The sequence below is a fragment of the Hevea brasiliensis genome, chromosome 11 (genome assembly GCF_030052815.1).
Source record: "Hevea brasiliensis isolate MT/VB/25A 57/8 chromosome 11, ASM3005281v1, whole genome shotgun sequence".
NCBI classification, from domain to species: domain Eukaryota; kingdom Viridiplantae; phylum Streptophyta; class Magnoliopsida; order Malpighiales; family Euphorbiaceae; genus Hevea; species Hevea brasiliensis.
In genome coordinates, this window is record NC_079503.1 from 8,162,116 (window position 1) to 8,233,315 (window position 71,200).

The 71,200-nt window shown below is 34.7% G+C and overlaps 6 protein-coding genes, 1 long non-coding RNA gene and 1 pseudogene across 7 annotated transcripts; 3 read left to right on the forward strand and 5 right to left on the reverse strand.

Moving 5' to 3' along the window:
• Positions 1-6,905: 6,905 nt before the first annotated feature.
• Positions 6,906-11,231, forward strand: LOC110636540 (26S proteasome regulatory subunit 7). The gene is made up of 10 exons (XM_021786284.2): positions 6,906-7,133; positions 7,212-7,293; positions 7,647-7,738; positions 7,849-7,926; positions 8,217-8,278; positions 8,422-8,566; positions 8,661-8,879; positions 8,958-9,139; positions 9,251-9,426; positions 10,877-11,231. The coding sequence occupies exons 1-10, from the start codon at positions 7,035-7,037 to the stop codon at positions 11,032-11,034; spliced, it is 1,293 nt and encodes a 430-aa protein (XP_021641976.2). The 5' UTR covers positions 6,906-7,034; the 3' UTR covers positions 11,035-11,231.
• A 234-nt stretch (positions 11,232-11,465) lies between these two features.
• On the reverse strand, positions 11,466-13,570 carry LOC110636539 (glucan endo-1,3-beta-glucosidase 5). The gene is made up of 2 exons (XM_058129807.1): positions 12,876-13,570; positions 11,466-12,767 (listed from the first exon to the last, which is right to left on the reverse strand). Exons 1-2 carry the CDS (start codon positions 13,217-13,219, stop codon positions 11,645-11,647), a joined length of 1,467 nt encoding a protein of 488 aa, XP_057985790.1. The 5' UTR covers positions 13,220-13,570; the 3' UTR covers positions 11,466-11,644.
• A 2,788-nt stretch (positions 13,571-16,358) lies between these two features.
• LOC110636553 (brefeldin A-inhibited guanine nucleotide-exchange protein 5) lies at positions 16,359-41,422 on the reverse strand. Its single transcript, XM_021786307.2, has 34 exons — positions 41,259-41,422; positions 40,983-41,092; positions 40,297-40,372; positions 38,426-38,666; positions 38,121-38,242; positions 37,977-38,035; positions 37,115-37,172; positions 36,950-37,034; positions 36,629-36,838; positions 36,306-36,364; positions 34,972-35,041; positions 34,822-34,890; positions 34,198-34,320; positions 34,038-34,091; positions 33,823-33,911; positions 33,590-33,686; positions 33,065-33,160; positions 32,729-32,935; positions 32,487-32,597; positions 32,230-32,414; positions 30,832-31,455; positions 30,180-30,597; positions 26,088-26,327; positions 25,855-25,978; positions 25,588-25,736; positions 24,894-25,250; positions 20,054-20,220; positions 19,714-19,964; positions 19,077-19,255; positions 18,479-18,595; positions 18,047-18,183; positions 17,595-17,928; positions 16,828-16,923; positions 16,359-16,663 (listed from the first exon to the last, which is right to left on the reverse strand). The coding sequence occupies exons 2-34, from the start codon at positions 41,083-41,085 to the stop codon at positions 16,601-16,603; spliced, it is 5,370 nt and encodes a 1,789-aa protein (XP_021641999.2). The 5' UTR covers positions 41,086-41,092; positions 41,259-41,422; the 3' UTR covers positions 16,359-16,600.
• Positions 41,423-41,933: 511 nt separating this feature from the next.
• On the reverse strand, positions 41,934-42,754 carry LOC110636534 (E3 ubiquitin-protein ligase ATL4). Its single transcript, XM_021786278.2, has one exon. The coding sequence runs from the start codon at positions 42,586-42,588 to the stop codon at positions 42,088-42,090; it is 501 nt and encodes a 166-aa protein (XP_021641970.2). The 5' UTR covers positions 42,589-42,754; the 3' UTR covers positions 41,934-42,087.
• Positions 42,755-45,362: 2,608 nt separating this feature from the next.
• LOC110636526 (uncharacterized) lies at positions 45,363-50,816 on the reverse strand. Its single transcript, XM_021786266.2, has 10 exons — positions 50,636-50,816; positions 50,315-50,371; positions 50,167-50,234; positions 47,603-47,813; positions 47,427-47,527; positions 46,618-46,693; positions 46,461-46,520; positions 46,336-46,386; positions 46,135-46,213; positions 45,363-45,613 (listed from the first exon to the last, which is right to left on the reverse strand). Exons 1-10 carry the CDS (start codon positions 50,714-50,716, stop codon positions 45,516-45,518), a joined length of 882 nt encoding a protein of 293 aa, XP_021641958.2. The 5' UTR covers positions 50,717-50,816; the 3' UTR covers positions 45,363-45,515.
• Positions 50,817-60,681: 9,865 nt separating this feature from the next.
• On the forward strand, positions 60,682-61,633 carry LOC131170561 (uncharacterized). Its single transcript, XR_009141341.1, has 2 exons — positions 60,682-60,848; positions 61,413-61,633. It is a non-coding gene; the product is annotated as an uncharacterized LOC131170561 (long non-coding RNA).
• Positions 61,634-65,536: 3,903 nt separating this feature from the next.
• On the forward strand, positions 65,537-69,026 carry LOC110636538 (protein TIFY 3). Its single transcript, XM_021786280.2, has 5 exons — positions 65,537-65,924; positions 67,369-67,480; positions 67,569-67,776; positions 67,901-67,958; positions 68,486-69,026. The coding sequence occupies exons 1-5, from the start codon at positions 65,767-65,769 to the stop codon at positions 68,646-68,648; spliced, it is 699 nt and encodes a 232-aa protein (XP_021641972.2). The 5' UTR covers positions 65,537-65,766; the 3' UTR covers positions 68,649-69,026.
• A 518-nt stretch (positions 69,027-69,544) lies between these two features.
• Positions 69,545-71,200, reverse strand: part of LOC110636537 (protein FATTY ACID EXPORT 2, chloroplastic-like) — a 2,318-nt pseudogene continuing 662 nt past the window's right edge.

A 71,200-nucleotide genomic window follows, 5' to 3' on the forward strand; every position in this document is an offset into this window, starting at 1 on the left:
ACTTAGATCGAGGCTCCACTACTCCTTTAGTCTATCATCTCATAATAACTTATTTTAAACACCTCTTAGTGCATTCTCAGCATACCTATTCCTTCTTATCCTTATCATTATAACTAGCTCTATCGAGATTTCTTCCTGTCCTTTAGATCTTATCCACTTCCTTTTCCTATTTTTGCTATTATTGATATCCTTTCAACCTGCTGTACCTATTCCTTAATCTTAGTCCTGTCTCACCCTTACACCTTTTCTTTCAAGGATGTCCATCCTATCATCAATTTTTTGCCTTCCTTTCGTTCCTTAGTCCTATCTTGATTACTAGTTCCATTACTTCAGGAATTTTAACCTTACGATTTACTCCTACTAGCACATTCTTCACCTTATGTAACACTTATAATTACCCATAGAAAATCCTTTTTGTATTCTCTTTTTCCAACTTAACTATCAGAACATTATCATTCCCCACCGGCCTCAGTAGGAAATTGCTCATCCTAGATGGATAGGAGCCCCTGAAACTATAAGTTCCATCTGAACTAACACGGCTGTGGGAAATGTGTGCCATGCCTTAATTCTAAATAAAATACTTCATGTGTTCATTCTCCTTAATATAATCACATATACTGCCTATAGCTTTTCAAACTTCAGCGTCAACTTTTCCCATTAGCAACAATTTCATCTATTGAAACTCACCGATAATTAGTATTCCCTCCAGTTCATAATTTAAAACAGTTGCAAGCCTTAGTAGCTAACTCAATTTAACTCCTGTCATTACTCTGATCGTCCGTTCATACTTAACACTAGGTATGCACTTACTGTCATTCTCATATCAGGAAATTGTGTATGAATTGGTGCCTATCAAACTCTCAAATAACTAAGTCTCCTTGACTTAGTCTCTGTTCCTTATATAACTCTCTAGAACTAATAGCACGAGCTAAACTTGAAAAAAAAGAAAAATATCCTCTTACATTCAACTATACCTGATTGTCCATATAATAATGTTTAACCTATGTTTCTTAGTTTTTCTCTTCAAATTTCATCATCTCCTAGCACAATTGTGCTCTACCTATAAGATATCATCTGCATGAACCCTTTACCGTACCATTGTCCTTCCTGACATAATATTTTTATAATTTATTAACTTTACTTATACTCGACCTATGATTCATATCTATCATCGTTTATATTGTGCCCTTAACTTTTGTTAAATTCTGAAAGATTTCTCTTAACACTATTATAATTAGATTACACTATTGTTTTGAACAATATGAAGTTAGAAAGGAACTCAGGAAATTGCAGTCATACCTTTATCGTATGATTTCTATTCTTATCCTTTAGCTTATATAATACCCTTACTATCTCGAGAACTGATTCTGCAACAATTTTATTTATTTATTTATTTATTTATTTATTTATTTATTTATTTATTATTATTATTATTATTATTATTATTATTATTATTATTATTATTATTATTACTTTTTTTTTCCTTGTTTACTCAATTAGCCAAAACTTAAGATACCGGGTACCCAAACCCGTCATCCAATTCAAAGGATTTACATTCATCATGATCTGATTATATATGATTCCTATAATGGAACTTATATCCTCTCCAGGATACCTGAGCCAACTACTCTCTACCACACTCTACAGTCCCATCTGGGGTACTATTTTGTTGGTCACCATTATTAGTAATAACCTTCAATCCCTTCTGAAAAGATAGGACTATACTCTAACTTACTGCAACAAAGGTACTACATTTATCACCTTGCCAAAACCATGTCAAATTAATGACTCTTCTATTATATCATAGCTTTGTGAATCATCAATTCATAGTTTCGACCTTCCCTAGGTAGTAGGGTTGTACTTTACACCTTGCTAATAGACACAAGGTATTCTATTCTCACTAAGCTCTAAGCAAAACGTCTGTCGTTCTACAAAAACCATCCAAAATTCCATACCGAAGACTAGATGGTCTCACTCTATAGGTGTCATCTTTACTTTGCAACTAGTCCGAAACCTCTGGTCTGATGGCAACTCTTAATGCAACTCTAGCTCATGCTAGGGTAACTGAGTCACTGACTCTAGTTACCACCCAACTGTGACCTTTCGATATTCTAGCTCTAGATCCCTAACCAGGAGTTCCCAACTCCTCTGCAGATATAAAACTCTGTTCTGGCATAACTGTACCAAAATAGAGGCCATCCGCAAACACCTTCATTATGGAGCACCACGGGGATGCACGCAGCTCTACACAATAATCTCATGTTGGTACTGTAATATGCAGCTTACAGAGCAGACATCGAGAACATTGTATAGTTACTACGATACGTCCTGACATACTAGGTCTCATAATCTCTTATCTCTCTTGAATCTACTATTATCATAAACTTACTCTGAATGGGTCATCCACTGACAACTGCCAGTAGTGGTATCCTCATTCTTATCTAGGGCAACTGTACTTTCAAGATTCACCTTTATGTACCCATGCCTAGCACTAGATAGGCACAACACTTAGACTCATACTAATAGAAATATAGTGTTTCTTGGAGTACGTATCCTCATGATGGGCCTCAACATGTCTGCTAACTCTTTTTCACATTTCTATGTACTCCACGAAAATTAAGACACAAACTGAGGCACTTTTATATTTCCCGAGGTATAACATAGAATCTAGAAACAAAGAATTACAGAAAAAGACAAACAGAATCCTATACTCTGCATGTAACATCCTAACAAGACTCCTTTTACACTCCCAAGTATATTATTTCCCATAAATCTAGATTCTAAGCTCTGATACCAACTTTGTCATGACTCAACCTATAGGCCGGACCGGCACTAGGACTTGGGCCAACCTAAAGCCCCCGAGACCTGTAGTAAGCCTAACTATTCCTCAACCCATAACCAAGCCCACAATTTAGGCCCAATATGCATATAAAAATAATTTAAATTAAACTGTTATAATTTTATTTCGGGCCAACTTAGCCCAGAAATTATCAGAAACTAAAATTAGGAGAGCCCAGCTCAACCCTGTTACCTCATTTACAAACTGTTTAAATACCATACAAATCTTCATTTATTAATCTGAAAAATTTAAATTAACACGATTTCTAACAAGGTCCACACTATTACTAACACATGCGGAGTTCTAGATTTCAAATTTAGAAAAAAATAGTAAAACATTTAAATAATCGACGTTAAACCTGCAAGGAAGAAAACAGGTTGCTCTGTAAAATAACTCCTCCTGTAGCCTGGAAAAATAGGTGAACAGGAGTGAGCGTTCGACTCAGAGAGTAAAATATCAATTTTAACCATAATCTCTATAACTATCTAAAGCTAATGCACCATGTAGAGTGAAATGCAACATCGACAATATTTTCACATCATAACAGCAAAAAGATAATCTGGAGCACTCACACACCCAATAAGGTCAAACAATACATATATGAGAGCTGATCCCTTATACAGCCCTCTTAATCCAACCTGTGCCAGCGAAGAACTTAAGCCGAACTTTCGCTTAATAAACCAAATCGGGGTCTCAGCGAAGAACTCAAGCTGTGTCTACCCCGAAGGACCGGGTCTCAGCGAAGATCTCAAGCCGTGTCTACCCATCATGTCCATAGCCAACACCATACCACACACACGCCAACTCACGCACACTGCTCCAAATTACCACAACAACATCCATGGCATTTTAACAATTATGAATGTAACATAAAAACATGCTTAGTGTTTAACTACATAAATATATATTTATAAGTGATGCATGGGCATGCTTGAACATATAATAATATCGAAATTACAATTAAAATTAATATTTTACTCATAGTACACCGAGGACTATTGTGGCTGCTGGATGGAGAAAAATAGCTAACATCGATCACCTAATAATTAAATTATAAATTTATTAGTATGAAGTCAAAATAAAACTCTAAAGGCAATAGACAACCTAATTTATGCCGGAAATCCGGCAGAGTTTGCCCTATACCTGAGACCTACCCAACCTGCAAAAGGCTTCAAAATACACTTCTATATCCGCCAATCACACAATCACAACTCAATCACATCACAAGACCCCTCCTGGGCCCATCCAAACAGTCAACAACCACAATTTAAAAAATTACAATTTAGCCCCTATAACTAGCCCTTTTGTAAAAACTATCCGAACGAGCTCTAAAAATTCTAAAATTTTGCCCCGCAGTTGTTAATAATATTATAAGGCTATTGCAAAAGAAATTATAATTTTTCGATCATCTACAAATATTTTATGAATTTTATTCTAAATCGATATTAGCCGAAAATGAGTAACTTGGAGTTCGGGTTTACCTATGCCAATTCTAACACATAGAACGCGTCCAGAAACGTCTGAAAATGCTAGGATTGACTGTAATATCGACCACATTCTGAGACGGGCTGTCGGGCAGCCGGATCTAGTTGAAAATGCGGTCCCGGAGCCGGTGAGCCATCCTCGATCCAATCGTACCTAAATAAAGTCCAAATTTTGTTAATAATTATCCTAAAATTAATTTTAAATTTTTGGGAATCGAAAAAGTTCGAAAATCTCACCAAGCGATCTGGACCGTCCGATTATCGCCTTTTTCAAACGGTGTCCAATCGGAGCGGGACTAGTCCTATCTCGAAGATCTCGTCGTCCTGTGTCCATCGATGGCCTCAGATTTTTTATCCGACTGTCGAATCGCCGGAAAAGTGACCGGAACCGAGAAACCCATATGATTTTCTTCCAACTTTCCATTGTCGATTCTCCTTCCTCCGGCCACCAAACGGGGTGCCACTAGTCTCATTTGAAAGTTCATCATCTTGAGAGTCTGTGGCACTTGAAATCACCAGGAATGGCCACCGGAGTCAGCCGGGGCAACGCCCAAAGTCGGGCCCCCGGTCGCGCGCGCTCTCCCTCTCTCCTCTCTTTCCTCTCTCCTTCTCTCTCTTTCTGCTGTCTCCTGCTCGCTGCTGCCGTCACTTGGTGGTTGTTCCGACACGGGGGAAGGCCGGCGGTACCTCACTGGCACTGATGCTGGCCGGCCGAACGAAAATGGGAGGGAGAAAGTGAGGGGAGAGAGTGGAGTCGGGAATAGAGAAATGGGGGGGGGGGGCTGCTGCATTTTAAGTTTCTATATTTTTTTTTCTTTTTCTTTTTAGGCTGTTACACAAAAATTTAATTCGAATATATAAAAGTTTTATAATTAATAAAATTAAAAAAAATAATATAATTTAAATAAAAATGTAAATTCAAATCAACTGCTAATTAATGAAAAAATATTTTAAAAATAAAGCTAATGAAATCAATTAATAAATTTGAGTTGCCCCGCTAGATTTATTTGAGCACGCTATAGCTAATCATTGATATAATATAAGTATATATTATATTTTAAAATAAAAATATATAACCATTTACATGTAAATTATATAATTATTTAAATAAAAAATTTGGATACAATAATTATTTAATTAATAAAATAAAATCTAAGAAAATTTATTATTTCTAATTGAAAATAAGATTAAAGATATCATCATCAAAATTGAATAAAATTTGAACAAAATAATTATTTTATTGAAAAAACAATAGGAGGGATAAATCACAATAACTGATATTAAGATAAAATAAAACTTTGATGCTAAAAAGAAAGCTTATAACTAAAAATCATGCCAAAAAATAAGACTCTAAAAAGCAACCCAACCCATTATAGTAAGAAAATGCTAAATGATTCAATTATACGTATTTCAATTTTGTCCCATTTAATTTTTTTTCTAATTTATGTTTAAATTAAGCTATTTAGATTTAATTTAAAATTTAGGGTTTAAAATTTAGAGTTTAGAATTTAAAATTTAGAATTTTAAAGATTAAAATTTAGAATTTTAAAGATTAAAATTTAGGGTTTAGGGTTTAGATTTTCAGAATTTAAGGTTTAAAATTTCAAGATTTAGAGTTTAAAATTTTTGAATTTAGAATATTTAGGTTTATATTATTAGGATTTAGGGTTTAGATTTTTAAAATTAATTTAAATTTTTAGGGTTTAAAGCTATAAAATTTTAAAGTTTAAATTTTTAGGGTTAAATTATATATATTGAGAGAGAGAATTGGATGATTGGGACAAATATATTTGGATCACATAGTATTACCCCTACAATAAATGGTTAGAGACCCAACTAAAATCGAACACAACCCTAGCTCTAGATTCGACCTGCATGAGAGGAGGGAACAATGTGAGAGGAAATTCTCTCTCTACCCAATAAAGAGAGAGAAAGTCCAAAAATGTCCTATAAGACATGCTCAATCTATATATACTGATGCACTTACATGTAAAAACCTGTGAAGATGGTGGAATCTCTAAAGAAAAGTTTCAGATAAATCTATTATTATTATTTTTATTATTATAACAAATAAAAAGATTTTTTTTTTTAATTTAAAGATCTTTTATTATATTTTATATATTATTTTTAAATATTTAAAAAATTTTTAATAAAATTATTGAAATTTAAATGCTTAACAATTTAGTCTTGTGTTATAAAACAACTTCTCAACTATTAATAATTATTCAATTTATTTTGATTATTGATAAATAATATTTTTAGATTTATTTATGGTGAAAAATTACAAATTTAATAACTTAATTAATATGCCCACTTTTTAAAATTAATTAGAAGTGTTTAAAAATCATAAGATAAATTATTATTATTATCTAGGCATATAAAACTTTATTTTATTTCGTTCTAAAAAAAATTTAAAAAGGCAACACCCGGATTCAACTGCTCCATACCCGACAGTGCTATCTCCGGCCCAATCCATAATTGGTAGAGGAAGAGTGGGCTGGTTCGGCCCAATTTCTAATTTTCCGAGAAGGGCACTGTTTCTTGCGGGAGTGGTAAGAGAGATTCTATAAATGGAAAGTGATGGAGCACTGGTATGAGTTTTGTCTGCTCAGAAGAACACAAGCAATAATACTTCGTATTTCAATATCCATTTCTCTTCTCATCCGTTCCTCAAAAGCTAAAGTCTTGAAAGCTTTTAAGATTTGAATCGAATGGCGCCGGCAGCTGCTCCAGAAGACGACGACCTAATAAAGGACGAGAAGAATCCTCGTCCGCTCGACGAAGACGACATTGCCCTCCTCAAGACCTACGTATGTTCTATTCTTAATTTCTCATCTCTCTCTTTCTTTTTCAATTTGTTTAAAACTTTAAATTTATGGGTAATGCAGGGATTAGGTCCATACTCAAACAGCATTAAGAAAGAGGAGAAGGAAATCAAAGAATTGGCTAAGAAGATCAATGACCTTTGTGGTAAAGCTTTTTAATTGTGGTTTGTGGAAAATTGAATAACACCCTACGAGTTCAAGTTCTCTGCTTTATGGGTTTTGTTAATGGAATTCTTTTTCTTTGGCTGCATGATCCAAATAATAACCTAAGCTTCGGCTGCATGATCCAATTAATAACCTAAGCTTCATATGTATTTCAGCATTGGATCTGAGACTCTGAGTCTTTAGTCTACTCGTGAATGTTAAGAGATTAATTTTGCTTTTGTTGATTGCTCTAGAAATTAGTGAGATAACACTGCTTTATTTATTTATTTAGGGTTATTTTGTGCTGTGGATTACTTGTTCTGGATATATAATATTGGCTTCTGTTTCTATTAGGTATCAAGGAATCTGACACTGGGTTAGCTGCACCAAGCCAGTGGGATCTTGTTTCTGATAAACAAATGATGCAGGAGGAGCAACCACTTCAAGTATGACTGGTGCATTATCCCCTATTAGTTGAATAAAAAGCCCCTATCACTTGTAAATTTACTTTTGAATTTTCGAGGTACAAACTGACAACTGCATTTTTCTGTGGTAGGTTGCAAGGTGTACTAAGATAATTAACCCAAATACTGAGGACGCCAAGTATGTTATAAATGTCAAACAAATTGCTAAGGTGTGTTTTATTATTTTCTCATTTTTTTTTCTCGTTTCTTTAAAGAGTTGTGATGGTAGTAATGCTGATGATGATTTTTCAATTTATGTTGGTTAGATTGACAAATGATGCATGTATAAAGACCAGTACCTATTGCTGATGTGTCATTATACTTCTCTATTTTTGAAAATTAGATATTTGAAACTTATCAAACGTTGACAACTGGTTAAGTGTTCTTGTTAGTTAGTCAATGCAAGCAATGTTTCTTTCTGGGAACCATTTTAACTTTTTGTTTGGCTTTCTTATTCTAGTTTGTGGTTGGGCTTGGTGACAAAGTGTCCCCTACAGATATTGAAGAAGGCATGCGAGTGGGGTAGGTTCCCTTTTCAATTTCTTTAGTTTCTTTGCAATTTTCACATGTTTGGCCATGAATATGGACTTTGAATAAATAAACTTACATTTATGCATTTTTAACTTAGTTTTGATATTGAAATAGCAATTTTGTGGCCCGTGCAGGGTTGATCGCAACAAATACCAGATTCAGATTCCTTTGCCTCCAAAGATTGATCCAAGTGTAACTATGATGACTGTAGAAGAAAAACCTGATGTAACTTATAACGATGTTGGTGGATGTAAAGAGCAGATAGAAAAGATGCGAGAAGTTCGTATGCTAAACCTATTTTATCTTTCTATAGTATATATTTGTCTATTCTGTTTTTATACAGTCTCATTTGTTTTTTGTTTTTTTTTTCTAGGTTGTTGAGCTTCCCATGCTTCATCCTGAGAAATTTGTGAAGCTTGGAATTGATCCTCCTAAAGGTGTTTTGTGCTATGGTCCTCCTGGAACTGGAAAAACTCTTTTGGCTAGAGCTGTGGCCAATAGAACTGATGCATGTTTCATTCGTGTTATTGGAAGTGAACTTGTTCAAAAATATGTCGGTGAAGGTGCCCGCATGGTTCGAGAACTTTTCCAGGTTAGGCTCATGGCTTTGTAGTTTCTTGACGAAATATTTTTTATTACTTGTATTCAACTGGCATTTCTTTTGTTGTAGATGGCACGGTCAAAGAAGGCTTGTATTGTCTTTTTTGATGAAGTTGATGCGATAGGTGGTGCACGATTTGATGATGGTGTGGGTGGAGATAATGAGGTTCAACGTACCATGCTTGAAATCGTCAATCAGCTTGATGGTTTTGATGCTCGAGGAAACATTAAAGTCTTAATGGCAACAAACAGGTACATTTAAACAATTGTTGGCAATTTATGTATTTTTACTCAATTGTAATAAATTGTATTTAGGATGCACTTTGTGCTGTCAGGTGTTGTAACATGTTCTATTGTTTGCAGACCTGATACACTGGACCCAGCATTGTTACGTCCAGGAAGACTGGATCGTAAGGTTGAGTTTGGTTTACCTGATTTGGAAAGCAGGACACAAATTTTTAAGATCCATACACGAACTATGAACTGTGAAAGAGATATTCGTTTTGAGCTTCTTGCTCGTCTTTGCCCAAATTCTACTGGTATGTATACTCAACTAAGCCTTTATTCTAAAAATTTGGCGTCGAACATATGGATTTTTTTTTCTCCACTCTAAACGATTTTGGGTTAAATATTAAAAAATGTGTAATGCTTCTAGGTCATGTTGTACTATTCTCCTCCAAGTTAGTTTAGCTCTACCCCTTCTTTTCTTTCTATCCTCTAACCTAATGTGCTTTACTTGTCTAATTGGAGCCTCTATATGTCTACGCTTCACATGACCAAACTACTTTAATCTCCCTTCTTTCAACTTATCCTCAATTGGCACTAATCCTACCTTTTCTCTAATACTCTCATTACGGACTTTATCTAATTTAGTATGACCACTCATCCACCTTAACATTCTCATCTCTACAACTCCTATCTTAGACACATACGACTCATTCAATGCTCAATATTCACTACCATATAACATGGCCGGTCATATGGTTGTACAGTAAAATTTTCCTTTCAACTTATTGAGAATCTTGCGATCAGATAGAACTCCCGTGGCACGTCTTCATTTCAACCATCCGGTTTTAATCCTATGACTAACATCCTCCTCACATCCCCCATCTACTTGAAGGACTGAGCCGAAATATTTAAAATAATTACTTTGGGACAGTGTCATTCCATCTAAATTAACTCCTTCCATATCACCAGTTAGGCTTTCACCGAACTTGCAATGCATGTATTCTGTTTTCGTTCTACTTAACTTAAAGCCCTTTGACTCTAGAGTATTTCTCCAAAGCTCTAGCTTTCTAATTACTCCTTCTCGTGTCTCATCTATCAGAATTATATCATCCGCAAACATCACACACCAAGTGATACTCTCTTGTATATGTTTCATCAATTAATCTAAAACTAATATAAAAAGGTAAGAGTTTACAGTTGAACTTTGGTATAATTCAACTGAGATATGCACACAATAGTAGTTGTTCCTTCATACATATCTTTTAACACTTATATATACCTAATAGATACCCTCTTTTATTTTAAAACTCTCCATAAGACATCTCTTGGAACACTATTATAAGCTTTCTTCAAATTGATAAAAAACCATGTGTAGATCTTTCTTCACATTTCCATATTTCTCCATCAAACTTCTAATGAGAAAGATTGCTTCCGTAGTTAAATGACTAGGTATGAAGCCAAATTGATTGGGAGAGATAGAAGTATCATGACGTAGTCGATGTTTCACAACTCTCTCCCACAATTGCAAACAACAAGGGTTAGGGTTACAGGCTGTGAATGCTGTTTGGAGAAAATTAAAGTTAATTGTATTAGAAAAAGGAAATATGGGCACTTTTTTGGAATCTCTACTCCTCATTTGTAATTGTGAAAAGAGATATTATGGCATTCAGGCAGATAGTTGGGTCACTATTGACCATTCAACACTTTTTAATTGTGCTTTCATTCTTTGTCAAAAAATGTTGACCTTGGATTGTCATGCAGGAGCTGACATTAGGAGTGTCTGCACTGAGGCTGGGATGTATGCCATTAGGGCACGCAGGAAGACAGTTACTGAGAAAGACTTCCTGGATGCGGTGAACAAGGTGATCAAGGGGTATCAGAAGTTCAGTGCGACCCCAAAGTATATGGTCTACAATTGAGGTTGTATTTAGGAATTCACCAATGTATTTTATGTTGGAATTGTCCGTATTTTCAATCTCATTTGCCCTTACTCTACATTCCTCAAGTTTTAGTTCCATTGAAAGCAGAAACTGTACGTCATTTATTTGGTTCAACTATTGGCCTCTGGTGGCAAAACTGCAGTGAAAATTCACAGAAGTTGGTTTGCTTGTTTGAACCTTGTTTAGTTAAGCAAATGATTATCACTAACTTAGCAATTGGAGTAGTAAACCTGTTGACTTTCGGATAGAGACGTTATCGGCGGGAAAACATTTTTCTGAAAAGGGTAAGAGGAGATTGACTTTGGAATGAGAGATTTTACCATCTATTGCTATATGTTATTGTTAGTTACTCTCTTATCAGAGAGAACACGAGAGAAGAATTATTTGGATGAAGAAAAAGAAGATAGAAGTTTGCAAATCATGAATATGTGATTTCTTTATTTACATTGTTGGAACAAATAATCATAGAATTGAAGATGCTATGCTTGTAAAGAAACTGAGCTACAGGAGCATTAAAAAATTCAGAATAAGAAAACCATGAAAAATCCTAATCGGGGGTGAAGATTGGTGCAGGCTTTGTGACTTTAACTCAGAAAGCACCATAAATGATCAATAGTAGGACTACAATGAGACCCATTGTTGAGGTTTGAATTTTTCCAGCCAATGAGCTACGAGGTGCAGTTTCGTGCTTGCCCAGATCAATCATGATCTCAAATCTGCAGGTACCTTGAGATGGATTTAGGTTTGTAACAACTGACAAGTTGTTAAATGAACAAGAACCTTTCCTCTGATCCATAGTCTGGTAGTACATGTTAAAAGCATAAGAAGCGTTTTGTCTGGCATCCAGCCTGCTGCAGGAAGATCCATATCCGAGACTTGTGCAATCGGTGTAGGAGCAGGCGTAGCTGATGCTGCTAGCCAGATTGGGGTCTGTGATGCTGGCGTCAGGTGACATTACACACCACTGCTTGGCCAAATACCGTACACCTTTTGCCGGAACTAGAGATTTACCATTTGCCATATTCAATTGGTACTTGATCGCTCCATCGAAGTAGAAAATACCCCAGTGTTTCTCAAAATTCCCAGGCAGGGTGCTCTTGTCATCTTCATCAATGAGTGAAAACAGGTAGACATCAGGTGGGGTCTTGCGTCTTGGGGTGCCTTGCCCTTGAAATATTCTATCGAGAAGGCCTTGGTTGAACCTCTGGGCATACTGTGCATTGGCGCTAGGATCGCCATCTGTTGGCCATCCAACTTCGCCAATGATGACAGGCATTGTTGAGAAACCGTTCTTTTCAAGAGCTGAAATGAGGGTGTCAAAGTTTGCTTCAAAGACATTGGTATAAGGTATGGATCCATCAACAACTGGGGCAGCTGTGCCATTGAAGAAGGCGAAATCTTTGGGGAAATTGGGGTCTGCATTGAGGCTAAGGAATGGGTAGATGTTGATGGTGAGAGGAGAGTCATTGTCACTGAGAAACTTGATCATAGAGATCATGAGGTCGTGGATATCGGATCGAAAATTGCCACCAGAAGGTAGACCACTATCACTCTGGTAGACATCTGCATTTAGTGGTACTGTAACCTTCACTTTCTTGGCTAAGCCAGCTTTGATCAAGGCTGCTTGAATATTTTTCAGTGCTGGAAATGTTGTCTGAAGATACATGTCTTTGTAGGTCTTGAGGAAAGGCTCATTTCCCACAGCTACGTACCTGGGAATGCATCCCACAAATGTCAGGATTAGTCCGTCAATTACAAGTGCAATAAGCGGATACAGTTATAAAAGCATATTGAAAAAGAAGATTCAAAGGTACTTTTACCTTATATCCACCCCATATTTAGATACATAGTTAGACACATTTTGCTGCACCCAGTTTATAGCAGCCTGGGGGCTACTTGCAAGTGGTGCTAGAAGATCATTTGGTATCCCAACCATAACTTGGATACCAGAACGCCCTAGAGCCTTTAGTGCCCCAGGATCAGCTTCAAAAAGCTTGACCTTGTTAAAACCATTGTCCTTCAAAAGCTGCACCACTATGTTAGGTTGTAAAGGGTGAGTTGATTGGGTTCCCCAGTTGCATGCCAGCCCTTTTACCCCCTTAACCAGCCCTTGACCACCAATCAAGCACAGCAAAATGAAGCATAAAATGTAGCTATTAGTCATGTTTCCTGAGGTTTATTGGATTTCTGTTTCTCTAACTGCATTTATACAGAAAAAAGTTACAATTCATTAAGTGAAGAAAAAGTTGTCCTTTGTGGTAAGAAAAGGGAAGGAATTACAAAAAGATTCAACAAAGGAAAGGAACTGGATTCCAAGGAGAAACCCAATTGAGCTTGAGAATATGAAGAAAGGAATTGAGTGTGCATCTTTTAGATCATTTTTTAGCCTTCTAAGGTTCCCTTTAAAGTTTCTTTGTTAATCTTCATTTTGTCTTTTTAGCTTTTTTGAACATTTTATTGAATAAATTTTGATGGTTGATTGTGATGAAACTAATGGCGGATTTATTTCAATAAATGAGAGGTTAATTAACTCTTGATTTATTTTGAATTTATTTGATGTATATGTATGTTTTTCTAAATGAACTCTTTTTAAATTTAAACATTAAACTTTTTTTTAAGATTATGTTTTTATAATAAAAAATTAATTAAATCTTCTTTTTATATAAAAATTAAATATTTATGTTTATTTAAATTAATTCTTAATAAATTTAATTATTATAATTTTTTACATAAAAAAATTAAATTATAATATATTTTTTTATTCCTCATTTCACAAAGCAATTTAATAAGAAAAATGAACAGATTTTAATCTCATTACTCTAAAATATGATCAATTAAATAATTAAAAAAAAGCTAACTAGTTAATGAAAAGTCATCATTAATATCTTCATATGTTGATGATAAAAAATTTTCACATAAACTTAACTTCGCTATAATCAATGATATACAATAATTATATTTTAAAATTTACACTAATATTGATATTTCTTGATATTAGGGTTGTAAATGAGTTAAATTGCTCTCTAGTTACTTGAGATTCGATTTTATAAAAATTTAGTTCGATTTAACTCATTTAAAAAATGAGCTAAATTTGATCTCAATTTTTAGGCTCGTTTAATAAATAAGTCAAGTTCAAACTTTATAATGTTCGGCTTATTAAGACTCATGAGTCAACTTATTTACATGCTCAAGTCGATTCATTAAATGGGATCATGAATAGATTTGTTTGTAAAAATATTTAAATTAATTATATTTCATTATATTATAAATATTTGTTATTTTATTTATGAACAAAATAATTTATAAAATGTGTTTATTAAATATAGTTATTTATAATTTAAATTTAATTTTTTACAAAAATTAAGTTTTTATATATATATATATAAAAACTAATCAAAATTACATAGTTTAAATTTTATACCCCTAAATAAAATCTACTTTATAAATGAGTTGAGCAATTTACGAACTATTTGAAAATCAATTTGATAAAATATTTGATTTAAGTCAGCTCATTTAAAACTCAATTTCTAAATGAGCTAAATTCAAACTTATAAATATTCGGCTCGAACTTAATTTGAATTAATTTTGAGTTCGATGAGAGTTAAAAAGATTTTGACAAATTAATAGTGAACTCTTCAAAACTCTAACTAGATTCGTCCACTTAGTTATGTTGCCTAATGATAAAGAATCCACGTTTTAATTAATCCAAATGAAATTCCTTAATGGAGTGAGATAGGTTGAATTCCAACCTGTTTTCTGCATATGAATTGACAGTAGAAGGCTTTTAGCCATGTTTGGCCCCCTGCTTTCGGCGGCTCCTTACCTTAACCCAGTTTTGCCGATTAGCCGTTAGGCCACGCTAGTCTATTGAAATTAATTTTAATAATTTGATGGAAATTCATTTTTAATTAAATTAAAATTAAATGAAAATGGACTCATTTGATTATGATAAAGGACAGATGGGCTGACCCCCATCATATCCCTTAACACATATTTGGGCCCCTTTACCATCTTCTTTTTATTTTCTTTATTTTTGGTCTCATTCTCATTCTCAACTTATTACATTTCTTGTTTTAATATATTACTATTTAATTTATAAATAATACTATTATTAATATTTTTATCTCTTTATTTTAAAAAATAAATTAAAACATTTATAAGATTTACCTTCATCTACATGTGAGTTTCCCTCCACCTTTTCAATATATTTCTCTGGCAAGTCAAAGAAGAAATTTTTTTATTCCCATAATACCTTTGTCCTCACTCTCTTCTCTCTCCATTTTTATCATGGTAATTATTATTTGATATTATTTAATTTTATAAATTATTTTACAAAAATCATTCAATTTTAATTTTTTAATTTTATAAAAATCACCCGATTTTATTTTTTTTGTTAAAATTCATTTATCTTAAATTTAAGAATCATTAAAGTCCTTATTAAAGTAATTGTAACTGAATATTATAGATTTTTATATTAACCTAAATTAATTTTCACTCAATTATAAATTTTTTTTTAGTACTGTCACTTAACTTTAATTTCTTTATTAAAACTTAAAACTATAACTATCTCAACTTTAAATTTAATAAAGTCCTTATCGCCTCTAATTGCAAGTTTACATATTACCACAAATAAAAAAAGAAATTAGTTTTTTTTTTCTCTTTAAGTCTCTTCTAATTTCATCTTTTCTAATTAAAATTTAATAAATTTTAAACATTTACACCAAGGAAATAAATATATTTACAGTAACCACATGTCGTAATACTCATAAATTTAAGAAATGTGTGTTTATTAATTTAATAATTTTAATAATTTGAGATTTATTTTTGAAATTTTAAATTTAAATTTTTACTATTAAATTTGAAATAATAATATTTTTTACATATTACCGCCAATTATTTTAATTTATTCCTTCAAAATACAAATAAATAGTAAATTACATTAAATACACTTAAATTTAATAATAAAAAAATTAAATTTAAAACTTTTTAAAATAAATCTCAAAATGTATTAAAATATTAAAATATTAAATTGTTCTTGTACCGGGTCACTTATTGAGACACTAGGAAGTTATATTTTCTAGCTTCGACGTTGCGTTCGTAATGATCATTGATCGATAAATTATTCTTCGTTCTCAAGTTTTCATGAGAGATCTGCATTTCAGTGTATGTGTCATCAGATCCTGTTATTTCAAAACGTATCAACTTCAACTAAGATCCCAACAGTTGTTTGCCTAATAGCCTTCAAGTAGAAGTGTCCCAAGAAAAAAGAAAATGCCGTGGAGATGGATGTGGCGTACTTAAAATTATAAGCATAGACAATGCTAATATTTCTCATTTCTTCTCTAGTAACTTCAAAAACTAATTTCCAAATATCACAATTCACAGACAAAATGATACAAGAACAATTCCTACATCTTTACACAAACAATGGCATCTAGGTACTTGATCTGCAAAAGAAATGTCAGGCAAGACGATCAGAATTGGAATGTGCAGCATTGCTGAAAATCATTCCTTAAGAGAATGCCAAGAGATTATTGACAAACTTCTATGGCAGTAGAGCTTTTAACTGCACCCTGAAAAGATCTCCTAGTGCTCCACGAATTTCCATCTAAACAAAGGCAGTGAAGATCAGTTTTTCAGTTAACAGAAGCAGTTTACCAGACAATGGTAATGGAGGAAATCATGCAAGGAAATTTCTCATTTAGGTAGAAGAGAAAATGGTGGATACTTCCTTTTTCCACCTTGCCTAATCGTTCTAGAAGTAGAAGATACCTGATCACAACACACAAGTTTTGTAAGCAAAGGATAGAAGTCTCTCAAATGTCTTCTGAAAATCTTGTCGTTCATAAAGCACATGCTTTTAAGCACCTGAAAGATCAAAATGAAAAAGAAATTGCATAAACACTGCAGTCTCTAAAAATAAATGAGAATAACTGAGTACACCACTCATCTGCTTCAACACCACCTTCACCATGACAAAGAAATTGGTGAATAGACATTCACCAAAGAGGTATGAATAAAGAACTAAAGGGACCATAGACCAGTCCTTGTAAATTAAACTTCTATATATTGCGCATAAATCAAATCACGAGCAGGGGGGAAAAACTCCAGTAAATGAAGTGTCATTAGAATTTGGGAGCTTCCTCCTGCCCCTACCAATCAGAAAGAGAAGAGGCGGAGGAGGGAAGTAATATACCCAAATGCTGGCAGGCACGACAGCACTGACCAAGAGGAAGATGAAGATCAAGAGGACCATCATTCAATCATTCTTCACCATAGCACTGATGGTAAATAACATGCAAAAGAAAATAATAGACCACATTTTCACCCAAAACATGCTGATGTGAAATATTATTACACCCAAGAGTAGTAATCTTATATAACCAGAAGAAATAACATAGAAAGATATTTATACTTGCAATATTTCTTCAAGGAAATGCATACATATACCCAAATAAGTCCGCCATTGTAAACTATCATATTATCACTGACAAGTCGAAAGCTCCAAATCCATAACTAATAAGAGAGGCATTTCATACCTTGACAATGATTGGTGACCGTAACTCAAGAACTCGATGAACATCCATGTTAGTAGTCTCCCCAACAGAGGACTGAAGATCAGATGCTTCCTTGAGCACCTGTTCACAGAAAGAGACTAATTTCGCTTCTGCTATTCCTTCAAGTTTCTCATCCCCAGTGCCATCTTCAGTGACATTTGAATTATTTTGCGCTGGAGTAATATCAACATCTTCAGAAACATTAGATTCCATGAGTTGCCCCTTGTTGGCACAGAAACCTGAAGTTGTTTTCTGTAATACATCAAGATATATGCTAGTTCCCGCTAATTCTTGACGAAGAAGGTTTAGAGGCAGCCTGTCCAAAGATGAACTTATCACAATATGCTTTTCTTCCAATGCATACTAAACAAAAAATAATTAAAAAAGAAAAAAACCTTTGTAGAAAATAAATAGGGCAAGAACTTGTTCCCAACCTCTCAACAGCAATGTGGCGCATTCGCATTCTGAGGTTTGGATATGAATTATATGAAGCAGCAAACTCTAACATGGATAATAAAACATCCATTATAGCAATCTTTTGTGGTGCTTTTAACTTGTTCCAGTACTTCTTCTGCAAATTTTAAAAGGATACTTTGATTAGAAAACAAAAATGTTTCTCACAAGTCACAAGATTAAATGATGCAGCAGGAAACATCTCTCTTTCCCTCCCTCAGCTACATCTTATGTCACAGGAACCAAATGAGATTAAATAGAAGTAATTTGGATTCAGAGAACAGGTCAACCTCTTCTAACAGACACACCTTCACAATATTGAATCATTTAATTTGATGAGAGAAATCTAAAAATGGCATGCAAAAAAATGGTAAAAAGAAAACATACACAAACAAGAAGATTGGCATCCACACCTGAATACTATCAATAGCACCAAGAAGTAATAATTGAGTGATGCACTTGCCCCTAATACTTGTCATCAATGGACTTTCTTCCTCATCTTTGGCATCAGGCTCCACAGGATCAGGAACCTAAGGCATTACATGAAGAAAAGAGATTAGAGAAACAGGGCTTTTACCATGTTGAAATCCATCATGTAGTAAGTGAGGAGTTTTTTGTTTAACATATTCGTTAGTTTTACCAGTGGAGAGTTTTAAAAACTCAAAAGTGCAATGGAGATTAAACAACACAAGAAATCAGTACAAATGATTGGAAACACCTAAAAACCTCATGCATAAAAATTAAAAAGCTTTTAACATGTACAAATTCAGGTTTTTTTAACCCCCACTAAGATGAGTGAATATTCTCGCCTTTCCATACTTTCTCCAGTAAATTGCCTCACTTTATTTTCATACAGTGCAAGATTATCAAGCATGAACACATGAAAGCAACCAACTACATCAGAGGTACAAAATTCAGTAAGACAAACAGATTTTACTAGGAACCCTAAATTCATTACAGCCTCTAGGATATTATATTTACTTATCAAAGTGAAAATGAAATGCTGAATACCTTAATTGGAGATGATGGCACTGACGCATCAGAAGCACGGGCCTTGGATTTGGAGGTGAGACTCCTCATAAACAGATTGTCCATCATATTTCCCATTATTTTTTGACCTAGGGTCTGACTCCTTTGGAAACCAGCAGCTTCAGCAGGCTGCTGAGCTCTTCCTGATGGTGAGGGAAGGCCTAGAGAATAAGCAAATCCAACTTTTAAGTACTGCCAATGAGTGTAGCACAAAGGGATTGGCATATAGGGTGCTACTAAGCACAAGTTATAGAGTTGATTATTTTGGTATCCGAATAGCAACAAAGTTGTAAAAAATTGCAGGTTCTAACATCATCTGCCCCTAAAAGTTTGGCTGGCTGATGCATTCAGGCTTTCTATCATCCTGACTAGACCCTCTAGTCAGGATTTTCCATTTCACCAAACCTCAGGAGCTAGCCTCCGGAGTTTTGTTGAAATCTTATTATTTTTTTCTCTACCTCTTTATCTTTCTTGTTTTCTTCTTTTGCCAGCCGAGTGTCCAAAGGGCAGATCATGTACACTGTGGATATACTAATGGCAAGCCGATGCACCTTGTTTATCAGTTTGATTATTTTATTTATAATGAGTAAAATATAATTCAAACATTACATAAACCAACCTTCTGATCCATCCAAATTGCTTATGCTATCCGGCAAGACAAATGCATTATGATTCCCTCCAATGACATGAGCACGACTTGGAGATGCCAGTGCAGATACTTTTCCATTATCACTGATATCAAATTGGTGGTTATCTGCAACATCACTTGTAATGACCTCTGAATTCGTAACTAGTACTGAAGGGCTATTTAGGTTCTCAAAACTAAGAGCATTAAGCAACTCAAGCGGTTGTGTTGTGTATGAAGCATCTCTAGTAGCCAAAATAAAATTGATTAGTCATAAATATAATTACAAGAGACTATCAGATCAGTAAACAAACTCAGATAATAAGACATGCACCTTATGCCTTTCAACAAAGTGTTCCAGTCACTCTCACTAAACTGGTGACCTCCTACTTCAATCAGATGTACCAATGCTCCCAATGATATCGAAACCACAGTCTGATCAGTCTTTTTGGCACAGTCCAAAAGCAAACTCAGAAGTGGAGGCAACATGAAGCACACCTCCTGCGTAAGATAAGGGAAATTGATAATTTCCCAAAAATACATAACCAGCATAATATTTTCTGCATTATTCAGATAATAGTTACTCAAAATGCTGAGCATGGCCATTTATGTACAATTCTCCCCCACATATTCTTTTGGTAATACTCAAACAAACATGCTAAACAGTACCCTTCAATATTCTCATATAATTCCAATATTACATGATGTCCAACAAAATTAGTGTATCATTAGGTTTCAAACATTATACTTTGTAGTGGTGTATGGTTTTCGTTTTGGTTTTGATTTGGGTTTTGTCTAGGAACGGGGACCGAAATTTCAGTACAATTCTAGTTCATTCTTTGATGTTTTAGTTCAGCTCTCTGTGCTTTGATTCGGTCCAATTTCAATTCAAATTTCGGTTCTTGAAACAATTTTATACAATTATTATCAATGAAAAGTCACACCTGAATTACCCTTTAAGCTTTAAAGTTCGTTTTTAATATACATTTATATAGGCTTCCTTTAAAATAAATCATTTGCAAGAAAAGAATTCAATTAAATTTTCGCACAATCATACTTAATTTCTATTTCTTTTAAAATGTTTTTTTTTAAGTTAAAAAGAATTGAATTCTTTCATTCTAAAAATAAAACTCAACTCAACTCAACTAAGCCTTTATCCCAAATATTTGGGGTTGGCTATATGGATTCTCTTTCCCCACTCTAAACGATTTTGGGTTAAATCCTCGGAAATGTGTAATGCTTCTAGGTCATGTTGTATTACTCTCCTCCAAGTTAGTTTAGGTTTACCCCTTCTTTTCTTTCTATCCTCTAACCTAATGTGCTCTACTTCTCTAACTAGAGCCTCCGTATGTCTACGCTTCACATGACCAAACCACCTCAATCTCCCTTCTTTCAACTTACCCTCAATTTGCACCACTCCTACCTTTTCTCTAATACTCTCATTACGGACTTTATCTAGTCTAGTATGGCCACTCATCCGCCTTAACATTCTCATCTCCGCAACTCTTATCTTAGACACATACGACTCCTTCAGTGCCCAACACTCAATACCATATAATATGGCCGGTCGTATGACTGTACGATAAAATTTTCCTTTCAACTTATTGGGAATCTTACGATCACGTAAAACTCCCGTGGCACGTCTCCACTTCAACCATCCGGCTTTAATTCTATGACTAACATCCTCCTCGCATCCCCCATCTACTAAAATGACTGAGCCGAGATATTTAAAGTGATTAATTTAGGACAATACCACTCCATCCAAACTAACTCCTTCCCTATCACCAGTTTGGCCTTTACTGAACTTGCAAAGCATGTATTCTGTCTTCGTTCTACTTAACTTAAAGCCCTTTGACTCTAAAGTACTTCTCCAAAACTCTAGTTTTTAATTGACTCCTTCTCACGTCTCATCTATCAGAATTATATCATTCGCAAACATCATGCACCAAGGGATACTCTCTTGTATATGTTTAGTCAATTCATCTAAAACTAATGTAAAAAGGTAAGGACGTACAGCTGAACCTTGGTGTAATCTAACTGAAATAAGAAAATCTCATGTGTCCCCTCCCACTGTGCGCATACTAGTAGTTGCTCCTTGATACATATCTTTCAACACTTGTATGTACCTAATAGATACTCTATTTTGTTCTAACACTCTCTATAAGACATCTCTTGGAACACTATCATAAGCCTTCTTCAAATCGATAAAAACCATGTGTAGATCTTTCTATATATCTCTATATTTCCCCATCAAGCTTCTAATAAGAAAGATCGCTTCCATAGTTGAACGACCGGGCATAAAGCCAAATTGATTGGGAGAGATAGAAGCATCATGACGTAATCGATGTTCCACAGCTCTCTCCCACAACTTCATAGTATGGCTCATAAATTTAATTCCTCTATAGTTTGAGTAATTCCGTACGTCTCCCTTATTTTTAAAAACGGGTACTAAAATACTCCTCCATTCATCAAGTATTTTCTTTGAGTTTAAAATCTTATTAAACAATTTAGTTAACCATGCCACTCCTATATCTCCCAAACACTTCCACACTTCAATTGGTATTCCATCGGATCCACAGGCTTTACCCACTTTTATTCTTTTAAGTGATTCCTTTACTTCTAAAGATCTAATCTTTCTAATATAATTCACATTCTTTTCTATTACTCTGTAGTCTATATTCACGCTATTACCATTTTGACTATTATTAAAGAGATCATTAAAATAATTTCTCCATCTTTTTTTAATGTCCTCATCTTTCACCAACACTTTTCCTTCTTTATCCTTAATGCACCTAACTTGATTGAGATCTTGACTAAAAGAAAATAATTGAATTGAATTATTGTAAAATTCTTGTTTCCAAACAAGGGGATATAGCTATTTCTTAATTATATAATTTTTAATTATAAAGTACATATAATTAATAATTAAGCATATTATATAATATACTAACACACTTGTAATTAAGAATTATAAGGTAATATAATGCATTTATAACTAAAATTATTAAGAAAAGGTAAAAAATAAAAGATAGTATTAGTTGTATATAGCTCATAATATATATATATATATATATATATATTACAATCTTAATTGTACACACACATATATATATATATCAAATTTTGGTTTGGTAATGGTCCAGTACAGTTTTGGATCGATTCTTAGTAAAGAACTAGAACCGAATCAAAACAAGTAAAATAAGTTTGGTTCAATACGGTTCTTCAATTCATCACCCCAAGAACCGAGTACACCTTTAATTATTTGTACAAATTCTATAGCAGAAGTGCTAAAGATGGAATGATGAATATTTTAAGGTTAAGCATTCATTCAATTATATACCTTACAATGACCTGAGAGAAGGGTTATTATAGGTTTTGTTAAGAGTACAATAGCCTATAGATCAAAATTACTTTAGATAAAATATGGATACTATGACCTGAAATGGTTGTGTTGCAAAATTATCCAACAAAAACATGGTGCAAAAGATGGAATAATAAATATTTAAAGGTTAAGCATTCATTCAATTAGAGAACTCATAATGACCTGAGTGAAGGGATATTATAGGTTTTGTTAAGAGCACAGTAGCCTATAGATTAAAATTACTTCAGATAAAATATGGATCCTATGACCTAGAATGGTTGTGTTGCAAAATTATCCAACACCAACATGGTGCAAGTCTCACATAGCTTTATGAGAAGATGCATAATAAATGAAGAGTATAACAATAAATCAAAATTCTCTCTAAGAAAAGATGGTTCTGCCAATGGTTGGTTCAGAAGGGAAAGAACTGTGAATTAGAATTTAATGTGAAGCAATGGTATATAGCAATAGACAATTTTGGCTAGATTTTTTGTGCAGTTCTTAAAAACATTGTTTTGATCCAAACTGAGACAATAGATAAGCAGGAGAACATGCTTTTCTGCAAAGAAACCTCTCTACATATTCTTCCATTGTTTTCAGTAAAAAGAAAAGACAATTCAGCTGCTTTTGTGCTGGATAACAAGTGATAAGAGGAAGCATGAGCAAAGGGAGAGTGGGGAGGGGAAAGAGGGAGCGAAAGGGAAAAAATAATAAAAAAAAAGATAGGGTATTTTGGGTAAACGATATATATATATGGTTGGCTAAATTTGCAATCAATTTGACAAATAGATACTAAATGCCAAAATTGCCAAAATTACCAAAATTACAAGATTTGCAAAACAGAAGGTTTCAGTATTTTGGTGATTATACCTTAACTGGTTGTTTAGAAGGTGGCAAGCATACGAGGCTTTAACTCATGATAATCCAAGATCGTTTTAACAGTAGCCTCTCAAGCAGATTTTATCCCTTTGGTATTAGTTGCTTGAACGAACTTGTTAGTAAGGTAACCAATACCTCAATGTGCTGATGAGCTTGTCAAATAGTACAATTTAAAATTTATCTTAGCCACTATAACTTTGTCCTCAGCCTGCCAGCCTGCCCATAGTGTAGGCTGTCCCCAACCATGCATGGGCTTAACCCTTGTTGTTCCACTTATTCAAGTAGGGCTATGCTACTTAACCCACAAGCCACTGGCAAATGTGGTGATACTGTTACAAGCTTATATTTTATACACTATAAGTGGCTGGCTCAGAAACATTAGCAACAGTAAGAACTGCAAGTGATGCAATATAAAATTACAGTCTAGCCAATAAAATACCAAATGAACCACATGTTTTAAGAGATCATAAACAAGAATTGAGTCATGTTACAATTTTCAGCCTGAAAGAAAATGAGGGTGATGGTTTTAAGGCCATTGATACTCAATATTTACAGTGCTTGACATCCACATAAAAACCAATTCATAAGGGGTATTTTACTAGTTGATATATTCTATGTGATATGAAATGCATTCACCTTCATGATCAAATATTATTTATGCATTCCTAATTGCAATTTTACCTGTCTTATGCTTATGTTTCAGATTTATGCAGTAATATCAATTTCAGGAGTGAAAAATTACTAATAAATGAACATTGTTTAAAAATAACACATTAAGGTCTCTCCGATATGGCATATTATGATTTTCCTCATGCATGTACTACTAATTAACATAAAATCATCATTAAAGATCCACTAAGAGTTATCAGACTGAAACAGTTCAGTTATTAAAGTATATTTACAAAAAGAAAAAGATGAAAAAGCCCAGTAATACCTTGTAGAATGCGTTAAAAAGGTTGCAAAGCAACTGAAGTGAATGAATGCTGGTTTCTCGAAACCACTCATCATCAGAAGAGATTAGGCTTTCCTTTCCAGCATGTCTCACATGATCAAAAATGGGAAACAACACACGATGGAAAATGCTCTCCCAAAATGATGATGAGAACTTGCTACCTCTCTCATTCAGCAAATCAAACAAAACTTCTAGTGCACAGCTTCTAACCTCAGGTCTTGCATCTGATGTCAAATCTGATAAACCAGCTAGCATTGGGAACCAATAATGCTCAGCCACATCAAAATTCACATCAACAATATCATCAATGGGCTTCAAAGCACCACCAGGTATAAGGCCCTAAATAGCAAAGATTTATAAACAGTTGCAAAAGAGTGTTCAGTTAGCAAAACAACCAGTAAGCAGAAGATAATACAAGTAGTTCACATTGATTAGACAACTGTGCGCTCCAATTAAAAAACTACAGGCAGAATTTATCTAATATCCCATTGAAGTGCTGCTCCAATAGATACAGGCCAATCAGGAAATGAAAAAGAATGGGGGAAAATGCAAAGTAAAGGCATCCACTGGAAACATAATGCCCTAATACAAATAACACAAGCTTAAAACCATGACAAATTATGAAACTACAGAAAGATCAATTAATTGACATAAGGTGAAAAGTTATATCACAAACCTCTGCCAAACGATCTTCACAAATGCGGAGAAGCGCAATAGCCTTCAAACTTATGCGGTGAGAAGTTTTGTTATTGGCAAACCGTATAAGACAGTTGACACAGTCCATAAAACAATCCCCAACAACCTGATCGAAATGTTCCAAGATAACTGCAAAAGTTTATGGCATTAGATATGCCAAAACTGACAAAAATAAGAAAGAAATGTGAAATAAAAACAAGAAAGAAAGAACCACAAGAAAGGGGGAAAACTTTCCCTCTCATCCTACCCTGTTCAACATTTTCAAAGGCACTTTCCACAATTGATTCCAGTTCATCATCTGCAGCCGCTGTGAAAATCATAAAAACACTATGCCATCCAGACTTTATGCTTCCAACTTTAGATTTGATCATCTGCAATAGACACCAGAGAATGTGTGATGCATGTATTATCCTCAAGGTTAACCATTATTTCAAAATAAAGGGGAAAAAATCATAATCCAGGAAACCTAAGTAGGCATACTTGAACAATACAGTCCACAATTAGTCTCCTTATGGAATCGCTTCGACTGTTCCGCATGAGAACAACAAATGGTTTGAGAATGTCATTCTGGAAAGTGAAATTAGTGAGCTCAGCACGCTCCAAATACTTCATGCCAAGCTGCCTTAAAGAATCAATGGCATACATGGCAATTTTCTCCTCATGATGGCTACCAGCAGAAATAAAATGATTTGCAAGGACAGACCATATTCTAGCCCAGACCTGCAAAATGTATCAACAAAAACCTTTTCTGTAAAATGTCAAAATGTAATATATAGGGCATGCAGTAGACTTGTCACTGTTCATTGCAGTTGAGAATATGCATCAAAATGTTAAAAAATTAAAAAGAAAAAGAGGGAAAAAAAAATTCCATGAGCATACTTGCTGCAGCATTTAGCAACTTTCATATCTAAACGTATCTAACAATTAACATATCCTATATGGAAACATGCAGATTATTATTTCACAGACATTATGGAACAGGTAAGCCATAGAAGATGTGAAACTAATAATGGCCAATCCACCAGAAAAGGAGAACTGATGTATTATTTTATTCATTGCAAACTGATGATGAGCAAGTGGCAAAAGCAGGGCATCCTAGCAGGGGCAGCACAGAGTCATAGTGCAGTCCACGCCCTGGGTGTGCACCAGCACCCAGCCACACGCCCAGGGTATGTGGCCTTTGGTCCAGCAGTATGAAGTTTCATTTTTTTAAGTCCAAAATTGCATCCCAAGTAGCCCAGACGCTCTATGGTTTCGTATTTTGTTAGGATAAATTTGCAGATTAGTTTTAAGTGTTTTTTTTTTAATTGGGATTTATTTTACTTTCCTTCAACTAGGAATATCAATTTCCTAATCTATCTAGATTTCCTTAAGTATTTAGGTTTATCTAAACTTCCTCATCGGTAGTTTACTTTTCCTATTTGGATTAGGAAATTAAAATCTTTACAAATAGGTCTTAATTCTATGTATTTCAGTTATTTTATTAATAAAATTTCAGCAGAGGTTTTTCACTCAATTTTCACTCTGTGTGTGAGTATGTGTTATTCGAGCTTCTTGCTGCGTCACAAACCATACTAATTGCAATCACAAATATTAACCCATCTTCTTGAATTTAAAACAGTTACAAGTTTAAATAGGAATTTGATGCAGTCAAGGAAAAGTAAATTTCGGAATTATTTTCATTTAATTTTTCATTATAAAATTAAGATCTTTAATTCAGATTTTTAGTTTTAGTACAAATAGCATGTTTAGGTTTCTATAATTTATGAAATTTAATTAGGAAATAATATTTTAATTATTTAGGAATTATATTGTTTTAAATTTCCTAGTTAGTGTTGGTTTGGTATTCTTAGTTAGTATTGGTTTATTATTTTCACATTTTAGAATTCCTAATCCTATTGGCAGTAGGACAAGGAGACTATAAATACCTATGTAATCTAGGGCATTTTTTGTAAAGAGCTTATTATGATTGGTGTTGAGAATTGAGAATTAATAAAATTTGATAGTTTAATTCTTTTTCACCATTTGAGTGTTCTATTGGTTTGGTTCCATATTAATTTTGTATCATCACTCTTTTGGATCTGTATTGCCTGTGGAGAACAAATTTTGCTACTATTTTTGTGGACTTCAGCATTTTTGCTCTCTGTCCAATTGTTTTTGCCTCTGTTGAGTCCTCACTATTGTCATCCATAATGTCAAATCATCAAACCGTTGCACCGTCACCAGTGATCAACTACCCAATACCCATCACCAAATGATGCTTCCAGTTTAACTCCAACAACTAGAAGCTGCTGCAAAACCAAATTTCTGTTCAGCTCGAACATTAAACCGAATCAAAACCCGCTCATAATTAGTCTTACTCACTGAACTCTCACCAACCACCAATCGATTCATTCCTGTTCGCCAAGCCATTGATCCCACGCCTATTGTTCCGTTCTGCACTTGTTTAAACCTAATCTTGTTCTATTTTCCGCCACATCACCTGCCACTATACCACCACATTAGTGTACCTACCACGTCAACAATCTTTGAGAGAATCCTTCCCAATAATTTTAACATCCTGATTCCATTTTTGACCTCCATTGTGGGTAGAAACAATTATTTGAGGCACAATAAAAACTCCAAATTGTACCTTTAGTGATATTTTATGTGGGCTAAAATTCAGGATAAAGTAAAATCGACCCTTACAACAATTAAATGAGATGTATTGTTTGAGGGATGAATATGGTGGTGCTGAATTGTTTCAACAAGCATATGGGAAACCTTCTCTTTTTTGGGTACTCTTAAGAAAATAGGTTGGGACTAACTCGCCCTGAAAAGCTAGCTCTAAAGAGGAGGAGTGCTCAAGGCTTTATAGTTTATAAGGAGCATATTACCCTTTCCTAATCCAATGTGAGATATTAACACACCCTCACGCCCAGAACTAAACACCTGGAAGGTGAAACACTTATGGGAAGCCCAACAAATGGATAAAGAGACTCTGATAACATCTTAAGAAAATGGTCGAGCTTAACTCACCGTTAATAGCTAGCTTTAGGGAGGAGTGCCCAAGGCTTTATAAGGGACACATAGCCCCTATCCCAGACCAATGTAGGATATTAACAAATTGATTCCGATTGGGACTCGAACTCAAGACCTCAAAGCCCTGAAGATGACTCTATCACCACTGAACTAAAGCTCATTAATCATTGGAAACCTTCTTTTATTGAGCCACAAATAAGTTTAATTATTTAGCTTATGATGCTTGTTCAAATATTCGATCTCAAGAAAAAGGTGAAGTGCCTTAAAGAAACTTTGGATAGGATTGAAGCGAAGTTGGAAAAATGATCAAGAGTTCTTGAAGATGTAATTACAACTCAAAAGGATGCAAGGCAAGCATTTCATAATGAAAAGCAAGAAATACAACTCGAGGAAAAAGAAATTTTGGCTGTTGAGACTTTGTCCCTTGAAATCCAAGATTACAACGTTGTGTTGGAATATTTTTGAAGAATCTATTCTATAGAAAGAAAACAATAAGGATGAGCTAGAAAGTTACATAAATCTAACCTAGGAAAAGAAAAACCATGAAGAAAACAGAAAATTGAAAATTTAGCTAATTTCTGTTCACGGTAAATTGAAGAGCCTTTCGACTATTGTTAATTTGTTACGGTTGATTTTATATATTTAGATGTTCTTAAAGATTGAAGGGAAAAAAAAAGTTCATCATTTCACTCTTATTGCTACCATTGAAGAAGATGAGAGTTACTTGTCCTCCAAATCCAATTATTGATTCTTTGGCACTAAGAACTAGAGGTCCAATTTTCTCCAACCAGAGGAGAATCATGCAATCAAGGAAAACTAAATTTAGGAATTATTTTGATTTAATTGTTTAGGTTAATATTATTTACGAAATTTAATTAGAAAGTAGTTTTTAATTATTTAGGAATTCTATTATTTAGAATTTCCTAGTTAGTGTTGGTCTGGTATTTCTAATTAGTATTGGTTTAGTACTTTCTTATTTTGGGATTCCTAATTCTAGTAGCAGTAGGCCAAGTTATTAGATTATAAATACTTATGTAATCTAAGTATCTAGGGAGAGAGCTTATTATGATTATTATTGACAACTGATAATTGATAAAATTTGAGTTTATTTCTTTTTCCCCTTTGAGTGTACCATTGGTTCTACATCAGAATTATCATACAATAAAAATTCCGACCGCTACTGTGACTATAGGGGTAATGACTAATGGTAACAGAAGCAGACGAGCAGGATTGAATGGCCATGAGACTTGATTAAATTATTTAAACAAAAAATCTTCTTCTCAAATCATTCTGGAAATGGTTGAAAGCTACTTGGAAACCACCTAGAGAAGAACAATATCATCAATTTGCCCATGATTTCACCTTGGAATCCCTTCCCTAGCAGATGGATTACAAAGAATGGAAAAAAGATTACTTGAAAGCAGTTATTAAATATAAATAGGCCAATTACCAAAATGCATCAAATAAACACACAGATGACTCCACATGACATGGCCACATATCAATATGAATACATAAAGGAGTATACTGTTTAGTGAACAAGGGACATACCATGCGTATACGAGCCATATTGTAATAGCTGATCTCAACAAGCTTCTGTAAACTGAATACACGAGCAGGAGTTTGTCTCAATTCTTCAGCTGACACACCACAGAGAGCAGTGAAGAATTCCACAACAGAATCGCTAGGCAATTTAACACTATTGACAAAAACCTGTTCAGCAGGTTTCCCAGCCAGCTCTCTTAGGGATTGAAGAATGGCATCCCTAGAAATCTGATTTGATCCATGCATAACAGTTGCAGCAATTGCAGGAGTTGAAGTAATAAATTCAAGCCGAGAAACACATTCCAGAACTGCATTCCATGTGTCTTGAAGGGAATCAGTTTCAGAGTCGCACAATGAAAGTAGAGTCCGCAATGCTTCTACATTTTTACTCCGCATTTCCTTAGGGGCATGCAAGAAAGTAAATCTGACATACAAATTCATAAGCTTAAATATGATGGTAATAAAACATATGTCCAGTGACCAAAAATACTAACCCAATGAATTGCCAAGAAAAAGTAAAAGCAAGACACAACCACAGCGATTGCAGTATAGAAGACATCAGAAAGAGGAGAGAAGAGGAGAAGAAGGAGGGGGTGTTGTGGTGTGAGATAAGGGAAAGAAATAAATAGATAAAGTGATGCTCAAGAAAGGACCTTACCGGACCAAAGATGTTAAGAAAGCATAGCGCATGGTATCCATTCCTAGAACATGTGCAATGTGTATTCCAGCTTTAAATCCCTCCATGCAGAGAATAACCCTTGGCTTATTATCACCTTCCTCCATGGTTACAGAGAAAGTGGCAAGCAGAGGCCATCCTACAGCTTCAACCATAGGCCTTACAATTTCAATCTGTTGCACCATATGAAAAATTCCTCTTCTTGTTCCTTGCTTCCGGAATATTGCTTGTGTTTGCTTAATTATAGCTTCACTCTCAGACTTGGCATCAATTGATGACTTTCTTTTGGGGAGAGCCAGATTAAGAATATTGACAAGGCGGCCCCTCTCCTCACTTTCTGGCTTCTGTCTACTTTTCCCAATATCAGCTGCATCATCTTTCATTTTTATCTCTTCTTTAACAATGGAGTCATAGATCTCTTCCAGTAGATCTGTTGGGGCACAATCTTCAGCATCATTCATGGCATTCATACGTATAAAATCTGATTTGGCCATTTTAGGCCATACCATAGGATTATGTGCATCAGTATTCAACATTATAACTGCATATGCAAGAACATATGCAGTATCCGCATTTTTAAAGAGACCTTGATTATCTGCGCAAAATCTGCCAAAGACATAATACACAAAAGAATAAATCACTAACCGACACAAGGAATGGGCAAGGTTGGATGCGTGGATTACATTCAGTTCTAACCATTATCAACTGGATAATGAAAAAACAATATATTTATTCACTAAATAAAAATAATACAAAAATAAGAACAAATGCCAAAATTAGCATAAAAGATCTAAGATAAATCTCAAACTCTGTATTTGTGTAAATTGTCTGGTTACATAGTTCACTCCTCGATGTAAATTGTCTGGTTACATAGTTCATTCCTCTACAACGTCAATAAAACAGAGGAAAACAGTAACAGGTAGCTCTGATTAAAAAAGCCAAATATTGAATTTTAGGTAATATGGAAGTTAAAGAGTATTAGAAATTGATCAATAATCTTGTATCACACTTCCCTGTAAGACACGGCCTTTCAGCTTGCATAAGAACATATGGACATATACTGTGGCTCCCGAGTGCAGATTGCAGACAAACAAAGAAAGGAGACTTTTTTTTTTCGGGAGAGGGGGAGGAGGGTACTGATTTTGACAGAATTCAATCATCGCAAGGGATACAACTTCAACAAGGAGAAAGCCTAAATCAATATAAAGGATTGAGTATCCATTAAAGTAAGCAAGATTAGACCAGAGCACACAATGTCATGCATATGAAATGATACTTGGTTTAGAATAAGCAAAGAAAAAACACCAAATTAATTAATAGGAAAAAAAATGAGTGAAGTTACATATAAACATATGCACACATGCTTGAATGCCTCCATACCTTTCTGCAAATTTTTCCATAATGCGATCAATCTTTTGAGCTTCTCCAGGAAGTCGAAATCCTTTAAGAAATTCCCGGATTGCCTTATCAAATTTCATTCCTGAAAACTTCATGGAATCAACATAAGCATGCATAACAGCAAGGGGAAACTCCTCATGTTGACCCAAATAATCACCAATCATAGCCTGCAAATTCATCAATGGTTTACACAAACCCAAATCAAAAGAAAAAAAAATTGAGGGGAATAGGAATTCCACCTTGTCCAGATTGGGAGTATTTCTTAGAAATTGAGCAACTGAAGTAGGATTATTTTCCACCAGCTTATTTGATATCAAATACTCTACACCCTTAACTGGCTTCCGGTTGAACTGCAATATAATAGAATTTTCAGCGAGTCTCTCAATGTATGTCAAACAACTAAAATTGATAAGTAAAAACAAATTCTAAATGTCACAATTGTGTTGGATCACACTTGTAAAGGTAACACAAGATCAATCACCTCCCCTAAAGCAGCTTCCATTGTAGATTTGTGAGCCTTTGCCTTTTCAAAGTTATTGGGAATGGGCACATCTTCTCTTATCTTTATCTCAACAGATTCTCTGGCTGAAAGCTCTCCTTCAAGGGACTGAACTCTTTTAATCTTTTTTTCAAATTGTCTACATAGCTTCTCCCAATCAACAAGTGATTTAAGCACATTTACTAGACACTGGAGAGATCAAGGAAGAAAGAGTCATCCAACATCTTGAGCAAATTTAGTAGCACAAAATAAATAAATGCAGCAAATAGCAGACTGAATTACCAGCTATTCTCAGAAAACAGTAACAGGTAAACCTACCTGAAGTGATGAACCTTTAGTTGAAGTAGCCTGGAATGCAACAGCATTTGGATCTGCACTTTGAGTCCCCTGAGCTATTTTAGACAATGTGGTTACCTATATGACAAGCAGGAAGATAAGGACATATTATTTGCTCGACACACAGGTTGACACAGAACAGAAGCCTGGTAACAAGTCTAGAACACTCCCAAACCTCAAAAATCCTTGAAACCACAAGGAAAATGGATTCTGGAGTCCACCAGAATGCAAAAGAATTGATATTCTATTTAATTAGACCATCTCCTCCATACGCATTACATATGTTACCCATTCATAAGAGTAAAAAGTAATATCTATACTCAGGCAAGTTTACTAAAATAGGAGTCCTAAAAGATCTAAGATAATTTAAATACAATAAAACCTAATTTAACTGAATTACTACAATTAGAGAAATTTTGTTACAAATAATTATAACAGGTTTTTAGTGCCCTGCATCACTGGCTTAGATTATTTGGATGCATAAAATAAAGATACAATGAATAATACCATGCGTTCAAACAAGTTTGGCGCCTCCAGATCACAGTCATAGTTAACATATACATCAACAAGCATTTGAGGATCCTTACAAACTTTCTCAAGCATCCTGCAAAACTAAACTGGATCAGAAGATGATAGGAAAATAATCAAAATAACATAATGATGAAGAAAATGTTAACACCAAAAAATATAATTAACTGTGTAATATACACAACATAATTGTAAAACCCAAAAAATATTACCGAAGAACACTCATTTTTTGGTTAATTGGACATTCTAAGCCATCCAGTGAACGTAGAACTATCAAGGGAAAGAATACACCAACTTCTCCCTGAAAAGGTTTTGTAGCATGACTAATTGAAAAAATGCAGCCAAATAAAGGATATTTACTAAATAGATCGAAGTAATGTCATCACAGAACAATCAACTCTGCAGCAAATCATCATCATACACATACTTTAAGACTTTCCCTGAAGCGCAAGATAAGTACTGAGAAGATTCCAGCTGCGCACTGCCATGGAAGGAAAGCACAAGCAAAAGATAAATAATAATCTTACACCACACTTTTTGTAAAATTGGAAAAACAAAAGAAAGTTGATCACTAGATTTTAGTAAACCTGAAATATGACAGGAGAGTGTGAAACCGAAGCCCGCAACAATGCATATGAAAGATATGCTTTTACAGAGTCAATAAAATGAAAGTTCTTTGTAAACGAATGGCTAACTCCTTCCAATAATCCCTGCAATAACAGGTCACAAATTTTTTAATTAGAACATCATTCTTCCCTCACTTTGTTCTTCATAGGGATAAAGGACAAAGGACAAAGGATGAGTTTCATTCTCATAATTTGAACAGTTAACATATCTTGTAAATTTCTCCAATATGGAGGAAAAGTTTAGTAGATGTTATAAAATTCTACCAACTCTAAGAGGAACTATACCAGATGGCAATTATTATTTTAATAAGGTAGATGTTACAAAACAACATTTATGCCATACAATCCATTGCATAGCTTATTTGCTTCAACTTTTAACCTTGGAATCCTCCATGAATTAAAATGTCAATTCAATCATGGACAGGACCACAGAATACTAAGACAGAAAACAAAAGCACAAAACAGAGCAAACCAGAACTCAAGACTTTCCATAGCTGCCAAATTATGGGATTTGACTATTCACTACCCTTTTAAATAATCAATCAAGGCACACATAGAAAACACAAAAAGAGTCCACAACTTTACCTGCAGAAGCTCTAGAGACAAAATCCTTGTCTTGGTTGTAACTTCATCAGTATCTTCCTTCATACCCATCTACAAACATAAAATTTAAACAGTAATTGGAATGCACTGAAGGTGCTAAAAACAATGTGAAGAGATAATGAGAAAACCAACCTTACAAAGGGTGCGGAATAGCAGCAAAGCATCTCGTTGTCCAATGCTCATGCTCTCCAGGTCAATCCCCCTTAAGTCAAGATAAGAGTGACAATTTAAAGTAAATAAAATGATTGAAAAATGATCAAGCCTAATTACCACATAAAAAATAAAAAATAAAAAAAGAAATTTGCCCAATCACAAACTGTTGATTTTGGCCAATTTTATTGGTTTGGGATGAAGGATCCATATATTTGACCCCAATTAATTTAGGATTAAGACTTAGTTGTTGTTGGCCACTTCTATTAGTTCCACCTCAACATTTAAGATTGTTTCCAATTTTAGTAATCGATTTGAAATTGAAAATATACATATTAATATTATTGTATTGCTAAGTCAAATAAAATATTATTTTTTAACAAAAATGATAATTCAGCCGTCCTCAACCCCCACCCCCCCCCCCCCCCCCAAAAAAAAAAAAAAAAAAAGTCTTCTTGCAACAACAATTCCACCACCACCACCACCACTACGAGCAGCCAAAGCCAAGAATAAACTACAAGTTCAGGTATTTCTCCAACACATCAACATCCTGTTTAAAATCTCAACCAAGTCTCAGGTGCCAAACCACCAATGCCATAACTCCCACATCATCAGTACCCAATAGCCCAAAACTCCAATGCAAAATCACAACCATAACCCCAAAACTACCCATCAACCCAAATTCTTCCCCTTCCACTTCACTGATCTCTCTTCTCCTAAATCCTCCTCCTGCTTGCCCCTCCTTGAAGACAGCCTTTGCCTCTCCAAAGTAAATAGTCATTATATATCTGTCCAATATTCTTTCTATTACAATAAAATCCCAAAAAATAAAATTTTGCCTTATCATTGATTGGCTGCCACTTGCACAATGCCCTTTTTTTCTTTTGCAGAGTAGATGTGGAATCTGATTCCAGAGCATGAGCAGCGGCCAAGGAACATGAATAAGAGTATAGATGTAATGGATATAGGTTTTTTATGCTAATAATTTCTGTCATTCAGTGTTCTTGGGATATAACAAGCAGAGAGAGAGAGAGAGAGAGAGAGAGAGAGAGAGAGAGAGAGAGAGAGAAAGAGGGGACAGAGGGGGTGGTGCCGCGGTGGGGATCAGTGAGATATGCATTTTGACTAAAATTTAATATTTAATTGATAAAATGGTAGTTTTATTTTTCAATTTGATAATCATTGCTAATGTTGAAATAAATTCTAAAGGTTGAGGGTCAAATTGATAAAATTAAAAGAATTAACTTTCAAGGTTTAATCATTCTGATTAAGACATATCAAATAGTGGTATCCAAAGTCTATATCAATAACCATACCTTGTTATTTTTTTACCATCTTCAATTTGCACAGCCTTGTCAAGAACAGCCTCCAAACCCTGAATAACATATAAAAAGTACCTTCTTGTAAACACCACAAATCAGAAGGCAAAACTTCATACAAATAAGATTTGGCAATAGCAACAAGCAACAGTTTAGAAACATACTAATTTAAGGAAATGACTTTTGATAAGTAATCACACAACAAAAAATAAATAAAAGGCATCAATCATGCATAAAAAAGCATCATTGATTTTCCTTTTTTTTAACAAACACTATCATAATAAGAAACTTAAAATAAGAGAACAGATGAAAGGATTCACCTTGATATCAGCACCACCAGCAAGATTCTGGAGTTCCTCAACAGAGGCAAGCGATGTCTCTTTCATCTGGTCAAGCGCATCTCCCAAAGTCATTCCTTCTTCATTTTGGTCCACAGATGGAGTTTCTTCAACTTTTGCATTTGATTTCTCCTCTGAAGTGGCTTCTACATTTCCAACTGAACTAGGTGAAGTAGAAACCTGAGTTTGTTGCTGGACATTATCGGCTTATTAGTTACAAACAGAACCAATTAGTGTTTTCTCTCCTTTGCTTACAAAGTATAGATAAAGATATATAAAATTACAACAATTTATTTTCCATACAGGATCAGTTTCCATTCTCCTGAATACAATGCTGATCATCTGTGTCAACATTGCCCTTGCCGTTGCTTGATTTATGGGGCTCTTGCTACATATCCAAACCATAAAACATGAGTGCTACTCCGAGTTGATATTATATTACCGTTCAGATAACAACATAATAAGAACCTGTGCAAGGCAATATTGTAGCATATTCTGATTACTCCCAGCAACGGTTCCCCATGTACTGCATTTAAGACAGGTGTTTCAGCAGCACAATTCAAGGAATTGCGTAGAAAAAAAAACATTCAAACAAAATAATAAATATCATGCATGTTTGCAGGCATTTGACATGTGTGTTCATAGGCAAGTATACTTACCAGATGTAATGTCCAATCAAAGAAAGTTAAATAGAATTAAGGGATAAGAAACTGCAAATTAATTAGCAAGAATGATTCAAAACAAAGTTCAAGGAGATAGCCTAACATGCCAAAATGACAAATAAAAATAGTAAAAAGTGACACTATGGGACCACTTTGCTTTCCATAGACCAGTAAAATCCAACTATATAACTTGACTCAAGTCTATTTATGCCCATTATGCTTCAAGAATTAGAGTAGATTATCATCAAATTTTTCATTCAAGCTTATTATGCAGGTATAGACTAGCTGACTAGCATTTTTTTTTCCTCTCCCCCTCCTCTTTTGTCCTCCAAGGCCATCAGAACTGTTCATAGCAACCAAATTTCTTAGGTTTCTTGCTGTATTTGCATCATCAAAACAATCCTTGAAAAAGTGCAACCTAGTTACCAATTGCATTGAAATCCCAAACACCAAACATATTCATCGTTAATCAAGCCTAAATCCCTAGTTTATCAAACACTAATCCACCATAAAGCTCATTTAAACCAAAAACTACTATAAATCACCACTTCTACCTAATACCAAAGCATTTGTATAGACACATGCACATACAGTAAAGCAAATTGAAAACCCATTCAATAACCAAAGCAAAATTTAAAAATGATACATTTTTTCCATATGCAACACACCTCTAAATTTTGCAGATGCTACAGCTGTCAGAAGTACCTTTAGCACTTGCAAAATCGTACTGAACATGGCCATCAAAAGATGTAACGCAAATCAAGAAATCATATCAAGGACAGAGTTTATTAAAAATATTCACGTATACATACCTGTCAGGTGATGAATTATCAACGCAACTGCAAACCATGCTCAGAATGTCAGTGAACAATAGGACATTTTTACCACCTTCTAAACCAGGATCTCCCTCTAGGTGATCATAAGCAATGAGTTTCTGCACTTATAGAATTTGTATAAAATAAGTTATCAGTGACCATGCAACAACAATAAAATATGCAAGTATTTAACAACATAGAAAAGCTTGGGCTTTTCTTGATACAATGTAAGGACCTCGCACAAGTCCAATAAGTAAAAAAGTAAAAAATTCAAGAAGTATAAATCAATGAAGTTAACATACATGAAGACAATCCAAAGCAGGTTCTATGATTTTTAAATTCTTCGTCTCAAAAGCAAGACGGAATGGATTCAAAACAATCTCTACTTCAGCTTCATCTAATGTGCACCCAGCATTAGCTAATGCAACGGTGATGTTTCCGCTGTTGCCCACTGGCTTCCCATCAAGTGCCTCCTCAGAAGTATTTTTTAAATTATCTGATTGTGTTCCAGTTTTTGCAGTACCATCTTCAGATTCAAGTGAACTGTGAAAAAAGAATATTAAAAGAACTGATATCAGTGTACATCTAAGACAATCTAAATACCAACCATGATCATAATTGAATGATTCCAGCTAAATTGTATTACCTGAAATAAAGACAACAATCTAAATTATATTACTACAGCTCAACTCAACTCAACTCAACTCAACTAAGCCTTTATCCCAAAAATTTGGGGTCGGCTATATGGATTCGCTTTTTCCACTCTGAACGATTTTGGGTTAAATCCTCGGAAATGTGTAATGCTTCTAAGTCATGCTGTACTACTCTCCTCCAAGTCAATTTAGGTCTACCCCTTTTTTTCTTTCTATCCTCTAGCCTAATGTGTTCTACTTGTCTAACTGGAGCCTCCGTATGTCTACGCTTCACATGACCAAACCACCTCAATCTCCCTTCTCTCAACTTATCTTCAATTGGCACCACTCCTACCTTTTCTCTAATACTTTCATTACGGACTTTATCTAGTCTAGTATGACCACTCATCCACCTTAACATTCTCATCTCTGCAACTCTTATCTTAGATGCATACGACTCTTTCAGTGCCCAACACTCACTACCATATAGCATAGCCGGTCGTATGGCTGTACGGTAAAATTTCCCTTTTAATTTATTGGGAATCTTACGATCACATAAAACTCCCGTGGCACGTCTCCACTTCAACCATCCGGCTTTAATCCTATGACTAACATCCTCCTCACATCCCCCATCTACTTGAAGGACTGAGCCTAGATATTTAAAGTGATTACTTTGGGACAGTGCCACTCCATTCAAACTAACTCCTTCCCTATCACCAGTTTGGCCTTCACTGAACTTGCAATGCTACAGCTCAATTTTCAGAAAATGACTGCAGAAAGTGCATGATTGCTTATAATTTATAAAGGCCTTAATGGTAGGAAATGTTATGTCCTAAAAGCATATCAACCTAAATCTCTACAATAAAAAAAAAAAAATCTAAAAGATCAAGAGTACTTTGGAAGCAAGACAAATTTATATATATATATATATATATATATATATATATAGAGAGAGAGAGAGAGAGAGAGAGAGAGAGAGAGAGAGAGAGAGAGTAAATGATAAAAAGGGTTATAAATAAATATATCCAAAAGCATTATTCAAATTCTCAATTATAGCTGTATCAAATTACTCATACCAACTTTAACTTTTATATCTGTTTAGGCCAACCTTAAGGAGTCTTAAGTTGCGTGTTTGCAAATAGATATTTAACATACAATTGGAGCACATCTAAAATACAGTTGGCATAAGTGAAGCTAGGAGAGGTAAAGATGGAATTTGCAAATGGCATGGCTTGTATAGTCCATATGGGGAGGTGTAAGAGGACTAAGAAGGATAGGTAGAATTGGTGTAGGGAGATGTATATACACTAAAAAAAAGGTGTAACTGGTGCAGGAAGAGGTAGAGGCACAGGTTCAAAATAGATTTTGAGGGTTTTTATGACAATTAATATGTTCATCTCGTGGTTTTTCCAAGGCAAGCCACAATTGCTACAAATGTCAAAGTTGGTTTGTATGATGATGCAAATAAAAGAAATAGGCTACAATTAAAGCTAAATTATTCTATTTATTTGGTTATTGACCATTAATATTCAAATACAGACCCCTGTGCTCCAGCCAATGGTGCTGCTTGATTCATCTCGCCAGGTTTAGATTGCTGATTTGACACTTTGGTGCTATCTGAAGAAACATAAACATAATATGAACAGCAAGAAATCAGCTCACCAGCATGGTCATTATGGTCATAGTAGGGCAAAAGAAGAGAATTCATAAATGAAGTTTGATAAAGTTAATACCTATCAGATAGATAAATAATATGCGGGAAAAATAACTGAAAAAAGCACGTACTAACCCAGCTCAATTACAATCTAAAGATGGAAACAAGTGTTTGGTGGTATGGATGCAAACGCTTAAATGATTTCAAGTTCACCAGAGAGAGAGCAACAGAGAAAAGCAATGCTTGTTTTTCCAGCAAAAAGCTAAAATGAAACTTATGAATACCAGCGAAAGCAAAATCATGAAGACATTCAAGCTTCAAAAAGACTAAGGCAGATCATGCTACCATAGACATTGCCATTAGAGAACTAATCATTATCATTTATTCATTCCCAATTCAGTAATGTGACTGCAAGAGAGAAACAACGTTGGACAATTGACTTCCATGACAAGAAATGAACTGAACACACTTAAAGAAATGCACTCAACATTTGAACTCAAAGTACAAAACGTGCACTCAACATTTGAACTCAAAGTACAAAACGTAATCCAAATTTAAGATCCAAGCACTGACCAATATAAGTTTGAATAGCCTTTTGAAGATCAGGGTACTTCTTGCCCGAACATTCCTTTAGCATTGACTCGAATGCTCGGTTCACAAAACCCCCCGCAGCCATTTCAATTCTGCAAGAACCAAACAATCAAGCACATAACAGTTAGGTTTAGCAATTGTAAATGATAAAATCAAAGCAAACAACGGATCAAATGCGACTCCAAGGAGATCGAAACAGGAAACAGGTACAGCTGAGGAGCTAATGGAAATGATGGAGCAAGAAGTATACATAAATACCTTGCTTTGATTAGAAGATAGAATTCACGAGTAGAGATCTGGAAACTGAGAAGCAAGGGACTCGAGTAGATCTCTCGCTGTGCTTTTACGACAGAGAGGTCGAGCGGAGCACGGACGATGCCCGGATTTGATTACGAAGATTGAAAGGAGCTTCCGCCTACCGGGCCAACACGACATGAGTTTTGTGAAAATCATGGGCCGGGTGCTCACCTGGCCCAACCAGCAACGATATGGAGCTTTGGGGAAAAGGATTTTTCTTTTTTTTTTTCTTATCTCCTGGGTCTAATTAAAAAAATTCATTTATTTTATAAATTTTTGCTTTTTTAAATATAGTGTATTTAAAAAAATTCTAAAATTTAAATTAATTGATGATTTAGAATTTTTATTACAAGGATATTATAATTTAAATGATAAATTATTAAAAAAATAAATATCACAATGTCTAGATTTTAAGAGATTTTATCGTATATAAATATTTTTTTAATAATAATTTAAATTATATATAGTGTAAATTGTTTATTAAACACTTATAAATTAGTCATTAATACTAAATTTGACATGTCTTTGAAATTTTATGATGAAATTATTAATTTTTTAATTAATTTGACTCCATTGGAGATGACAATTATCAATAAAAAAATTTAAGCACTATCGTAAAATTAACATGAAGAGCTATTTAAACGAAAATTGTAAAATAATATAAAAACTATAAATGAAATTAACAATAAATTGCAAATATAGACATATCCAAAGGCCAATCCATACAAAATTGATTGATCCTATTTTCCCTCTATTTTTGCCCTAAACCACTAAAATAAGGAAGCAGCCATTATTGAACAAACAAATCATCTCCAAATAGGTAGAGAATTCTCTCAACAGCCCAACTGGGCTCAGACTTGACCCAAGCCGAGCACTGTGAAGTGGTCAAAAGAGGCGCCCTACATAACGGACAAGTTTTGTGATTATCATGATCATGATCTAGCCATCTATCAATGCACTCTTTGTGGAACACGTGGCAGCAGTTCCTCAGTTCCCTGACCACATCATGGTCTTTCAAATGGCCCAAGCAGACAGCACACTTGTCACACGCTCCTGAAATCCTCTCCGTGATGTCACCAAAAGTGGTCAAGATCAGACCGTCCCTTATCTGCTGGGAAGAAGGGAGAGGATGGGATTGGTGTAGAGAATCATTGGTAGAGGAAGGTAAATGAGTTCTGTTTCTGAGCTTGATTGCCCAAGACAAAGCCCATCTCAAGACTGCCAGAATAACAGCTGCCTTGTACAGGAGATGGGTTACTATTACACCTGAATCTTCTACAAAGAAACCCATTGAAAGAAAGTGCAAATTTATGAAGAAAAAGCAGCAGAAACCAAGAACACAAGCAAGAGAAGGAAGAAGAGAGAAAGGGGAGGAGCAAAGGAGGATTTGGGGGCTTTTTAAAGGCAAAGGGGGTGGAGCATAGTGCTTTATTTTGTGTACTTTTTTATAAATTTATTTATTTAATTATTTATTGTTAGGTGTTGATGTCTGCTAGGAGAATAAAGAGACTATGGTGATTAGGTCACTATCATGTGCATTCTCGTAAGTGACAACACCTAAGGGTCGGTGGTTTATTGTGTAATTAAAACTTGTTTAAAGAATAGTAACTTAACTTTCAAAAAGAATAGAAAGAGAAAGCAGGAAGTAGAAACAACTAAAATGGATCATGATTATTAATCAAAAGATAATGACGTACTATTTATTTTTGTTGTTGTTTATATTTGCAATTGCATCCATCATAAATCAAAAGTAAAATGGAAGTAGTGTCTTGCCCATGATTTTCAGAAGTTTAATTTTGTGATTTGGCTAAAGTTATCCTCAATCTCAGAAATTAGATTTTATTACTTAATATTAAAGCATTTAACTAAAATAAAAAAATCGCGTAAATATTTAAATTTTTAAATCCAATTGGTAAAAATTATATATAGAAAATTAATTTTTAATTATATATTTACTCAAGGGTATGAATAAATTATAATTATATACTTAGGTTTTGCCTCTCTCTATCTTTTAAAAAGAGAAATTTTCTCTTTTTTTTTTTCTTGGTTTCTAGGGGCTTTTGCTTGCTTCTTTTTGTCGATCCATGAGCTTTTCCTACTCCTTCCAAGTAGGGAATGGCTTCGTCCTAGCCTCAAGTATGGGTTTCTCCTTTCTACCTCTGAATTGGACTGTAAATAACAATTTTTATGAGGCTTTGCTTTGCAAGTCTTGTGATGTCTAGGTGAGGTTTAGTTGAAGATCTACTTGGTTTTTTTCAACTAGGCTATGTAATCGATTGGGTTGTAGTTTGTGTTTTGACTCTATGGAGAGTCTATGACAATCGATGCATGGCATCTCTAAGGCCTTCATGTTGATTATCTAGTGGTGGTTGAGCCCTAAGACTATACGATAGTGAGAAGTTGTGAGCTTTATGTACACCACCCTCTATTGATTGTTGGTAATAAATATAGATTATGGGGCATCATAAGCCGAGGTATTAAGGGAAGAAAGACTTAATATGTGGTCAAACTACTTTGTCCATACTATTATAACTTGTGTTTGGCATTTCAGTGGCATTTTATTTGTTGGGGTTGCCCATCTCTGCTACTGGAGAAACAAATAATTGAAAGGAGCATGACCGGCATCTATCTTTCTTCCTTAGCTTAGGGTTTCTTTTTTGCACCTATGGATTTTACTGTGATGAGCTACAAATGTTGGCCCCCTAGCTGCCCCTTTTTATGTTTCTTGAGAGTGAGAAGTCATTTAGGCTCTCCCTATTTTTCTACTACCTTCCCTTTAGCCTTTTGGCATTTCTATTTTTCTTGAGTTCTCTAGGAAGGCTTGCAACCTTGTGTAACTCTGACGTTGAGCTTTAGTTTGCTGCAATCTTCCCCCACGATGAAAGATAATTGGCGATGAGCAGCGGCGATTGTCACTCTCTTATTCTGTCGGGTTTTGAATCTAGATGTATAACCCACCTCAACTAAGGGTTGTGCTTATGAGTTTAGGCTTATTGTATGTGCTGCGTTTTTCCTAAACTCTCCTTTTTAGACCATGGCTTGTTTTAATGATTTAGTTGTATTATGGCCAAAGGCCTAAGTGCGTTCTAGCCTCTTCCTTTTATGAAATATTGACATCAATCATCAAGGATTTTTTTTTTTTTAATCAAGATATGTATCTCAATTATTAGCTAATTAAATTAATTACCCTAAATTTTTGCAATAGTTCGAAAACCACAAGAGAAACAAGGAACTTTGAGCTATGCACTTATTATCTGTGCATAATGAAATTTATTTTTAACGAAGTTGATGGTAGGAGGTTGGACACGTGCCTTTTAGCAGTAGTAATTTGGAGACCGAGAAACTTTTGACGCGTGATTTGTCTCAAAATAAGTTGACTCTATGGTTCAGCCTCTAGAAGTCAAGAAAATAGGATGTGAAAAAGGGCAATTCTTGTTAATAAAAAGGAAATATATATATATATTGTTAGATCATATGTCGGTGGATAAAAAAGAAAAGGGGCGTATTCCATTTGCAAATACGTGAGAAGCGACACCATTACACATGTAAATTCCACCATCCTAGTCAGATCGCACCATTCCCATCATAATTTTCATATTAATTAGTATTTGAAATTGGAAAAAGAATTACAAGACGATTGCGGTTCTGTCCATCTTAAGTTAGGAGCAAAATTTTTGTACCTAAAAGTAAATTACACCTCATGTTCCATCTATTGCAGGATGTCGTAGGCAACAGGGCTACTCATCTTCTTTTTAAATTACTTACTTTTACTCCTTTTTTTATCTAATAATGAAAATTCTATTATGTTGTAATAATTTGAAACTAATTTAATTAAGAAAAAATGAAAAGACAAGGTAATGGCGGAAGAATATCAATGGGCAAGCACCAGAGGATGCTGCCGTAAAACATTCAGTATGTAAAGGCATTTGTGTTTATGTTTTAACATACGAACAAAGCCATTGCAAAATTGGTTAAAATTTATTCCTAATGGTTACTAAACAAAGTTTTCATGCACATACAGAAAAACAGAACTTTTTTTTTTTTTATTATTGATTTCAAAAGAGCAGAGAGAGAGAGTATTCTATTGGACACTCCATGCACAATTTACATAATACAACTCCATGCAGAAATTAATAAAAACAATTTCTCGAGGGGATGAACAATTTGCATTGCATGTGCAGATTAAAGGAAAAAAAAGGGATGCACATACTCTCAGTCTCAGATGGTGTTATGTGGGCCCTGCCGCCCATGTTCTTCCATTTTCTTTCTCATCTTGTATTGCAAAGTTGGAGGAGCACAGTCCAGCGGAGTTTCGCCTAAAAAAGAGGGAGTTGATCAGAACTGAAAAATAATAAATAAATAAAAAGAGTAGCATTATCGTTTGCTACAACTTTAACTTCCACCTTATTCAGAGAAAGATAAAAAGTGCAATTTGACCCTTCTTTTTTCTTTCTTCTGCTGGGGGGAAATGAGAAAGAGGCAAAGGGGGTTGGACCGCTGGGGGTTGGAGCGGAGGGGGAGACAGAAGTTGAGGCTTAAAAAAAGTGAATAGAGTCCTTCAATAATGGTGCAAACTAAAAAGACTTAATTATCAGTCCCCACAAAAGACAACTTGGTAGGATTTCTAATTGCACTCCAAGCTTTTAGAGAACTTAACTATATCTGGCTATTTTATGTATCAGCTATGATGCAAAAATCATGATCGTATTCCAAGTATTTCAACGAAAGTTTCTATATCATTGCCTAGCATATCATTATAGATTCCCTCCACTGATCAACAATTCAAAGAAACAGGGCACTACAGCTAGACAGTATAACTGTACATATGATTGATTACCTTGTGCATTCTTGTAGTCCAGGCTTGCTCCAGATTCCATGAGCGAAAAAGCTATGTCAGTTCGGTTAAAGAGTGCTGCCTACACATAGTTGAGCCTCTAATTAGAAACATAGTTTTCCAAAAGGAATTGCACCAATATACATGTAAATACATAATATGTGTGTGTGAACAAATAGACACATAAGAGAGAGAGAGACTTACCAAATGTAATACAGACAGTCCTTGCTTGTCACGATAATTTGCATCCACATCCTACCAATATGACAGCACTTAGTGACATTTCCAAAGGCAATCTTGCAAGAAGGTTAAGATGCTATATGGTATACCTCACTGAGTAGCTTCTTGACTGCAGCACTGTCACCATTCTTTATGGCTTCCCTCAAACCCTAAGCACAACACATGTAATGCAGTAATACAATGTCAGTAACTAATCAACAAGAAGTTAACCACTTTTGCAAAATTAGGACATTAGATGGATCATACCTCCCCATTTACTTCATAATCCATCTGAGGTTTATCAATACCACCATTTGTCATTTGACCATGATTGAAAACAGAACTGCAAATTTTGCAAAAGTTAAACATTCAAGAACGTTAAGACAATACAACAAGTCAGCAGTTTACAATATAAAATTAAAAAAAAAAAAAAAAAAGAACCCTTGATACAACAAATATAATTTCAGAATATCAAAATGTCTTAATAACAAATGATAACTTGATAAGGTGCACCTAACACAAATGGAAGAAGGAGAATGTGAAGGAAAAAAAATGATGAGAATGGGACAAAACCCTCTGCAGAGTTGACTAAATGACAAAATGGAAAATCAATCAATCCATCCGTGTGACAAGTTCAAAGCAGAATTCAGTAAAAACTCACTTTTGGGGTTTTATCTTATGAAAAAAAACCCACACTTCAGTTTCAAGTTTAGAAAAGTTGAATTTGAATAAAGACTAAAACCCACATTTTACTATGAAATATACCATTCAGGAATTGAGGAACATGATTGTAGAGTACTTTCAAGGTAAGGGAAAAAACCATGAGACCAAATTTTACCCCCATTTAGTAAGTTTAGAATCATGTGAACTTCAGGTGTCAATAACATCACATGCTATTACATATGGGAGGGCAGGGTTCGGTCTCATACTGTAAACCATGCATTAACAATCTCAATGCTTAAGCCACATAATCAAACTTGACAATATACACATTGCATCAAGAGAAATTACAAGAGTAACTGTTTATATTTGTCATAGTATTGAAAAAAGAGCATGAGCATCTAAAGTGAACATACCTAGAATTGCTGTTTGAAGTGGAACCTCTGTTCTTAGGGATGGCACCTGTCTTTTTTGGCTTTGGATTTGATTGAGAAATATTGGTAGAAGGGCTTTTCATCTGATAAATAACAGATTTAGTATGTTATGATCATGGACTGCAAAGATGCGTCTAAAACTATTGAAGGAGTCATACCTGTAAGTGAGGTGCATCTACAGTAGGAGCTGGAGGTTCACATATGCATAAAGGCATCCCACACTTGCACTCTATAACACCAGCAACAGAATAATGCTGGGTCTCTGTATCTGTTTTGGAATTTGTTTCTGTACCAATGTCTAATATAGAAACTTTATCTGTTACAGAATTAACCGCATCTGAGGAAGCCTGTGGATCAACATTTCCTGACCTGTGTCAAAATAAAATGCAAGGGAATCACACATTCTACAAAATGAAACAAAAGTATCATTAAGGTGAGAAAGGAAGGAAAGACAAGTCCTGTCAAAAATCCAAAGCCACCAGAAACTAATAAATATCCACACAGTTAATAACCAAAGAAGAAGAACTGCATCATAAATATTAAATGGACCCACTACATCATGGCCAGACATGCCATTGGTCTTCAAGACAAGAACTTCTTAGATGAAAATTTGCTTCAAAATTAGAATAGCACATAACTAAGATTCAAGAGGAAGCGATAGAGAGGAAACAAGGGATTAGCAACCTCCCAGGAGGAAATAATAGTCTGCCCATAAAATACAGATCCTTTTAGACCAGTTTCTCAACATTTAAGTTTCACCATCAACAATGATTTTCTCCTGCATTTTCTGTTACTTGTAACGTACGACAGTAATATCAACTTACAACTGCCTTTTTGCTAGATGAAACCCAAAAATTCTAAAGCCTGCCAGGGTGTTGCCAAAACAACAAACTTAAATGTGCAAGAGTCTCAGTTCTATCAGCCAGAAGCTAATCAGATAAACCAACAAATTTAATTTAAGAAAACAATAGTAAGATTATCATAATACCATAACTGGCAGTCTTAAGAAGTGTAAAAAAACATAAATTCTATGCCTTCTCCAAGAATTAACACAGCATAGGCACCATATAAAACCTTGATATACAAAAATTGCTTGATTTTTGTTTGAAGAAATATCTGAAAATAATCCCTGAAGAAATAACTGCATAAATGCTCAATAACAAATGGAGGCCAAATCCAAATCCAAAAACACCCCCTTATTCATTTTTTATCAATATCCTTCCTTTTAGCATACCCTATGCTCTAGGTTCCTCCCTACTGGAGCCATGATTCTTACTGCATACATCATCCCCAACCTTTGCAAATGATATACACTAACATCCATTGGCCTCATAAAGCACTAGCAAAAGCCACTTTGTATCAACCAAGGTTTTTAAATCTAACCCGATCATCGAACCAATGAAAGTAGAGTGTTAAAAGTTTAAAATTCAATTGGAGTCAAACTGGGGTTTAACCTGTATCCTATTTAATCAATATTAATTATATAACAATTAACAATCTCTTAAAAAATAATAATGTATTATTACAATTAGTAGTTTGATATATCTTATAAATAATTATTAAAATAAAGCTAGTTAAATTTCAATATGTAATTTTTTTTTTCTAAAAATAATTTAAAATTTCTAATTAAAATTTTAGATTTTAAATAATAATAATATTTTATAGCAAAAGAAATACTTAGAGTAAAATTTCATAATAATAAATTTATTTATATCCATGAAAAATAATTAATAAAAATAAAAATTTAATCATATAAAGATAATAAAATACCAAAATAATTTAATAATTCCAGTTAACATTAAGAAAATATATTATTTACACCATTTATCACACAAAATACAGGTTGGTCAAGTGGACAAAGACAAACCAATATCTTCCCTTCTAGTGGTTGTGGATTCAATATCTGCTGCCAACAGATTCCCATCTTTTCTTTTTTTCATGAAGAAGAACCCATCTCTTAACGGAACTGACCGGCCAGTGGCCCAGCTGGTCCAGTTTTGAAAACTATGGTATCAAGTATCAAGATTATTGAAATTGAAAATAGCCAAGCTTCACCGACAATTCCACACTGAACAAGCAAATGAACTCCAAATATTGAACCCTATCAGTTCAAACTTCAAAGCTTTCCCAACATTTTGGCATAAAAGAACATTGGCAGAGATAGAGCCATAAATAAATCCTTGTATACAACAATGACGTAAGGTCAGGACATTTTGAAGACATGACAATTTTACCAAGGATGCATCTAATGTGTATGTAAATGAGCACAAGAATCTAGATACAAATATTTGATTTAAGGGCTGTTAGGCTTGTTTTTATACAAGGTCAAGTTTATAATAACCACAACCTTTTACTAAAATTCTTTCTTCACACTTCAGTAAAAATCCGTTGTACATACGAAACCAAAACTTTAGGTTCCAAAAAAGGTCAGTTAATCATATTCCATCCATACCATTTACCCACTTCACAACCAACTTAGTTATTTCTGTAACTGCTGCCACTTACCAACTCAACCGTCCTCCTCATGATTAATCTGAGGAAGTCACTTCCACTTGATGAGTTAAAATAAAGAAAAAAATCAAGGGAAAATATAAAGGTTAATGTCAATCTGACACAACATCTATTAAGAAAACAATAAAGTAAACGCCTCAAGTTGGAACATACTCGTAATAAGTTTCCCATTCCAATACATAGCAATAAGCAAAGAAGGTGTCAAACTTACCAAGTAGAATCATTAAAACAATCAGCGCAAACTCTAACACAGGAGTGGATTCCAAATTGAGGTAGAGCCTGAATCACCACACTCTTATCATTTCATCCAACAATAATAATATCATTGATGAAAGAAAAGCGGGGGAGAAAAGCCATACCATTTGATTTGACGAATGTTCGTGGCATAATGTCCTTCCACAACGACGGCAATGATGCTACAAAATGAGAATTAACAGAAACTAAGATAAAACGAAACCGGCGGTAACATCAGTACTCAACAAACATAGCTATTTCAGCTATATGACCGACTGAGAAATAAATAAATAAAACCTTAATCAATCAAAATTAAAATCTACATCGAGCAGTTCAGATCACTCCAAGATAAAGAAATTGGATGAGATGCAACAAAAATCGACCTCGTGAGTGAACGAAAAATTTCAGATTATTGAATTGCGCAGTTTAAAGAAACGAGTATTTACCCTTCGCCGGAAAGCGCTGAAGCTGCATTTACAGACGTCACAGCGATCCGCTTCCTGGAAAGGCAGAGGCTCCAACGCCATTTCTGGTCTCAGATCCTCCCCCTCGGCAGCCGAGTCTCGTTATTTTCAGCTCCGAATAAGCAGGGAGTGGAATTTTCTTTCCTTTTTTTGTTTTCCTTCAAAATTAAAATTTAAAAAAATATCGCAACGTTCCACGACGGCGTTTAATTATTCTGGGCCGGTACTTGGTCCAAATTTATTGGCAAAGCAGACCGATACTGGGTTAGCATATGCAGGCCTGCTGAACCGATCCGATCCCTCAAAGATTTCTACCGGTCGTGGAGATGACGTCATAAAGTGATAGTAATTATTTTATGTAACAATACTCCGAAAAATTATTATAATTTTAATAATAATTTATTTTCATCTCTAATTCATTTATGTGTAAATTATATTTTTAATAAAAAAATTTTATATAAATAAAAATTTTATTATATTAATAAAAATTATTATTATTATTATTATTATTATTATTATTATTATTATTATTTTTAAAAAATATATTTTTTTTAATATTCAAAATATCTCACTGATAAAAAAATTAATCCATTGTTTTCAGTAATTAAATTTATGTCTAAGCTTGGGCTCAAGAGCGCGCCGAAGCGTGTAAGTCAACCCTATAAATATATAAGGACAAATATTTTTTTTTTATATATGTTTTACAGTTAAAACCTTATCCATTTGGTTAAGTCACTATATTTTATGATACAAGGCGTGTGTGTGTGTGTATATATATATATATCACCTTTGCTTAACTCACAATTAATTAGCAAGGAAACTTAAACTTCCAGGAAAGATGAGCAAAATGTAATTTTTTTTTTAATTTTTACTTAGAAATTTTTTAAAACATAAATTTTTGAGGATTTGAAATCTTTAACCTTTGTTTACATCCTTAATTATACGAGGAAACGAAGAGAAATAAAATTAGAAAAATAAAAAAAAAATAAATTTAATTTTTTATATTATTTAGATAAATAATTAAAATATGAGAAAATCTGATTTTTTTTAAAAAAAATTAGTTATTATATCTTTATTTTATTAGTGATATTAAATTCGATTTAGATAATGACCTAATAAAGAAAACTGATGAATGGGTCAAAAGTTTAATTAGTGAATTATTAAAAATTAATTGAATATATATAATATAATTGAAAATTAATTAAATACAATAATGATTGATATAAATAAAAAATATAATTAATTAATTAAATTTTAATTGTTTAAATGAAACTTTAATATTTTTTAAGTTATATTTAATAAATTTTAATAGTATTTTTAGATTTTATATAAAAGTATTGAAATAATATAATGCATAAAAATATATATAAATGTAAAATTATCTTTTTAATATTTATAAAATATTAAGTATATGTTAAAAAATAAATATCCTGAAATTAAAAAAAAAACACATACCAATGAAGTTAGTTTAATTGATTTTAATTTTAAAATTTTTTTATGAGATTTTGAGTTTAATTATCTATACTAAAATTAAAAAAAAAAGTTATATTAAATAATTGAACCAATCAAATCAACTGAATCTCGTCAGTTTATCAATTCAGCTGTAAAATTGACCGAATCACATCGAGTCACTTTCTTATCTAATTTAATTACAAGCCTAAACCAATTTAAAAACCGGTTTACCGATTCAAATGGCCAATTCGGTCTAAATTTAATAATTATGCATTTTATTATTATATTATAAAAGAGCATCTAATTATTTTTTAACAAAATACCTTTTATTCTTTTATTTTTCTTTATTTCATTCAAATTTTAAAAGGAAATATTATGAATTAATTAAGGTTGTGTTTAGATTCTAGGATTTAAATTTGAATTTGAATTTTAAATGTTTAATTTAAAATTTAAAAGTCATAAATTTAAAAAAAAATTATTTGACTAATAAAAAAGTTTCATAAAAGTATCAAAATTATATGATATTATATAGAACTTATACCTTTTATTGTAGTTGGATAGATTTGAAATGATAATATACAAATAATCATTTAAATACTTTTAAACATGTTATAAATATATGAGATTTAGAAATCTAAATTCAAATCCAATTTCATTTAGAATATCAAAATAATTCAAATCCAAGTTCATGGGAGAAATCAATTTTTTTTCTTACTCTCTATTTTCTTCTATTCAAACAAAGGGTAATAATGGTAAAATGTAGTTAAAAAATTAATCTTATGTTTCGATCAAAGTCAAACAACCGAAGAAAAGAAAATCATAGAAAGAAAACAATGAAAAAATGGCACTTTCCCTAGAACAATGAGAGAGAAAATGAGAGAGATAAATAAAGAAGAGAGAGAAAAATGAGAGATAAATAAAGAAGAGAGAGATAAATAGATAAAGAGAATAGAGAGACAAAATAAGAAGAGAGAAAAAGTGAGAATGTATAAGGGAATTAGACTTGGTAAACAAAAATATATTGTATAAAATACACAAATGAGATGAATTGTCAAGTCTACTCTTAAACTATTTTGACTCCAAAATTATTGGTTTTCCCTCAAAATTTATTTTCCTCCAATATTCAACCAAATATTCAACCAATCATAGCCTATCTTCTTCTTTGACCAACCATGGCCCACATTTTTTTGACTAATCAACTCTCACTAATTTATTAACTAATTATATCCCACCAAACTTTGAAGCAAGTAGCTTTCTCAAATCTCTTAACCAGTTATATCCTACCAAACAATCAACCAATCATTTTCAACCACACAAAAAAATTCAACCAATCACAATTGATTCAATATTTTTCCATCCAAGTCATCTTTTCAATCTTTGTGTAACACCCCTGATTTTTTTATATATTGTAACCTCAATTCGCGGAAATTCGACAGTTGTCCGGATCTGTGAATTTCCGGCCAGACAGACCAGCTACCGGAAAAGTCTCCGAATTGGATCGAGGTTTTGGCTACCCCACCATTGTTAGGCATCCCGAGCGCGTTCCCGAAGTCGGAATCGGCAGAGGTAAACCCGAACCTTGCTTTTTCGTAATTTTCTAGTGCTTAAATAGGATTGAAAATCCATAAAATATTCGTGGTAGCTTAGAAAATTACGATTCTTTTTGCAATAGCTTAGTAATATTTCTAAGGACAGCGGGGCAGAGTTTTATAATTTTTAGAGCTTATTTGAGCAGTTTTTGCAAAAATGATCAATTATAATGTCTATATTGTAATTTTACATATTGTGATTATTGATTGTTTTGATGGGCACATGAGTGGGTGTGTGATGTGATTGAGTTGTATATATATGGATTGTGGATATAGAAGTGTGTTTTGAGCCCTTTGCAGTTGGGTAGGTCCTAGGTATAGGGAGACTCGCGATTTTCGGCACGACTTAGGACGTATTGGGTCTTTTCTTGATTTGTATTGAGTCATTTGTATTAAATAATTGTAATATAATTGTCAGGTGAGCCGGGACAGCCTTCTTCCTCCGCCCAGCCGCCACAGTAATTTGTCGTCAAGTCTGTGAGTAAAATATTAATTTTAATTGTAATTTCGATATTATTATATGTTCAGCATGCCCATGCATCACTTATATGCATATATTTATTTAGTTAAACTCTAGGTACGATTTATGTTGCATTCATAACTGTTAATATGCCATGGATGTTGTTGTGGTAATTTGGAGCAGCAGTGTGCGTTGGCGTGCGTGTGATGTGGTGTGGACTATGGATAGGACGGGTAGTCACGCTTGAGTAATTCGGGACCCGTTCCTTCGAGGGGTAGTCACGGCTTGAGTAATTCTGGGACCTCGATTTGGTTATTAAGTGGAAGTCCGAGCTTGAGTAATTACCGCACTGTGTTGGATTTAAGAGAGTCAGATAGGGGATCGGCTCCATATGTTATGATTGATACTACAGGTGTGTGAGTACTCCAAATTACCTTTTGATGTTATGATGTGAAAATGTTGTTTATGTTGCATTTCACTCTACAGGTGCATTAGTTCAGATAGTTATAGAGATTATAGTTAAGATTGATATTTTACTCTGAGTCGAACGCTCACTCTGTTCAAAAATTTTTACAGCCACGGAGGATATTTATTCAGGTTAACTCGCTTTTATACTTCGCAGGTTGTTTATTGATATTTGTGTAATTTTATTTACTCCTAGAATTTTCGCATGTGTTAGCAGTAATTATTTGAATTTGGTCTGTAATATTATATTCATGTTGGACCTGTAAACTTAATATTTTAAGTCTGTTTTGATGGATTGGATGAGGGAGCTGAGCTCCCATTTATTATTATGTTGATGAGTATGTGGAGGGTGAGCTGAGCTCCCCAATGGATGGTTTATTGTGTTTACAGGTCGGGTGAGTCGAAAACTCCCCGTTGGAAAGTCCATTTTATGGCCGGACTCTGTCCGTTTGTTTTCTTGAATTTGGGCCCAATGGGCCTTAGAGTTGGGTAAATGAATAGTTAAGGCTTACTACGGGCCTCGGGGCTTTAGGTCGCCTGCATCCTAGTCTGGTCCGGCCCATAGGTTGGGTCGTGACAAATGTGGTATCAGAGCTTAGGCTCCAGATTCTTAGGGAATGTTGTCTAAAGTGTTGGGAAGAGTCTACTAGGAGTCACATACGGAAATATAGGGTCCACATTCGTCTTGCATTGTCATCTTTGCTTCTAGTTTCTGCTTCATATATTGTGTATAAATATGAGTCTATAGAGCTGTGCAATGTGCAGTTTTGAATTTTGTGGGCTAATGCTGCTGAATTTCAGGAAAATGCGTAGAAGGTGAGAGCCGCCATCGCACTGCAACCGGATGTGCTTGACGAGGTGTCCAGACAGATGAGGCGCCGCCAGGAGGCGGGGTAGGAGGCCTAGAGCTGCTCAAGTAGAAGAGCAGCTACCCACAGTTCAGGAACAGTCTTTCATGGCACAGGGTCCCATGGACCCCATGGCAGCTACTCTAGCTGGGTTGCAGAGGACCATAGATATGATGGCGCAGTATATGGTCCACCCTCCACAGCAGCAGCAGTCCACCGCACCAAGAGGGGAACCTTACAAACAGATCATAAATTTTAAGAAGTTGGTGCACGTACTTATGATGTGTCGATGATGCATATCGGTTTCGGATTCTCGCATGTGCAGAATGTAATTACAGTCTGATTGACAGAGACTGATAGAGTGTATGCAGCATGTAATGGGGCCTATGCCTAGACAATGGATGAATGACTACGTGTTACCCCGGATGGAGGGTTTGACATGGGCTCAGTTGTGGAACTTTTATCAATCGGTTTGTGCGTAAAGCTTCAGAGATCGAAGCGGTGGGCCTTTGAGGCCTTAAGACAGAATGGCAGTGTCCAGAGATGAATATGCTACTGCACTTCGAATTGAGCAGATATGCCCTACAGCAGGATCTACAGAGACTATGAAGGTGAAAAGATTCCTAAAGGGGCTTGACAGGAGGTATGCGAACCTGGCCATGATGTCGGATCAGTCTTTTGATGTAGTGGTTGATCGAGCCAGACAGATTGAGATTAGCTATGCTGTGGATGACAGCGGAAGAGCAAAGAAAAACAGAGCAGAGGGTTCCTCAGGTGTCCCTTCCATGGGTACTCCTGATGGTGGCTGTGGTAATTACAGAGGAAAGGGTAGGAGCAAGAGAAGTGGTTTCGACACCACGAGGATTCGCACTGTGGTACGGATCCAGAAGGTGGTACAGCCTGATGAGTTCGGTCCAGTTCAGATCCTCCTTGGCACCTTGTGCACAGTGTGGAAGAGGACATTCAGACCTTGTTTGATGGGATCAGAGTATGCTTGTGTGGCCAACCGGGTCACTTTGCTAGAGAATGCCCCATGTTCGAGCCACGATGGGGTCACAGGTTCTCATGCGAATGTTCCTCGATTGTATCCGGTGCTTCCAACATGGCGGCGATCGATTCGATGGCCAACAGGCCGAGGACAAGGGGGACGTGGATTTGGAGGCGGTCGAGGTAGAAGTCGATCGTGGTTACGCCACTCAGTAGGGGTCAAGCTCGGTTTTCACCGACCCACCAGGATGCTCAAGCTTCAAATGCGTTGTGGCGGTGTATTCTTCCGGTCTGCTCTATGAGGCTCGTGTTTTGATAGATCCGGTGCTACGCACTCATTTGTCTCCCGTGTTTGCCATGAGGTTGGGTAGAAACCCCACAACTTTAGAATGCCCTTTGTCGTAGCTACCCCACTTAGTGACAACATAGATGTAGATATGGTTTTTCCGGGTAGCCCAATGGTAGTGGATGGAAAGATCCTCCCAGCAGACTTGGTTCCTCTACCAGTAATGGATTTCGATGTAATCCTGGGGATGGACTGGTTGGCAACTCATTATGCCACCTTAGACTGCAGGAACAAAAAGGTATACTTCCACATACCTGGTGTGGAAGAGTTTAGCTTTGATGGTGACAGGAGCGTGGCTCCATATAATTTGGTGTCAGCAATTAGTGCCAGAAAAATGTTGAGGCGTGGATGCCAAGGGTATTTGGCATTGGTGAGAGATACATCTGTAGAAGGTGTCAGCATGGAAAACGTTCCTGTTGTCAGAGAATTCATGGATGTCTTCCCTGAGGAGCTTCCAGGGTTGCCACCAGAAAGGGGAATAGAGTTCTGCATTGATGTTATTCCGGGTACAAACCCCATATCCATGCCACCTTACAGGATGGCACCAGCAGAATTGAAAGAGTTGAAGGAGCAACTACAGGAGCTTTTGGACAAGGGTTTCATACGTCCGAGCACTTCACCCTGGGGTGCTCCTGTTTTATTTGTGAGAAAGAAGGATGGGTCATTGAGGTTGTGTATCGACTACGCATTGGTGAACAAGGTGACTGTGAAGAACAAGTATCCACTTCCTCGGATCGATGATTTGTTTGATCAGCTCCAAGGGGCTAGATTCTTTTCCAAGATAGACCTGCGATCAGGCTACCATCAGTTGAGAATCAGGAATGAGGACGTGTCCAAAACGGCTTTCAGGACAAGATATGGTCATTATGAGTTCTTGGTGATGTCTTTTGGACTCACTAATGCACCAGCAGCCTTCATGGACTTGATGAACAGGGTGTTCAAGCCATTTTTGGACCGTTTTGTCATCGTATTCATAGATGACATTCTGGTATACTCTCGGACCGAGGAAGAACACGTGTGGCACTTGAGGATGGTGTTGCAGACGTTGAGGAGCACGGCTATATGCCAAATTTTCAAATGTGAATTTTGGCTAGAAAGCATCTCATTCTTGGGACACGTGGTTTCAAGTGAAGGTATTCAAGTGGATCCCAAGAAAATTGAAGTCAGAATCGATTGGCTTAGGCCTACAACACCATCGAGGTGCGTAGTTTTCTGGGTTTAGCTGGCTACTACAGTCGTTTTGTACAAGATATCTCAAGGATAGCGGCTCCCCTAAATAATTTGAACAGTAATAATGTTCCATTCATTATGACAGATGATCGTGAGGTGAGTTTCGGAAGCTTAAGGAGTGTCTAACCACCGCCCTGTGTTGACACTACCCGTGAGTGGTGAAGGATACACTGTATTGTGACGCCTCGAGTTGGCCTAGGGTGTGTTTTGATGCAGAATGGAAAGGTAGTGGCTTATGCTTCAAGGCAACTGAAGAGGCATGAGCAGAACTATCCCACCCATGATTTGGAAATGGCGGCTGTAGTCTTTGCACTAAAAATCTGGAGACACTACCTGTATGGGGAAGTGTGCGAGATATACACCGACCATAAGAGTTTGAAATACATCTTCCAACAGAGGGACTTGAACTTGAGACAGAGGAGATGGATGGAGCTTCTGAAAGACTATGATTGCACCATCCAGTACCACCCTGGGAAGGCCAATGTTGTAGCAGATGCCTTGAGCAGAAAATCTTCTGGCAGTTTGGCGCACATTTCAGTAGAGAAGAGACCATTGATTCAGGAGGTACATGAGTTGATGGATCAAGGTTTAATCCTAGATCTTTCAGATGAGGGGGTATTGTTGGCTCACTTTTCAGTGAGGCCAGACTTGAGGGATAGAGTTAGAGTTTCCCAGCACAGAGACCAACAATTGATGAAGATCATAGAAAGAGTACAGCAAGGTGAAGGTGGTGAGTTTGGGTTTGCCAATGATGGCGCCCTAGTGCAAGGTTCTAGGATATGTGTGCCCGATGTGGACAACCTCAGGAATGAAATCATGCGAGAGGCACACTATACACTGTACAGTGTCCACCCAGGTTCCACCAAGATGTACCATGATGTGAAAGATAGCTACTGGTGGAATGGCATGAAGAGAGACATAGCAGACTTTGTGTCCAAGTGCTTGACTTGTCAGAAGGTGAAGTTTGAACACGAGACCGTCGTGAAGTCGCAAGAGCTCCCTATCCCGAATGGAAGCGGAAATGATTACTATGGATTTTGTGATAGGTTGCCTCGTACCACGCGAGGATATGACTCGATATGGGTAATTGTAGACCGCTTGACCAAATCAGCTCACTTCTTACCAGTAAGACTACATACTGCGGTACAAGATGCCCGGCTCTACATTCGAGAAATAGTCGATTGCATGGAGTTCCGGCTTCCATAATATCCGATGAGGGCCCCGTTCACTTCTCGGTTTTGGAGAAAGTTGCAGGAGGCACTTGGCACCTGATTGAACTTCAAGATACCTTCCACCCTCGCATGCACGGACAGAAAGGACAATCCAAACACTGGAAGACATGCTTCGCATGAGTGTCTTGGATTTTGGAGGTCAATGGGATGAGCAGCTAGCCTTGGTGGAGTTTGCCTACAACAACAGTTATCACTCCAGCATAGGGATGGCACCCTATGAGGCACTATATGGAAGAAAGTGTAGGTCTCCTCTGTGTTGGACAGAAATGGGGGAAGCAAGGGTGCATGATGTAGACCTAGTGCAGTACACTTCAGAGGTAGTTCCTTTAATCAGGGAACGATCGAGGACACTTTCAAGAGATGTAAGAGTTATGCGGACCCAGACGAGGGATGTGGAGTTTGCAGTGGGCGACTATGTATTCCTGAAGGTATCTCCAATGAAGGGAGTCATGAGATTCGGAAAGAAAGGCAAGTTGGCACCTCGGTATATCGGACCTTTTGAGGTTACTGATAGAGTTGGAGCAGTTGCCTACCGGTTGGAGCTACCACCCAACCTTTCTCACGTTCATCCCGTGTTTCACATCTCCATGCTAAGAAAATACATTCCAGATCCTTCTCATGTACTATAACCAGATGTAATAGAGTTAAAAGAGAACTTGACATTTGAGGAGCAACCTGTAGCCATAGTGGACTACCAAGTGAGACAATTAAGATCAAAACAGATCCCTATGGTGAAGGTTTTATGGAGGAGTCAGTCAGTGGAAGAGTGCACCTGGGAGTTAGAACGGGACATGCGTAGCAAGTACCCTTATCTGTTCAATGTATAATCATGTGATTTATTCTGCCTTGTGTAAAATTCGAGGACGAATTTTCTGTAAGGGGGAAGAATGTAACACCCACGATTTTTATATATTATTATTGGGCCGTGTAGGTATCCTCAATTCGGAATTCGGCGGTTGTCAGGATCTGTGAATTTCCGGCGCATGCACTACCACCGGAAAAGTCTCCGAATTGGATCGAGGTTTTGGCTACCCCACCATTGTCAGGCATCCCGAGCGCGTTCCCGAAGTCAGAATCGGCAGAGGTAAACCCGAACCTTGCTTTTTCGTAATTTTCTAGTGCTTAAATAGGATTGAAAATCCATAAAATATTCGTGGTAGCTTAGAAAATTACGATTCTTTTTGCAATAGCTTAGTAATATTTCTAAGGACAAGGCGAGTTTTATAATTTTTAGATTTTATTTTAGCAGTTTTTGCAAAAATGATCAATTATAAGGACTAAATTGAAATTTTACATATTGTGATGAATGATTGATTTGATGGGCCCAGGAGGGGCTGTGTGATGTGATTGAGTTGTATATATATGGATTGTGGATATAGAAGTGTGTTTTGAGCCCTTTTGCAGGTTGGGTAGGTCCTAGGTATAGGGGAGACTCTGCCGGATTTTCGGCACGACTTAGGACGTATTGGGTCTTTTCTTGATTTGTATTGAGTCATTTGTATTAAATAATTATAATATAATTGTCAGGTGAGCCGGGACAGCCTTCTTCCTCCGCCCAGCCGCCACAGTAATTTGTCATCAAGTCTGTGAGTAAAATATTAATTTTAATTGTAATTTCGATATTATTATATGTTCATCATGAACATGCATCACTTATATGGATAGATCTATTAATTTAAACTCTAGGCACGATTTATGTTGCATTCATAGCATTAATATGCCATGGATGTTGTTGTGGTAATTTGGAGCGCAGCGTGCGTTGGCGTGCGTGATGTGGTGTGGACTATGGATAGGACGGGTAGTCACGGCTTGAGTAATTGGGACCCGTTCCTTCGAGGTAGTCACGGCTTGAGTAATTATTGGGACCCTCGATTTGGTTATTAAGTGGAAGTCCGAGCTTGAGTAATTATTGGCACCAAAGTTGGATTTAAGAGAGCTGTATAGGGGATCAGCTCCCATATGTTATGATTGATACTACAGGGTGTGTGAGTGCTCCAAATTACCTTTTTGATGTTATGATGTGAAAATGTTGTTTATGTTGCATTTCACTCTACAGGGTGCATTAGTTCAGATAGTTATAGAGATTATAGTTAAGATTGATATTTTACTCTCTGAGTCGAACGCTCACTCCTGTTCAAAAATTTTTACAGGCCACAGGAGGATATTTATTCTGGGTTAACCTGCTTTTATACTTCGCAGGTTGTTTATTGATATTTGTGTAATTTTATTTACTCCTAGAATTTCCGCATGTGTTAGCAGTAATTATTTGAATTTGGTCTGTAATATTATATTCATGTTGGACCTGTAAACTTAATATTTTAAGTCTGTTTTGATGGATTGGATGAGGGAGCTGAGCTCCCATTTATTATTATGTTGATGAGTATGTGGAGGGTGAGCTGAGCTCCCCAATGGATGGTTTATTGTGTTTACAGGTCGGGTGAGTCGAAAACTCCCCGTTGGAAAGTCCATTTTATGGCCGGACTCTGTCCGTTTGTTTTCTTGAATTTGGGCCCAATGGGCCTTAGAGTTGGGTAAATGAATAGTTAAGGCTTACTACGGGCCTCGGGGGCTTTAGGCTGGCCCAGGTCCTAGTGCCGGTCCGGCCCATAGGTTGGGTCGTGACACTTTGCAAAAAAGAAAAAGTTAAACCTTTCTTTCTTTTGCATTCGATTTCAAATATTTTCATCCACAATCCATCTTTGCTTATATGACAACCTTTGCTTAACTCACAATCAATTAGCAAGGAAACTTAAACTTTCACGTAGGGATAGCAACGGATAGGGTACCAGTGAAAATCACCATACCCGAAAACCGAAACCGATTAATATTCTCAAAACTCGAACCCGTCCCAAATCAATTAAAATTTATTCTCAACTATCCGAACCCATTCCAAATCCGATTGTTATTACCCGAAAAATATCCGAACCCGTTTAATTTTATATATTAATTGATAATCTATATAAAAAATTATTTTTATTAATAATTTATATTTTAAAAAATTAATAATTTGAAAAAATATTTTAATTTTATTTTATATAAAATAAAATATATACAAATTTATAAATATTTTTTAAAAAATATATATTTTATATTTAATTAAATATTTATATAAACGGGGTTTCGGTAACAGATACCCAACATAAAAAATTCAAATTCGGCCCAAAACCCGTCACGGGTATTAAATTTCAAATCCGAACCCGTCCCAAACCCAATTATATACGACCCAAACCCGTCCTATTAAGGTTGGGGTGTAGCCGAGCAAGGCTTGTCACACGGAGTGCCGGAGCACCTTATCTCATCTTATCATATTTTCTAAATACTCATTTTTAATTATTTTCTCACCAATATTAATTCATATTTTATGTCATATAATTCACCCACTTACATGGACAAGTAGATAAAAAATCATCTCTAAAAGCAAAATGATCAAAATGTCTTTCATTTAGCTTAATGAGCTAAAATTGTCTGTACCGATTTTTTTAATTATCCTTGGCTTTTCTTAGCAATTTATTGTTATTGAACCCTCAATAACTCCTCTCTGGAGTCCCAAAAATTATTTCACATAATTCTCCTAGGGTTTAGGGTTATTAGTTGTCTTCACAGTAATTTCCCGTTAGGTCACTCATCGCTAGAGCTACTGCTCATTTAACTTTAATGTATTTTATTTCTAAAAATTTTTCTTGTTATTGTTTGGACTATTTATGACTCTCATTCTAGTCTAAATATAGTTCTAGACATTTTGACTATCCGGACCGACATTGGTCACCGAAACAGTAAAATGCACGAACTAGCTAAAGTGAAGGTGTTACACATCCCTACTTCCTTCCAGGAAAGATAAGCAAAATGTAAGTTTTTTTTTTTTTTTAATTGTTACTTCGAAAATTTTAAAAAAATAAAATTTTGAGGATTTGAAATCGTTAACCTTTGTTTGCGTCCTTAGTTATATTGGGAAATAAAGAGAAATTGAATTAGAAAAATAAAAAGAAAAAAATAAATTTAATTTTTCTTACATTATTTAGACATAGTTAAAATATGAGAAAAAATATGATTTTTTTTCTAAACAAGTTTAGTTATTATATATTTATTTTGTCATATTATTAAATCCGATCCAGAAGTTGACTTGACGAAGGAATTTAATGAATAAATAAAAAATTTAATCAATGAATTATTAAAAATGAATTAAATATATATAATGTAATTAAATATTAATTAAATATAATAATATTAATATAAATAAATAAATAAAAATAATTAATTAATTTTTAATTATTTAAATGGAACTTTAATATTTTCCATTTATATTTAATAAATTTTAATAGTGTTTTTAAATATTATATAAAAGTATTGAAGTATGTAATGTATAAAAACATATATAAATGTATAATTATCTTTTTAATATTTATAAAATATTAAGTGTATGTTAATAAATAAATATCTTGAAATAAAAAAAACACATACTCATGAAGTTAGTTCAATTGATTTTAATTTTAAAATAATTAAATTAATTTTGATTTTAAAAACTTTGCATGAGATTATGAGTTTAATTTTTTATATTAATATTAAAAAATTATATTAAATAATTGAACTTATCAGATTAATTTAGTTACATCAATTTATCAATTCAACTGTAAGATTAATTGAATTACACCGAGTTACTTTCTTATTTGATTTAATTATAAACCTGAACAAATTTAAGGGCCTATGCTAATTTGATCCAGATTTAATAACTATACATTTTATTATTATATTATAGAAGAGCATGTAAATATTTGTTAACATAATACTTTTTATTCTTTTATTTTTCTTTATTTATTTCAAAAATTGAAAGGAAATATTTTGAATTAATTAAAGTTGTGTTTAGATTCGAGGATTTAAATTTGAATTTGAATTGGGATTTAAAATGTTTAATTTAAAATTTAAAATTTAAAATAAAAAAATAAAAAAAAATATTTGACTAATAATAAAATTTCATAAAAGTACTTAAATTGTATGATATTATGTATAATTGATACCTTTGATTGTAATCAAATGGATTTAAAATAACAAGGTACAAATAATCATTTAAATCTTTAACTCTCAAATGTGTCATAAATGAGATTTAAAAATCTAAATTCAAATCCAATTTTATTAAAAATATCAAAATAATTCAAATCCAAATTCATGGGAGAAATCCATTTTCTTTCCTACTCTCTATTTTCTTTCAGTTCAAACAAAAGGGTAATAATAGTAAATGTAGTTAAAAAACTAACCTTATGTTTCAAACAAAGTCAAATAACCGAAGAAAAGAAAATCATAGAAAGAAAAATAATGAAAAAATTGCACTTTCCTTAAAAGAATGAGAGAGAGAGAGAGAAACACAGGAGAGAGAAATAAATAAATAAATAGTCTCGAATATTGAGTGAATAATTATTCCATAATTAAATATAATAAATTATATTTTCTATATTTTCTAAAAATTTCACATAAAAAACAGTGCACCGATTCTATTTCAAATTTGAGAGAAAGGAAAACGTGCAGAATTTCGCAAATTAAGGGGAAAAAAAAAATTGAAAGGAACCGACCAACCCACGTGGCGCTGAGTTAGACATGTATGGTCCAAAAGAAAATAAGATATTTTTTATAATCAGTCTTTAAATTTTATTTTTATTATTTAATTTTAATTTATTAATTTTTTTTAAATTTTAATTATATTTTATAAAAAATCCATTCAACTTATAATAATAAATTTTTAGATTAATTTTTTCTTAAATTACAGTATATTAGTTATAAATATAATTTTAATATTTTTTAGTGTTGACTCTATTTTACTTATTATTTGAATAAATAAAAATTATATTTTAATCTGAGTAGGGGTAGTATTTCTCTTTTATTTGTTTATAGAGTTTTAAAAAATTTAAAGACTGTGAGTAAATTTTTTTATTTTTTTAAAAATAATATATTATGATAATATTAATATTTTTTGATTGGAAAAGAAATAAAGTAAAAAAATATAATTTTTTTAATTGAAAATAATTATAATGTGTGAGAGAAATTTTTATAAAATAAATTAAAATTTTTTAATAATAAATTAAAATTAAAAAATTAAAATAAAATATGAAATAAAATTTAAGGAAGGATTATAAAAATTACACAAAAGACACGGAACGGATCATTAAGCGGAGCTAGAACACAAAAAAAGAAAATAATAAAAGTCAAAAAACATAAAAAAAGACAAATATTTTAATAAACTATCGTGCTAAAATGACACGTTTTAAAAATGGAAGCCACCCGGAAACTACAGTGACCACTGCCCATGACTGACTGATATTTTATTTCAGAAATGAGAAATATGGTTTTGTTTGCCTGCCCACTCTCCCTTTAAAGGACAACACACAAAAGCAAAGAAATTTGAATGGGTCTGGTCAAGGTGGTTCCTTTGTTCTAAAATTCTCTCTGTTTTTTCTGTTTCTCAAGTGGAAGAAAGGCAAGAACTTTGGTGGGTTATTTCTCTCTGATCTGGATCAAATGGAGGGTGAATCTGATTCGTATAGGGAAGTGAAGCCCAAAGCTGGGGAGGACCAACTGGTTCCTGTTAATAAGAGTTCCTTGGCTGCTACTAATGGCTATGATGAGAACTTGGGATCCTGCAAACAAGGGGTTCTTCTCCAGACCAACAGGTCCAGGTAATACTCTATGGCTTTACCTTTGAGTTTTTGGTTTCTGGGGTAGGTAGCTTAGAAGAGAAGAAAAGGGACTTGGGAGATGGGATCTGTTGAATTTGCAAAAAGCAAAGGAGAAGAAGAGAGAAATGATGTGGGTGCTGAGGTTTCATTGGTAAAAGATGGATTAAATGTAGATTATAATCTCGTGGAATGTTAATTAGAAAAAATTAGCTATATTTTTAGGGGAGCTGGTGGAGACTTGAATGCTATTGCGTACAGTATTATCTTTAATTCTTTGCTTCATTATCTTTAAGGACATTTTGTTTTGTTCTGAAGTCAATTGCAATGGAAATCCTAGAATAGAGTTCTACTTTTTGGCTGGCTATTCGTTGATTTCATTTAGATAGGAATTTCCAATTTTGAGTTCAAGAAATTACCTGTACATTAAGTCTGATGCTTCCAAATAGTGGTACTGAACAGGAAATCTGACTGACACTTTTTTTCCCCAATTCTATTTCTAGAAAACCAAAAAAGAGTGCAAGTGTATTCTCTGGATTGTGTCACTGGAATTCAAAATGGATGCATCTTGATGGATAATATATAGATATACTCCCTTTAGTTTTCTTGTAAATTTTGGACTTGTAATAGTTGAGGCAAGGGAGAATTTGATCTTACAACCTTGTCTTCAATGAGGAGTGTGGTCAATTAGGCTATGCACTCTTAGTTAATCTTATGTAAATAATGGCTAGATTGGAATTTTGGCCTTTGGGTTCCATGGGCGGCATAGATTCTGAAGGATTATAATGAATGAATTTACATGAAAAAGAATGTTATTAGTTCCCATTTAATGAAACAGACAAGGTTTCTAACTTGCAGTGAGTTACACGATTCCTATATCCCTGAAAAGGGGTAGATCATCTTATATTTAGTCTGAAGGTTGGCACAGTTAATTGTATTTGGAATTTTAGAAAGCAAAGGTTAGGATTTGTATTCAATAGTGATCTTGTTTCTCTGTCTTGTTTGATCCCTCCCCTTGTCACTCTTAATGTCAAAAAGAAAAATATTTATTGCATGATCAATTTAAGTACTTCCATTTGGGGTGGGTGTGTGGGTGGGGGTAGACCCGGCTACCGGAACCGTGAACCCTCAAGGTTCCTGTCCTGGTTCGATCTGGTCCAAATCCAATGGTCTATTTTTATATATATATAGATAAATAAATAAAAAAAAAGACAATTTGGCTCGGAACCGTCCAATTTGGTTCCAGTTCAATTCCAATCTGGTTCATTTATGGCTCGAGTCAAAGACGAGTTTGACCGGTTCTGGTTCTGAACCCGCCCTTGGCCAGGTCTAGGTGGGGGCTTATTAAATGCAAATTCCTTTCCAAAGCAGAAACTGCATAAAAGTTAGATACATGCCTTAAAAAACAACATATCAGTATTACTCTAATAACTAATATTTGTTTTAGGAATGCTTCAATGCCAACATCTGGAACAAATGCTACCATCCCTACTTCAGATCAGCTTACCATCTTCTATGGCGGAAGTGTTCTTGTATTTGATGCAATTCCTGCAGAAACGGTTTGCCTTTTACTGAAGCTTTCGAGAAATGAGTAAATTTTTATAGATCTATTTCATTCTAATTGTTTCACCATGTTTATGTGCTTAGGCTCGTGAAATTATGCTTATTGCAGCTGCTGCTGCAGCAGCTGTTAAACCTGCTGACATGAAGAAGGCTGTGTCTGGCTCGCCAGCTGGTGGTACACCAGTTCTTACTAGGTCTCCTTCACTGCAAAGTACTACAAGTGCTTTGGCTTCACCACAAACCCAGCTCTATTCTGTTCATCAAGGCTCCTCCCTTTGCAAATTGCAAGCTGGTAATATAGGAATGAGACGCATTTAGGAATAGGGTTTGCAGTCTTTTGTGTTCGTGCTTTTCTTTGTGATGACTATAATTATATATATCTTAATGATTCCCACTTTAATTCTCTGTTGGTTTAGAATTACCAATTGCAAGGAGACATTCTCTTCAGAGATTTTTTGAGAAGCGACGGGACAGGTACCTCCCTTTCACACTTAGGGTGCTCTCTGACTCTGATGCGTTTGCAGAAATTCAAACAGAAAATTTAGGATGAATGGATTTCATTACAGATTGGGAATAATTGCAAGAGTCCACCTCCTTGGACAGATCTTAAAAAGCTTTAGTCTTATGAAATGTGGAGTTATGCCAGAGAAAGAGATTATAGACATGAAGCTATGTAGTTCATTCCTACTTTCAAAAGCATTCAACAAAACTTTATGCAGACAGGAACTTTTAGAACTTAACTTTAGACTAGTGAATGCAATCTGGGAACTAAATGCTGAATGATGCCATCATTAACGAAATCAGAAACGATTCTGTTGACCAAGATACTCTGCACTCATTATAAATTTGATTTTGCATCTCATTTGATAAATGAAAATCCAAGTTTCCAAGCATGATGTCCACGAAAATTACTAATATCGTGATTTGTGTTATCATGCATCAATATAATTCATAATCACATTATGTCGGCTGCTGTTATTTACTTTAGTTTCCCCTTGCAGACTTTGCAGCAAAAGCCCATATCCCACTCCACAAGCAATGAAAATGGCTGAAACCACAAAACCTGATTTCAGTGCTGAAGTTTCACCAGAAGCAGGCTGCTTTGGGAAAACTCTTGCACCAGAAAAAGAAATTCAACCAAAGGTTACTGCCAACCTTGCTTAAATATGCACAAAAGCTTCTGATGTGTCATGGACATGGAAAGTCTTATATCAGCTTAAATTGTTAACCTTGTACTGTTCTAGCAAATTTCAGAGTGTGCTGGGAATGATGATGTTTTGACTTGCTTTTGGATGCACTGGGGTCAAAGGAACAATTTCTCATTGAACTAATGGGAATTTGTTCACATAGTTGCCTAATCGCCATAAGGCAATTTGAAATATCATACTGAACCAGTGCTATTAGGACAACTATTTGTGTTACTGTTTAACTGCTACAAACAATTAACAAATGATGGACATGCATCTTGTCTGGTTCTTGTGTGACTATCTGAATTGTAATGTTGAATGTTAAACGTTATACATTCTGTGATGTTGTGTTAAACCATGTCAATAGCGTTCCATTGATATTGCTTGTCATGATGCAGCAGCCAAGCACCTCGTGCATATAATTTTTTTTCTAGAACTTGCATTAAATCATCTCTTGTGCACAGTTTTGAAAAAAAAAATTTCTAGTAAACTATGGAAATAAAGGCTGCATTGCGATAAGAATATAAAGACTTGGACCATCTTTCCCTTTGCATTCTAGTAAAATGAGTAGCCGTTGGTCACCTTAAAAGAGATGTATGTTTAAAGATTTTGAATTAAGGTCCTCGCAAATCTTTATAAAACATAAAAGTTCTGATTCTTTCCAAATATGTGGCACTTTAGGCCCGCACTCTATCCACATGACTAAAGACTCGGTCATTCTGGAGAAAGGAAATTTTCAAGGAAAATGGCAGCCTGGGTACTAACTGGGTTTTCTTCCTGAATATCAACTAGGCTGATTCTAAACTGCTGTCAATTTTCAGTGTCAACTTACATGCAGTATGCATTCAGTATCTCTGCTAGGTAGGAATAAAGTTGTAGTGAGAAAAGTAGCTGCATGATTCAACCATAGAAAGTTCCAAACTTGTAGCTCCACATGCTAACACAAATTTTACACGCCAAAACATCGATAAAAACAAAAAGATGGTGACATTAACAACCAATGAGACAGCCAACTCAAGCCTAGTTATTAAGTATTTAACCATGTCCATATGTCTCTTCCATTAAGCATGTTTCAATGCATACTGCGCAGGACTCCATGAATGTAGCCACCAGCCATCACCAACGACACAAGAGATACAACACCTGCAGGAAAAATCTTTTTTGACCTTAAGAAACGAGAGCCCATCACTCCCATCAGTATAGAAGACACACCTGGAAATTTAAAGAAATTAAATAAAGTCAAGATTAACATCATAATAAAGTAACTTTACATGTTGAGGGTGAGATGAGAGAGCTATACTGGTGTAGCACAAATGTAAACACAATTACCACCGAGCGTGATAGTCTCTGGTGGTTAATTTGGCGAGATGGCTTTGTCCCATTCCAGTTAAATTCCCCGCACAAACATGATAACTAGATATTGTCTCTGTTTAGGAGTACAATAGAAAGAGGCGGTGGGTTGTCCAATAGTTCGTCTCATTAGGAGACACCTTGTGTTTGGTGATAGGTCTCTTCATGTTGGGTTGAGTTAAATGATAACGTCAACCGGTGACTCTGGACCAAGAAGGCTATGACCGTCATACCCATAGAGCCCCTCATTTTTTGCAATTAAAAAAAAAATTGTAAACTCAATTAACCCTATAAGAATTAGCATTCAAAAGTCAAAATCGATAGTCGTTTGATAAATATTAGCAAATTTAGAAAAGAAAAACACTAATCATAAGTTTTCAATAACAGAAAATTCCATCATTATGCTAAATTGCTTTCATCAATCATGACACTATTAAAAATGCAAGAATACATCCATCCATTGCTAATAGGTTATAGGTGTGAAAGTTTCAAAGACCAAACCTCCAACAAAGTCCAAACGGCAGAGTAAAAGGTATAACAGGGGAAATCTTAATGATTAGAAAGTGCATTTTGATATTTTCTTTTCTAAAATCAAGTATAGATAGTATAAAAAAGGGATAAAAAGTTTAAGAAAGCAAATCATGGAAGAGCAAATCATGGAGAGAGAGAGAGAGAGAGAAAATGCTATCTAGGCGCCAAGCCAAATTGCAATCACTCATAGAACATGCATAGGAAGCATTTCTAGCAAACAAAATATAGGAAAATGCATAGTAAAAAGAATTCCATGAATATAGGGTTTCTTACCAAGCCCTATAGACGAGGCATAAACTGGATTTGTAGGAAGCTGCGTATGTACATAATACAGTATTGAAGCAGATAGGCCTCCTGCCAAAAGTGATTTCTGGCTACCACTTTTCAAATAGCCCATAAGACCACCCACTGTACAATCAAAAGAGATCCACTTTGTTTAGAAATTACAATTAATCTCCACCCACTTAGGTTATTAATTAAACACCATCGTAGCATTTTCAAGCTTGTTGAAGTTAGCAGAGAAATGCCTAAAGCCATACACTTTTAACTTCGAATACCAGCTTATAGTATCATACTATCATACGTCTTCTTATCAATTGAAACTTGCTTTGGGAAATTTTTTTTCAAAGGTCATATATTTTTTTTTTT

Excerpts from the sequence above, each read along its gene's own strand:
- LOC110636540 (XM_021786284.2), top strand. The coding sequence starts at position 7,035 with ATGGCGCCGGCAGCTGCTCCAGAAGACGACGACCTAATAAAGGACGAG. Across the intron at positions 8,279-8,421 it reads GAAGAAGGCATGCGAGTGGG|GGTTGATCGCAACAAATACC; the intron begins GTAGGTTCCCTT and ends TGGCCCGTGCAG. Across the intron at positions 8,880-8,957 it reads TGGTTCGAGAACTTTTCCAG|ATGGCACGGTCAAAGAAGGC; the intron begins GTTAGGCTCATG and ends CTTTTGTTGTAG.
- LOC110636539 (XM_058129807.1), bottom strand. The coding sequence starts at position 13,219 with ATGACTAATAGCTACATTTTATGCTTCATTTTGCTGTGCTTGATTGGT. Across the intron at positions 12,768-12,875 it reads AAATATGGGGTGGATATAAG|GTACGTAGCTGTGGGAAATG; the intron begins GTAAAAGTACCT and ends ATGCATTCCCAG.
- LOC110636553 (XM_021786307.2), bottom strand. The coding sequence starts at position 41,085 with ATGGCTGCGGGGGGTTTTGTGAACCGAGCATTCGAGTCAATGCTAAAG. Across the intron at positions 32,936-33,064 it reads CTAAAGGTTCATCACTTCAG|TGTCTAGTAAATGTGCTTAA; the intron begins GTAGGTTTACCT and ends TGATCTCTCCAG. Across the intron at positions 20,221-24,893 it reads TTTTTAACGCATTCTACAAG|GAGGTGTGCTTCATGTTGCC; the intron begins GTATTACTGGGC and ends TATCTTACGCAG.
- LOC110636534 (XM_021786278.2), bottom strand. The coding sequence starts at position 42,588 with ATGGGTTTCTTTGTAGAAGATTCAGGTGTAATAGTAACCCATCTCCTG.
- LOC110636526 (XM_021786266.2), bottom strand. The coding sequence starts at position 50,716 with ATGGCGTTGGAGCCTCTGCCTTTCCAGGAAGCGGATCGCTGTGACGTC. Across the intron at positions 47,528-47,602 it reads TAGATGCACCTCACTTACAG|ATGAAAAGCCCTTCTACCAA; the intron begins GTATGACTCCTT and ends GTTATTTATCAG. Across the intron at positions 46,521-46,617 it reads ATTATGAAGTAAATGGGGAG|GGTTTGAGGGAAGCCATAAA; the intron begins GTATGATCCATC and ends TGTTGTGCTTAG.
- LOC110636538 (XM_021786280.2), top strand. The coding sequence starts at position 65,767 with ATGGAGGGTGAATCTGATTCGTATAGGGAAGTGAAGCCCAAAGCTGGG. Across the intron at positions 65,925-67,368 it reads CTCCAGACCAACAGGTCCAG|GAATGCTTCAATGCCAACAT; the intron begins GTAATACTCTAT and ends TATTTGTTTTAG. Across the intron at positions 67,959-68,485 it reads TTTGAGAAGCGACGGGACAG|ACTTTGCAGCAAAAGCCCAT; the intron begins GTACCTCCCTTT and ends TTCCCCTTGCAG.